General features: G+C 37.2%; 3 protein-coding genes across 3 annotated transcripts; all 3 read right to left on the bottom strand.

Moving 5' to 3' along the window:
- Window positions 1-36,994: 36,994 nt before the first annotated feature.
- Window positions 36,995-39,399, bottom strand: LOC131073528 (wall-associated receptor kinase-like 8). Its single transcript, XM_059210620.1, has 2 exons — window positions 38,503-39,399; window positions 36,995-38,220 (listed from the first exon to the last, which is right to left on the bottom strand). Exons 1-2 carry the CDS (start codon window positions 39,397-39,399, stop codon window positions 37,096-37,098), a joined length of 2,022 nt encoding a protein of 673 aa, XP_059066603.1. The 3' UTR covers window positions 36,995-37,095.
- A 2,990-nt stretch (window positions 39,400-42,389) lies between these two features.
- LOC131857848 (putative wall-associated receptor kinase-like 16) lies at window positions 42,390-44,415 on the bottom strand. Its single transcript, XM_059210613.1, has 5 exons — window positions 44,327-44,415; window positions 44,036-44,111; window positions 43,847-43,949; window positions 43,703-43,756; window positions 42,390-43,615 (listed from the first exon to the last, which is right to left on the bottom strand). Exons 1-5 carry the CDS (start codon window positions 44,413-44,415, stop codon window positions 42,396-42,398), a joined length of 1,542 nt encoding a protein of 513 aa, XP_059066596.1. The 3' UTR covers window positions 42,390-42,395.
- A 9,437-nt stretch (window positions 44,416-53,852) lies between these two features.
- Window positions 53,853-56,618, bottom strand: LOC131073539 (putative wall-associated receptor kinase-like 16). The gene is made up of 3 exons (XM_059210605.1): window positions 56,458-56,618; window positions 55,316-55,878; window positions 53,853-55,081 (listed from the first exon to the last, which is right to left on the bottom strand). Exons 1-3 carry the CDS (start codon window positions 56,616-56,618, stop codon window positions 53,859-53,861), a joined length of 1,947 nt encoding a protein of 648 aa, XP_059066588.1. The 3' UTR covers window positions 53,853-53,858.
- Window positions 56,619-72,089: the final 15,471 nt, after the last annotated feature.

Genomic DNA, 72,089 nt, shown 5'->3' with positions numbered 1-72,089 from the left:
GCCGATTTTGTAGACTTCATTGTACTCTGATATATGAGATGATATATATGAGGAGATCCCATATTGTGATGATTATGCATGTGATTATGGATGGATGTTTATGCATGATGAGGATTTATTGCTTAGATGTATACGAGATGTTTCTTTTATGCATGTTTTTATGATGATTTATGATGTGATATACTAACAAGTGAATGCAGGTTTACATATATATGATGTATTTGATTTGTGATGTAATGCTTTATGTATGGAATGCCATGATGAGGATATATTCTTATGCTTGATGCATGAACAGGATTTATAGTGTTTCCTATTGCTATGCAATGATAAGATGATTTATGTGACGATGTTTGAATGAATGATGTTATGTATGAATATGCATCTAGATGTGTTTAGATGAATGTAATATGGATAAACAAAATGTAAAGTGCACATGTTTATATGATAATGTGGTAAATGAATGTAAATGGATAAACAAATGTAAAGTACAAATGTTTATATGATGATGCCTAAAATGTATGCAAATGGATAAACAAATGTAAAGTACAAATGTTTATATGATGATGCCGAAAATGAATGCAAATGGATAAACAAATGTAAAGTACAAATGTTTATATGATAATGTGTAGAATGAATGCATATGTAAAATGAATATATGAAATGGTATGAACCAATGTTTTGTAAACAAATGGTCTTATGAATCTAAATGCTTTAAAATATGTTTTGTAAGTACAAATGATAAATGGGATGATACAATAACTAATGGATATAATAACTGTACCTGAAATGTAATGATAATGAATGTAATGTGAAATGAATCCTAAAATGAGCATTATAAGATACTGTAGTAAGGAATGAATGCATCTTTTTACTATAAAGAAATGAATGCAAATAATAAATGATGAAAAGTTTAATAAAATGATAATGGATAATTGATATGAAATGAATGCTTATTAAAGGATGCAATACAACCAAAGACAATTTGATCCCATGAATGAATCTAATTATTTATGATTGATGAAAATGATTTTTAAATGAAAAGTAATGTCAATAATGAACTATATGCAATTTTGTTTGAAAAATGACATGAATGGACGTAATGCAAGATGCACCTAAATGCAAGGATTATATGATCATGAGGAATGCAAGGTTTTTAAGACTTTGCATGATGCATTGATGATGTATCAGAGTACTCGGTCGTGATTGTATCCAAGACCAGTTTTTATTAGTCATTTTTGCATGTAAAAGCCTACATATGAATGAATGAGTGGATGGGTGATATGCAACGGAATGCAATATATAAACAGATGAGGTGAAATGACGATCCATAGTGCTCTTTTTTTTCATCATTGAGCTTTAAAATGTTGGAAGAGAATACAAGCATCTTGACACAATAATTCAAGATGCCCTGAGTATTTCTTTCATGGATTTTATTATAGCAAGTTAATACAAACGACTTGATATAAGGGTCAAGTCGACCAGAGTATTGCTTGCGGAACAGACAAGGATTATCTCCTTTCGTGCATGACTTGGATCGTCCTCCTTGATCTTAGGCTGATTAGATCCTGAGACAAGTGCATACCGTACTAAGAAATAAAAACCTTTATCCTATTTGGAGGAAGAGGAACCAAAGAATGAGCATTGTACCTGCAACCAAACAGTATATATATACATAAAGAATAAAGAATATGAATCCTTGGTAATGGTTCATGTCCATATGGTCGAGGTATACGCTGTAGTCAGCAAGCCGTAATGATCTATGACTGCATTTGGCATTAGATCACGTAGCTTGGTGAACTTCTCACGTAGACACCATTAGTACATGCCCCAGAACTTCATCGGAAATAATGCGCAAACAAAACGAAACAATGCTGAAAGATGCCGATACAGATAAACAAACGATTGTACTCACGAATCGACCAAGTATTTGATAGCTTAACATAATTTTCTTGTCAAAGAAAACGTCACTTTTGTCTTTGTTTTGGTAAGGAAGGATGCATCCTTATTTAAAGACAGGTTTGGATTGTTAATGTCGATTGTGTGGTTTGATTGGTAAATGGTCAGTGTGTGAGTAGTTTTGTCAATGTTTGTTTTGTATCTGATCGGATAAATATGTACAAGGTGTTGCCATGTTTTTGTGTGATTTTCGATGATTTTTCTGATGTTTTTTTGGATTTTGTATTGTTTTTGAATGTTTTTGTTATTTTGAAAGTTATTTTTGAATGTTTTTGGTATTTTGTTGAGACATTTTTGAATGTTTTTGGATTTTGTATTGTTTGTGAATGTTTTTGATATTTTCTGGGACATTTTTGAATGTTTTTGTATTTTCTGATGATCGCCTGAATGAAGAGTGTAATGACACATAAGACAATGTAGAATCCACTTCCATTACTAGGATAACGGTATTGCCCCCAGTTTGTAGACCTGACTATGAAAAGGTGGGATGCTAGATGCATGGAGTACATTCGTAACTGCAGATTAAATAACAAGCCATGGTTGGGATGGATGGATGTGTGTGTGAATGTGATCGCAACGAGCCTGAAAGATACTGGAGCCATTACCTTTACGAGTGGCGCCCGTTTGCCAGGTTTTCACCATCGCACTTACCCAAGGTGCCACCGGAGTGGTTGTTCACCGTTTGGATGCATGATTTTTCTTTACTTTTCTTTTTTTTTTTTTTGTTTTTGTATTTTCTTCAGGACATTTTCTGAATGTTTTTGGTATTTTCTGGTATGTAGGGGAGCCTGATGCTCTGTACACCTTAGGTATAAAACCGTTTGAGGTGCATGCTATTGATTGGATCTGCGAGCGGTTCTCCATCTGATGTAGCCAACTGATATGCCCCGGACCCGAACACAGTAGTGACAACATATGGGCCCAGCCAGTTTGATTCAAACTTGCCCTGATGTTCTCGGTTTGGTTGGTTGCGAGGATTCTCTCGAAGAACAAGATCACCTACCTCAAATGTACGAGATCTAACTCAGTGATTGTAGCTTCTACTCTTGCGCTGCTGATAGGCTTTGAGGTGATTGTATGCAGCTTGTCACTTCTCATCAAGTAACTCTAAGTCCTGAAGACGTGAGACTCTGTATGCTTCATCATCGATGAGATTATGCAAGGAAACTCGTAATGATGGTATCTCGACCTCAATAGGTAAGATAGCTTCAGCACCATAGACCAATGAATAAGGAGTTGCACCTGTAGGGGTCCGAATGCTAGTTTGATATGCCCATAACGCTGGATTTAGTTGAACATGCCAATCACGACCGGTATCATTGACTGTTTTCTTGAGGATCCTTAATATGTTTTTATTGGATGCTTCGGCCTGACCATTGCCTTGTGGGTAATAGGGAGTGGAAAAGCGGTGTTGGATATGAAATTTCTCACAAAGTTCACGGACATCCTGATTTTTGAAAGGAAGACCGTTATCTGTGACGATGGACATGGGTACACCATACCGGCAGATGATGTAGTTGAGGATGAATGAGGCGATCTGCTTGCCGGTGACTTGGGTAAGTGGAACAGCTTCGATCCACTTTGTGAAATATTCGGTGGCGGTAATAATGAATTTATGGCCATTGGATGAAGATGGATGAATCTTACCCACAAGGTCAAGGCCCCATTGACAAAAAGGCCATGGTGTTGTGATTGGTTGCAGTTCCTGTGCTGGTGCATGTATCAGGTCACCGTGAACTTGACATTTTTTGCATTTCCTGACAAAGTAGTAGGAATCCTTTTCCATAGATGGCCAATAGTATCCAGCTCGCATGATCTTCTTGGCTAGTGATGGACCACTTGAGTGAGTCCCGCAAATTCCTTCATGTACCTCTTCCAAAGCCTTTGTTATCTCATCCTGTTCCAGACATCGAAGGAGAGTACCATCAAGACTACGTCGGTATAGGGTTTCGGCAATAATGGTATATCGAGCAGTTTGGCGAATGAAGGTTTTACGTTGGTTATTTGATTGGTTGGGAGGAAGGGTATGATCGCGGAGATAGGTGTAGAACTCATCGTACCATGGGGATTCAGAACCGACAAGGCGACATATCATTTCCGATTCAGGGATATCATAAGCGGGGATCCAAAGTTGTTCTACCAAAAACTCATAGCGTGTTGAATTCTGTGGAAGATCTAGGAGAGATGTGATAGTAGCCATAGCGTCAGCAGCTCGATTCTGATCTCTTGGTATCTGCTCAAAAGTGATAGTAGTAAATGATGTCTTTAGAGTGTCCACCATTTGCTTGTATGGCATGAGTTTATCATCTTTGGTCTGATATTCATCAGTTGCTTGTCGAATGACTAGTTGGGAATCGCCATATACTTGCAGTTCTTGTAATTTCCATTGTATGGCTAATCTGAGTCCCATGATCAAGGCCTCATACTCTGCTATGTTGTTTGTGCATGGAAATGTGAGCTTGTAAGACTACGGGATGCTGTCACCTTGAGGTGTGATAAACAGAATGCCTACCCCCGAGCCGTGCCTAGTGTATGACCCATCAAAATATAGTTTCCATGGTTGTGATGTTGTGATCATGAATATCTCTTCATCTGGAAAATTGGAAATAAGAGGATGATCGCCTATGAGTGGTGCATCGGCCAACTGATCTGCAATGACCTGACCTTTGATAGCCTTACGGTCCACGTACTCAATGTCAAATTCACTTAGAATCATCACCCATTTGGCCAAGCGGCCTGTCAATGCTGCTTTGTTAAGTAAATACTTGAGTGGATCAATCTTTGCAATGAGTTGTACCTTGTGTGTTAACAGATAGTGCCTCAGTTTAGTGGCTGCTAAGATTACTGCTAGGCAAGCTCGCTCAATAGGTGTGTAATTGAGTTCATAGCCAACCAGTGTGCAAGAGATGTAGTATATAGCACATTCTTTGCCTTCTGCATTATGTTGTGCCAGTAGTACACCCAACGCTGTACTTGTTGCTGATATATAGAGTAACAATGGTCTACTTGGATCTAGTGGCATCAACAATGGTGGATTCATGAGATAGTCTTTAAGCGTCTGAAATGCTTGTTGGCATTTGGCATCCCACTGAAAGCGGATGTTCTTATGTAGCAGATGTGTAAATGGGTGACACTTATCAGCCAATTGTGCAATGAATCTTCGGATGGATTGAAGCCGTCCTTGTAGTGTTCTTAGCTGACTGATATTCTTTGGAGGTGGCATGTCCATGATAGCTTTTACCTTTGCTGGATCGACCTCAATGCCTTTGCTTGAGACAATGTATCCTAGAAGCTTCCCGGAGGCTACTCCAAAGACACATTTCTTTGGGTTGAGTCGAACATGGTATTGTTCCAGTCTATCAAAGATTTTATCTAAGATGTGAAGATGTCCTTCTCTAGTAAGTGATTTTGCTAGTAAGTCATCCACATAATCTTCCATCATGGTATGCATCATGTCATGGAAGATGGTGGTCATTGCTCTTTGATAGGTCGCTCCTGCATTCTTTAGACCAAAAGGCATTACATTCCAGCAGTATGTGCCCCATGGACATGTGAAGGCTGTCTTATGTTGATCTTCGGGTGCGATCTTTATCTGATTGTATCCTGAAAAGCCATCCATGAGTGAAAGCATGGCATGTCCTGCTGTCAGATCCACTATGATGTCGATATTTGGTAGGGGGAAGTCATCCTTAGGACAGGCCTTATTCAGGTCTCTGAAATCTGTACAAATGCGGATGCCCCCTTTTGGTTTGCCGACAGGCACAATATTGGAGATCCATTCTGCATAATCAATTGGTCTAATGAAACCAACATCTAGGAGTTTCTTGAGTTCTATTTTGACTAGCACGGCAATCTGAGGATGCATTTTACGAAGCTTCTGCTTGACAAGTTTGGCTCCTTCTGCTACGGTGAGGTGATGCATGACTAAATCAGGATCAAGCCCAGGCATGTCTGCATATGACCATGCAAAGTTGATCTGACGCTTCTAGAAGAACTCTATAAATTTAGGTTGTTCCTCTGGAGTGAGAAGAGATGCTAGATGTATGAGATGAGGATTTTCAGGAGTCCCCACATTGTATTCTTTGGTTTCCTCGATAAGAATCGTTGATCGTTCCTGTTGTGTACTAGCAGGGAGAATGTCAAACCCTTCATCCTCAGGCGCCTCAGAGAGGTTTTCACCATTGGATACGCTCTTTCTTTTTACTGTTGTCGGATCAAACAGTGCCACAGTGTGGTTTTCACTGGAAGATCCATGTTTTAATGTTATATTTTTGCAGCTGAAAGGTTTGGCATCCGCCCCGAAGTATGCTGCGCTATTAAGTTGAATGGTGAATCCAGCTTTGTGATCCCCACTTGGTAGATTATCCCTTAATTCCAAAAAGTCAATGATAGCCTCATCATTTTGGAAGAGGTCAAGACATGGGGGATTTGGTTGGTTCCATTCGATGAGTTCAGGGTGGATAATGGGCATTACTTCATCGATTAGGTTAAGTTCGTTAGAGGTATCAGTGAGGGTTAAGACAGTGTGGTGAATGTCGTTGATGGTACTCTCCCTGTCAGAATCAGGCGTAGGATAAGACGTAGGGTCTGTGGAAGATGTTTCCAGCTCAGGAACCCAAGTGGTCTTTATCTGTGCTTCTCCGTAAACAGGGATGTCTTTGCGGGGCGGAGGTGGTGATGTGTCTTCCTCATCTGAAGTGTTAAGTTGTACAGAATCAAATTCCCACTCATGTGAGTCGGTCTCTGAATCACTCTCCAGCATCCGATTGCTATACCATACTGGGATGTCTTTAGAATTAAACACGGCAGGTGTGATTGGTTTATGTATCTTTGTAGTGATCGGTGTTGCAGGAACCGTGATGGGTTTTAAAGGATTTGTCACTGGAAGTATCGGTAATGGTGACTCAGTGGCTTCTGTTGGAACTACGGGCGTCATAGATGTTGCTGCAGGTTCTGATATAGTTGCTGCTGCGAATGGTGTTGCTGATGGGATTACTGGTTCGTTTGGTGGAATGAATGGTATTGGTGATGGTTGCGGTGGAGTTGTGAGCCTTGATGGGGCAGTGGGGATAGTGTTTGATGGTGCTTTGATTATGAAAGGTGTCCTCTTTGCAGTAGGCGGGCAAAATGGTTTGCTAGGTTTTCCTTTGAATTTGAGTTTAGGAAGGATCTCTTTTTCAAAGCCTAGGCCTGTATTACCTTTGGGCTTGAACTCTGGCAGCAGCGGTTCATGTCGTCCTTGTTTGCAGGATCCCAAAGCACTCTGACCATCATACCCCATTCTTTGCATAATGAGGAGGCCTTTACCATACTGTTCCGTAGGAAGTGTAACTTGCGGTTTGTCAGTGGTGATGGGATCTTTATAGATCCATTCCGCTAGGTCCTCATCTTGTGTCTCTTCCTCTTGACTCTTTCCAAGAATGAAAGGCGTTAAGGCACATGCAGGCGTGATTAGTGGTTGCTGGAGTAACTACTGTGGTTTACCATGTGTTCTAGGAGAAGTGGGCATTTGTCCCACACAAAAGAGCTGACTCAAGTTGTATTCTCCAGGACCTTCCTCTGCTACTTTCATCTTAAGCTTTTCTTGCTTGGGTATAGGGGTGTTTGAACTGGCAAGAGAGGCGGGATTTACATATGATGTGGAGGAAATGGCTTCCCTATTATTAGGAACAGTAATTTCTGGTTGATGGCTGATATTATGGCAAAATGCAAAGGGATTTGCATCGCCCAGGATTGTGATCTCTGTACCGTTATGTGGGAACTTGATACATTGATGGTAGGTAGATGGCACAGCTTGCATGGCATGTATCCAAGGTCTCCCTAATAATAGATTATATGGCAGAGGAAGGTCCAGAACCTGACAAATTATGTGCTTTACCACAGGACCGACTCGGATTGGTAGTACCACAGCTCCTTTGGATGAACGCTCTGCATCATCATAGGCCTTGATGGTGATCTTCTTGCGAGGATCCACTGATTCTATTGCATATCCCAATGTTGTGACCAACTGTAGTGTACAAATGTTTAGGCCTGCTCCATTATCGATCAAGACTCACTTGATCCTGTGTTGGTTGACAAAGCCTTCGATGTGAAGTGAGGCGTTATGAGGTTGCTGGAACGAAGAGTTGTCACTTTCGGAAAAAGTGAGACAAGGTGATGACTTTAGATTTCCAACCATGGCTTGAAACTGGTCCGTGTTCAGGTTTGTAGGGACTGACGCCTCTTGGAGTGCGTGATCCAAGATTGTTTTATGAGAGGGTGACAGACGCAAAAGCTCCAAAATGGATATAAGTGCAGGGGTTTTGTCTAATTGTTCCACAAGATTGTACTGCTTTGGGACGGAGGTGGTGCCTTGTGGAGCTGCCTTGATGGTGACCTTGCCACGACGCGTAACAACATTGCAATTGGAGTTAGGATTTTTGAAGGTTATAGTTGCAACTTGTTCGCTGGCATCATACAGGTGATTGACAGTGTAATTATACGCAGCTTGCGTATAATCAGTGGTATCAGGACCTCGTCTGGACGTCGAAGGACCCCTTTGATCTTGCGATGGAAGTGGATTCTTGAACATCTGATGATCATTATTGGTTGTTTTTGGGTCATGCCCTTCGATTTCAATTTCTCCTCGATCAATAAGATCCTGAATGAGATCTTTCAATCGGTGACAATTACTTGTCTTGTGTCCTCTTCCTTGATGGAACTCACAATGCTCAGTATCTCTCCACCACGCCGGTTTGACTTGAGGCTCATAATTTGATAACTTAGGTAAAGTGATCAAATTCTGAGAAATGAGTTGTCGCATCACTGTTTCAATGGGTTCCCCTAAGGGAGTGTATGTGCGTTTTTGTTTTTGTGGACGAGGTCTTGGTTCATCATGAGATGTGATGCGACCTTGATTAAGAGGAACATTTGTGTTATTTTGAGGTGGAGGATTTTTTCCTGCAAATCGAACCACAGGTTGTGCATTTTGGATAGTTCGAGCATCCACAACTCCATCGTTGACGATATTCTTATTCTTGTTCCAAAAGTTCGGTTTATCGCTATTGAAGCGCGGGCGAGGACCATCTTTGGGTTCATTAAAGATTTTGATTAGTCCTTTTTTGATGAGTGCCCTTTCACATTTTATACCTTTGGTGATCATATCGTTAAAAGAATCGGTGTCTTTGACATCCAGGTGAAATTCCATTTCTTCGTTTAAGTTGGAAATGAAAATTTCCACTAGTTCTCGTTCAGGTAACTGAAGAGAACGTCTGCTAGACATTTGGCGCCATCGTTGCAGGATTACTGAGAATAATTCACCTGGTTTTTGTTTGGTGTTGCACAGATCAGCCATGGTGATGTCGCGTTCAATATTATAAGAGTAATGAGATAGGAACTTCTGGATGAGTTCCTCAAATGTTCTAATGCCACCTGGAAGTCGGGAAAACCATGATGTGGTTGTTCCTCCCAAGCTTTGGGGAAAAAGGCACATTAGGTATGTGTCCTCATAAGCCACTTCAAGACAAGCGGAATGAAATTCTCGGACATGATCGCGGGGATCTCCCTTTCCTCTATATTTTTCAAATTTTGGTGTTTCGAACCCACGTGGAAAAGGTGACATATAAAGATTCCTATCAAACGGATAGGGACAGATGTCGTTAAGTGAGAATTGATTGGTCTTAACACCACTATGAAGTTGTTGGGCGAGATTCTCGACTTGTTGCCGCAACATCTCCATTTCATTTAGAGGAGGAGGTGGTGGGTTACCTCGAGGGATGTTATATCTGATGTGATTTCTACCTCTCTCCTCCTCATGGCGACTTTGTCTTTCTGATGCTTGTCTTAATTGGGCAAGATCAAAGTCAGAGGGGAGTTTGGCTCCTTCTTGAGCGAGTCTTAAAAAGTGAGCATCCGCATTGCTCCTTAGTATTTCATCAAATAATCTGTTAAAATGAGGGTTATGCTGAACCCTTTCAATTGTTGAAGGAGTGGGTGTACCTGGGTTTTCATCATTCCCATTTCCTCCAAGTGCTTCTTGAAATTCATTCAGGTTGTCCTCTTCTTCCTCAATTTCTATTTCTCGTTGCCTTGATCATGATCGGGTTTGAGCCATTTTGTTTGCAAGTTTGTTTTTTGAAGTTGATTGAAGATGATGATGAGTTGTTTGATGAAGGATGGATGTTTTAGTGGATTGGTGGTATGTAGGTCTCTAGCACTCTAAGGTAGATGTAACCGAAATTCCTTCTTTGAATTGCTTACTTGTTTTGATAAGTTTTGATGTGATAAGGTGTAGAGAAATCTGAGATGTGTTACAGATTTAACTACCTAGTAATGAGAGGATTCACTCATGAACTAGTTTTAACCTGCGTAGATGTGTCTCTTAGGATGAGCTTATCCTAGATGTAGAAACAATCTAAAAAGTGATGTGATGTGTTTGATTTCAAGCAATATCTAAAAAGGAATCTTGGGACAAGAACCTCTTAATGTTTTGAGAGTTTTGGGATGGATTGATGATGAAGTGATGATGTATGAGTGGGATGATGGATGAAAATGTTTTCAACTTTCAATAAAAAACTTTATGTCACAAATGGGACAAACTCTTCTTCTTCCCTTTCAGGGGTTGGTGGCACTTCTCGAGCTGTGTTGTAGGTGATACAGATGTTTGGGAAGAAATTGGGATTAATCTTTCCTCCTTGATTTTTGTGATAACTCAGAGCTCTATATTGCATAAAAGCTCTGCGGTTCAATGATTCTAAATCAAACTCATTTGTCTTACTTTGAAGGTCTAGACGCATGCGATGTAGAAAGACTCTATGTGAGACAAAGATTTGTCTATTGATATAGAAGAATTTCCTTCTTTTGATTAAAGCCTTTGAGCTTAGTGGTCTCCTTTTCAAGGTGATACTCTGATGACACTTCTTCTTTCGCAAGATGTGAAGAATGGTCATAAATTTTTGACTCTTTGTTTGTTTGCACTTTGTTTTTGGTATTTTTGTTTGTGTTGACAGATGTTGGATGAATACTTTGTTTTTGGGATTGATTTTCTGATTTTTTTCTTTGACAAGAAAACAAAGCAAGCACACAAACACAAAATTGTAGCCTCAAAGGCACAAATGAGTATGGGTCTAGATCAACCCAATCCTTGGACTTGTTTTTGACCCTTCCTTTAGATTTATTTTAAGGTGTATTTCCAAAGCCTGAAGTCAGCTCAATTTGCACTAGGTCTGTAAAATGAACACACTTCAAACACTTTTTATCCCTATGGTCAAATGGCCAGTTGTGATAAATTTAGCCCACATCTTGATATTTCTTCGACTTTGGTACTACATACCTTATGAATCCCGCCGTGGCAGGTAAGGATGTGATATACTAAGTCTTGCACGAGCATAACAAATAGATGATCCCTATGATGGGGGAGTCACCACTTTTATCAAGCCATAAGTGACCTTTCAAAAAGCTATGTTTCTACTCAAGGAAATATGTATGGTGAGTATCTTGGGAGCAAAACCTTCTATGCTCTTGCACTAAATTATACCTCAAATATCCTCAATCAATAGAACAGGTAGGCTACTACTTAAAGGTGTTTAGTCATGTTCGATGGCTTTGGACATAAGTTCATTCTGCAGTGACTCACTTAAGAGCCTTGTAACTGGTGGTGGGGCCCATTTGTCCTTTCGGCCAGTTACACTGTAGGAACAGCTATACCCAAGGCTACAGCTTTCGCTCTCACCTGATTTCTATAGCGGCTCGAAGGATTTACTGCTCGAGGTCGTTCCCAGGAGTATCGATCCCTTGGCAGGCCTCTCTTAAAAAGATAAAATGTGAGCGTTACTAACACTTTTCTCTTGCACCTAGGACCACGAGAGCCAAGGGAGAGGATAGTGTGTGTTAGAAGTGGGTCCACTCGACTGACTTTTGTGCACAAGCGTGCCAAACACGAAATTCACTTGTTCTTTTTAATCCAACATTTGCAAAGATGATCTAACTATTTGGAGATGTTGCTCCAACAGCCATGGTGTTCTTTTTAACTTCAAAAAGCAATGTGTTTTTGTATTCTAGAATTTGAAATCCTGGTCAACTTAATGAAAAACACGTTTTGCTTGAAGTAAAAATCGCTTGCAAAAATCAAAACAAGTGGATTGTGTATTTTATTTGCACCAAAATTTGAAGTGTGGTTTGTAAATTTTAGGTCCGAATTGATGCAAGGAAATCAAATTTGTGTTGTTGATTTTAAGCACCAAAAATAAAGATGAGTCCTAACTAGAAAACAATGAAACTTCTCTTTTTTTTGTTTTGTAGTTTTAAGTTCTTTTTAAGCACTAAATGACAAATTTGTGATTTTTATGGTGAGTTGTTAACCTGTATCAACAAAAACAAATTAGTAAAAATCGGTGTTCAAGGGGGGCTTCCACAAGCCTAAGATACTCAATTTTTCGGTTACAAATTTTACAAATCCTGATTCTGAAATGCCCTGAAATTTGACTAAGTCTAAAATTTGGAGGATCTTCCAAAAACTAGATTTTGCATTACAACTCCTAGAGGTCTGAAACCCCTCTCAAACATCCTGAAAGTATATATGGAATATAACTTAAAGTATAACCCTCTCACAAACCTAAAAAAAATAATTTTATCAATTACAAGGCCTTTTTTACAACGTTCTGTTACAATAGCGCTAGTCTGTGTGAAAACAGAAGCGCTACTTTAACACAAACGCGCTAGAATATTACAAAAGCGCTAAAATAAAAGATTTTTACAACAATACAAAAGCGCTAATATAAATACAAAAGCGCTAATTAATGAACAAAAGCACCAAAATACTGACAAAAGCGCTAATTCTTTGACAATAGCGCTATTAAGAACAAAAGCGCTAAAAGACAAAAAAACAATAGCGCTAAAACGAGACAAAAGCGCTAAAAGACAAAAAACAATAGCGCTAAAACGCGACAAAAGCGCCAAAGCGCGACTTGTGTGTCAAGTTCAACATTCAAACATGTTAGGTAACAAAAAAATATCAGAAGGTTGCGTGTTTGATTCACGTCGGGTTCACCAAATGACACCCTTCTAAGATCAAAGAACACAAAAACAACAAAACATTAGTGTTAGTCAATTTAAAACTAAAGATATGAAGGCATTCCAAAAGAGACACAAAGAGACATGCTAATATATCTAATAAGTAAAACAAAGATCATGAGACATCTCCAACTGCCTCTTAGCATGGCCTTAGCTTCTTCTCCCTTGTTCCTCTCCTCTCCAAGTTCCAAAATAGTGTAGCTCTCAGCAGCTTTTTGCACTATGGATGCTTATGGAGGATTGAGATTGTAGTATAGCTCCAAACATGAAATGAAAAGCTATTTTTAATGCTAAAATGATTGATTTTACCAAAAAGACAAGATTTAGTTATGCTATGCTAAATGCTCTCTAAAATGGCTATAATCTAAATGCTTACAAGTTTTCAGGATCTGGATTATGAAGGAATGGGCTCTATTTATAGGAAAAATGGAGCAATGGATGGCCAGGATTGAAAGGTTTAATCAAGGGTCAAGCTTGAAAGTTGGGGATCCATGTGCACAATTTGCACCAATGAAATGGTGACAAGTGTCAACATAAGATTGGGTTGAGAGAAGAGGTTGGAGGCATTAAATGCCTGAGGAGACCTCATGGTTATCTAGAAGGTAAGGGTCAAGCCTAAATTAGGATTACCCACTGGATTAGGAGTTAATGCAAGGATAAACCTTTGTGCAAATGATTAAGAGATAATCATGGTCAAAGCATTAAAGGCTTGATGAGACCCTTGGGTTGGGTAGAGGTTGAGTCAAAACAAATGTTTTAACCATGTAGGAGGGTTTGGGTTAACCATTAATGGTTTTTGAAGACTTTGTGGATTAAGTGGTTGAAGGTTGGAAGCTTTCAAAGGTTATCCAAGACTTTGAGACATTTAGTGGTTGAAGGTTGGAAGCCTTTAATGGTTATCAAAGACTTTTAGGCTTTGAGAAGTGACTCCATTTTGCTTAGGAATGTGACAATAATTAGGGGATGGATTAAGCTAATTAGGAAGGGGTTAGAAGAATCTAGAAGGGGATTAGATTTTGCAAGTGGATTTGGTGGGTGAGGGAAAATAGGATTTTATTTAAAATAAAAATTCATTTATTTCAATAAATGTGTGCAAGTTGCATTTGTAGGAAAATGCAAGTGGGGTGGGGATAATGATTTAAATAAATGTTTTATTTAATTTATTTAAAAGAGGAATAGGGGGATTTAATTAAATAAATAGATTTTATTTATTTAATTGATTGAAATTTGATTTAATGAATTAATTAAAATAAATTGAATAATTTATTTAATTAATAGAAGAATGTTTGGGGATGAATTAATTGAATATTAATTTAATTAATTGGTGGCTAGTGGATTTTTAATCAAATAAATACGAAATATTCATTTAATTAAAATGGACAGATTTATGTGACTACAGTGAGTATTGCAATACAGATTTTGACAAGTACTGTGTAGACCATGGAATCAAAAGACATAGAACTATGCCTTATACTCCACAACAAAATGGAGTTGTTGAAAGGTTGAATCGGTCTCTGATGGAGAAAACAAGAAGCATGTTGAGTAGTGCTAGGCTGGAACAAAAGTTTTGGGCAAAAACAGTTGCTACAGGATGTTACCTGTTGAACCGGTCACCTACAGCAGTGTTAGTAGACAAGACACTTATGGAAGCATGGTCTGGTAAGAAACCTTCTCTAAGACACATTTGTGTGTTTGGTTTAGAGGCATATGCACATGTGCCTAATGTTAAAAGATCTAAATTGGATCACAAAGCAGTCAAATGTATTTTCATTGGATATGGAGTTGGCGTTAAAGGATACAAGCTTTGGAATCCTGAGACTAGAAGGTTGTGTACAACAGAAGTGTCATCTTCTGAGAGCTGAAACCTATGTCTATAGATAAACCAACAGAGAAGGATGTGATTGAATTTCCACTAGGAGAAGAAGTGAAAACTCCAGATGTACCTGAAAATGAGAAAGAAGAGAGTTCAAGTAGCTCTGAAAGTTCAAAAGAAGAACAAAATGAACCCTCACCACAAGTGTTAAGAAGATCCACATAAGAGAGGCGACAACCTGATAGGTTTACCCCAGATAGGTATAATTTTTCAATGTTGAATGTAAATTGTGCCTATGCTTTACTTGTTGATACTGATGAGCCTAGGACTATAAAAGAAGCCATGGATATGTCAAATTCATATTCTTGGTTGGAAGTCATGAATGATGAAATGAAATCATTGGACAAGAATGGAACATGGAATCTGGTATCCTCTAAAGGCAAAAAGCTGGTGGGTTGTAAATGGGCTTTCAAAAGGAAATATGGTCTAGATGGCAGCATTGACAAGTACAAGGCCAGATTGGTTGCAAAGCGGTATTCTTAAAAGGAAGGTATTGACTATCGAGAAATCTTCTCTCCTGTATCTAAGCTAACATCTATTAGATTTCTTTTGTCACTTGCAGCTGCATATGATTGGGAAGTCGACCAAATGGATGTGAAAACAACATTTCTTCATGGGGACCTTGAAGAAGAAATCTTTATGTCCCAACCTGAGCATTTTGTGAAAAAGGGTAAAGAATATTTGGTATGTAAACTTAAGAAGTCTCTTTATGGTTTGAAACAGTCTCCCAGAATGTGGTATCAAAAATATGATACGTTTGTGTTTTCTTTGCAATTTGTGAGATCGAAATTCGATCATTGTGTCCACTACAAGGTTGAAGATGATAAGATACTTATTATTGCTTTGTATGTTGACGACATGTTGTTCTTTGGAAATAATAAAGGTATGATCTTAGACTTGAAGTCCCAATTATCCTTGAAGTTCGAAATGAAAGATTTGGAGTCAGCAAACTACATTCTAGGAATGGAAATCAAGAGGCTCGGGTCTAAGAGAAAACTTTGGCTCAGCCAGAGAAAGTACATCACTAGTGTTCTGTAAACAACAGGTTGTTCCTATTTTATAGGGAACCAAATTGTTTGTGCATGACAATCTGAAATCTCCAGAAGAGATAGATGACATGAAGAGTATAACTTATGAAAGTGCTATTGGCAGCTTGATGTATGCAATGGTTTGTACAAGGCCAAACATTGCCCAACCAGTGGGAGAATTAAGTAGATTTATGTCAAACCCAGGAAGATCGCATTGGGATGTTGTAAAGAGATTTTTCAGATATCTGAAGGGTACTTTAGACTTTGCATTATTCTATCATGGTAATGTGAATGATTCAAAGAGAACTCTCAGCATTTGTGGTTATGCAGATTCTGATTGGGTAGGGGACATTAACAGCAAAAGATCCACCACTGGATACATTTTTGTTCTGAATGGTGGAGCAATAAGTTGGATGAGCAAGCGACAGTCTATAGTCGCTTTGTCCACTACAGAGGCAGAATACATGGTAGCCACACATGCTTGTAAAGAAGTTGTTTGGCTCAGGCGTTTGAGTACAGATGTTGGTTTTGATGCAGGGCAAGTTGAAGTGTGAATTGACAGACAGAGTTCTATATGTTTAGCGAATAATCCTACATACCATGCCAGGTCTAAACACATAGATGTGCAATTCCATTTTGTGTGTGATGTGGTAGAAGATGGAAAGGTTAATCTGAACAAGGTAGACATTCAGGAAAATGTTCCAGACTCATTAACAAAACCTGTGAGCACTCACAAGTTCAGGTGGTGTTCTAACTCGATGGGTCTCAGTACCCATCCCTCTCTATAATATTTGGAAAAGTGCTCAAGCAGTCCAGTGAATTCCTCATCAAGTGGGAGTTTGTTGGAAATGTGCCTCTACTTCACTTGACCCTTGTTCATACTGATCTGGTTAACTCTGGCCAATGAAACAGTGTGAAGGAAATCTGTGAACTCTATCGGTATAACTTTTGTCGATGAACTCGACATATCGGAGCTCGGAGTAGCAGGTTTGAAGTCATCCCAATGATCCGATGAAGTTGTCTTCGGTCATCAGGAGTGTTATCGGCTATCAGATAGACTTGTTTGGTGCTATGTCGATACTCGATGAATCCTCCTTGGGTCATCGGAGTGCTATCAACTATCGGGTAGACTTGTTCCGTGTTATGTCGGTACTCGATGAAGTCATTTTTGGTCATCGGGATAGCATCGGTTATCAGATGGAAAAAAGGATAAAAGGCGTACAGTTTAGATCCAAATCTAACAGTCATCGCTTTACCGCTATGGAAATATGCACGCATTTTATTTCCTGTGACTTGGCGACCATGGTGGGGCCTGGCATAAAGAGCAACTCAGACAGTTTAATGGGTGAGAAAGTCCAAGATGATTGGATGATTGTTGTTATACTGCTATGGCAAGATGCACAAGGTTTATCCTATGTGACTTGGCAACCAAGGTGGGGCCCGACAAGGAGAGCTTCATTCTGGGTGGTTAGTAAGGTCATGCTGAGGTGGTAGGGCAGGGACCCCAGAGCAAATCAGAGGGTGCCACATGGCGGAGTGCAGAGAGAGAGATCGAGCAGTTCGGACAATCGGGATAGATGATAGTTTGTCTTGTCGATGACCCGATGGAGTCACCTTCGGTGATCGGGTCTGTCATCAGCCATTGGAGATGTACATTTGAAGTTACGTCGATACCCAATGGATTTGACTTGTCTAGGCTGGTGTATTTGATTACGAACCGGTTCGATTCCTGGATGCATGTGGGATAGTTGTTTTCTCACGAATGCAGTCCGACGCAGATAGTTAGATGTCTAACCGTTTGGTGCAAACTGACAGTTGAACGGTCGACATGAAAATGTATATGAAGCCAAGAGGAAACTCGAACAAGGTTAGTTGTTCTGATGATAAGCTTCATATTGTGGTTTGTAGCCGAAGTGATCAGAGTGAACATCTATGATCTAATAACAGACTTTATTGTAAAGATTCTTTGCTGAGAATAAAGTGCTCTTGTTGTCGGTGGTGGGTTTTTTCCCGAAAGGGTTTTTCCACGTAAATTCATGGTGTTTATCTCAACGTGTATGTTTGAATTTTGATATTGTCTTTGTTTCGTATATGCTAATCTTAATATTCTATAAACTTTTAAAACACACTAGTCTTGTTTCCCCTGCAAATTGGCATTAGGGAAGCGTTTTTTCGTACTATGCTTTCCTTACAGTGTCCTACGACCCCTTAGGACACCATATGACCCCTTAAGACACCATATTATGTCGTTATGGGTCATATTGTGTCCTAAGGGGTCATGGGAAACCATATGACCCCTAAGGACAAAATATGACCCCTTATGACACCATATTGGGTCCTTATGGGTCCTATGGTGTCCTAAGGGGTCATATTGTGTCTTAAGGGGTCATATTGTTTCATATGACCCCTATAAGACACCATATGATGCCTTAGGACATAATATGACCCTTTACAACTCTATACGGTCCCATTATGGGTCATATGACCAATTATGAAAACATATGGTGTTGTTAGGGGTCATATGGTGTCCTAAGGGGTCATGGCACACCATATAACCCTTAAGGACAACATATGACCCCTTATGACACCATATTGTCATTATGGGTCCTATGGTGTAGTAAAGGGTCATAATGTGTCCTATGACCCCTTAGGACACCATACGACCCCTTAAGACACCAAATTGTGTCTTTATGGGTCATATTGTGTCCTAAGGGGTCATGGGACTCATATGACCCCTAAGGACAACATATGACCCCTTATGACACCATATTGGGTCGTTATGGGTCCTATGGTGTCCTAAGGGTTCATATTGTGTCCTACTACCGCTTGGGACACCATATGACCCCTTAAGACACCAAAATGTGTCGTTATGGGTCATATTGTGTCCTAAGGGGTCATATTATTTCATATGACCCCTTTAAGACACCATATGACCCCTTAGGACACAATATAACCCTTTACGACTCTATACGATGTTGTTATGGGTCATATGATCCCTTATGACACCATATGGTGTCGTTAGGGGTCATATGGTGTCCTAAGGGGCCATGGGACACCATATGACCCCTAAGGACAACATATGACCCCTTATGACACCATATTGGGTCGTTATGGGTCCTATGATGTCCTAAGGGGTCATATTGTATCCTACGACCCCTTAGGACACCAAAATATGTTGTTATGGGTCATATTATTTCATATGACCCGTTTAAGAGACCATATTACCCCTTAGGACACAATATGACCCTTTACAACTCTATACGATGTCGTTATGGGTCATATGACCCCTTATGACACCATCTGGTGTCGTTAGGGGTCATATGGTGTCCTAAGGGGTCATGGGACACCATATGACCCCTAAGGACAACATACGACCCTTTATGACACCATATTGGGTTGTTATGGCTCCTATGGTGTCCTAAGGGATCATATTGTGTTCTACGACCCCTTAGGACACCATATGACCCCTTAAGTCACCAAATTGTGTCATTACGGGTCATTTGGTTTCCTAAGGGGTCATGGTACACCATATGACCCCTAAGGACTACATATGACCCCTTATGATACCATATTGGGTTGTTATGGGTTCTATGGTGTCTTAAGGGGTCATATTGTGTCCTATGACCCCTTAGGACACTATATTACCCCTCAAGACACCAAATTGTGTTGTTATGGGTCATATGGTGTCCTAAGGGGTCATGGGACACCATATGACCCATAAGGACAACATACGACCCCTTATGACACCATATTGGGTCGTTATGGGTCCTATGGTGTCCTAAGGGGTCATATTGTGTCCTACGACCCCTTAGGACACCGTATGACCCCTTAAGACACCAAATTATGTCGTTGTGGGTCATATTGTGTCCTAAGGGGTCATATTGTGTCATATGACCCCTTTAAGACACTATATCTCCCATAATCTCCCCTAATCTCTCTCTCTCTCCCCTCTCCCCTAATATTTTTATCTCTCCCCCTACCCCTCCCCCCTCTCCCCTGATCTCTCTCTCTCCCTCCCCTGATCTCTCTCTCTCTCTCACTCTCTCTCTCTCCCTCCCCTGATCTCTCTCTCTCTCTCTCTCTCTCTCTCTCTCTCTCTCTCTCTCTCTCTCTCTCTCTCTCTCTCTCTCTCTCTCTCTCTCTCTCTCTCTCTCTCTCTCTAAAATATGAGTAATGAAATCGGATATCCGATTTCTGCCACTGCCATAAATGTGGCAATAGTAAAAAAAGGCGGCAATGGAAAAAAAATTTGGGACCACAAATGTATACATTAAAATCGGATATGCGATATAATCTGATATCCAATTTTTGTAAATAAAAAGGAGCCTTGTGGGACATTTTGTGGATTCCAACGGCCCACATTCTTCACATTTTGTTTTCTGTTGACAATCATGGGTTTTCAGATAGGTTGAGACAAATTTGTGCTTTTGAGAGATTCTTAAAGTCAAATCTTACATTTCAGTTCTAAGAGATTTCCACATTCCTTCATATATAATCAAGAGAGCATTTCTGGATTCGATTGTGTGAAAGATTTTTGCATCAATGTTTCGGATCACACTCCATGATCCATCATCAGGATGAAGAGAGTCAAATAAGATGAAACGTTGCAGACTTGGAATAAAAAGGAAGGATTGGAGAAGGGTGCATGAAGAACGAGAGACAAAGATGGTCAAACCTCAACATAAGGACAAAGGATGAAATAAAATAAAAACAAAAGAGAGAGACAATAAAGAAATAGAAAATAAAAACCCAATAATAATAGAATATATATATATATATATATATATGCATGCATAAAAGAGAGCCTATGTATATGTATCTATATGCATATACATATACAAATACATATAAAAACCTATATAAATCTTACATTGTCAATCATTTAGGAGCATCTTTGTGGAGGTAAGTGGGGAGTAGTAGTCGTCGGAAGTCTAAGCGCAAAAGAAAACTTTCAAATGACCAAATTGAAGTGTATAGAGAATGAGATAGAGAAGGTCATGGGAGGAGAAGACAAGGTATGTTAAATATTGGTAATGTTACTTCAAGTGAAGAGGAAGTTGAATTTGAAAATGTAGATTTTGAAAGTGAAAATTTTGAATATGTTGACAATGTTGAAAGTGATAATGAAAATGCTCAACATGATGTGAGAATGGAAAGTGAAAATTTGAGATTTGGCATTGAAGGTGTCCATAACTTTAGTGTAAATATTAAATTTTTTGACATTGGAGGTGAAAATGTAGAAATTTTTGACATAAGAGGTGAACATGTGGAAAATTTTGACATTGGAGGTGAAAATGTGGAAAACTTTGACATTGAAGGTGGAATTGCTCAACCAAGTGAACAATATGTAACACCTAATTACTTTAGAAATGAAGACCCTCTCATGTATGAAAGACAAATTCCAAATCCAAGACCTTCAAGAACCCCAAAATGGTTACTTGAAATTGATGAGAACATTATTGCGAATCTTGAAGGCAAGAGGTCAACAAGAACCGTTCGGTTGTGGGCTACACAACTTTTCGACCAAAATTTTAGTAATAAGACATTGACCGAGCAATGCCAAATTTTTGTTCAATTTCTAAAGATGATAAAGATGAGACCATTGCTAAACAAATTGAAGATTTGTATGAATAAGAAGATGGAGAGAAATTCTATTATTGCCAAACATCTATTTAATGCTCTCAATTCTATTGGAAAGAATAAAAGAAAGAGATAAGAGACTCACTTGAAGAGTGATTACAACCTCCTTAGTAAGCCATCATTTTAGGAAGGCTTGTCAAATGAGACAAACTTGTGTTCATTTGAACATAAACTGTAAAACTTTGGATAGAGCACTTGCACGAAGACAAAGACTTGATGATCCACTTCAACATGATACATGGGCTTTTGGTGGGAGGCTTCCACGTGTTGATACAAATTTGGCTAACAATGTGAAGGAGAAGATTCAACAATTTTGGCACTCTAATTCTAGAGTATCACCCAATGTAAAGGATGTTTTGAAATTAAGAATCGGCAACCTAGACCGCACACTGCATCCCAAACATTTCTTGGAATCAAGCCAAACAATGTTGTACAATTTTTTTTGTGAAGTACATCCAAATTTGCAAATATCACAAAGGGCCTTTGAATCTTTGAAACCATTTTATTGTTTTCCTCTTAAGATTCGTAATACTATTTTTTGAAAGTACCATGTGGAGTTTTCAATGTACCATGAACTTTTATGCCATATTCGTTCTAGGATGCATACTAATGAGATGTTGCAGGAGTGTGGTGCAATGATATTTCCAAGATCATCAAGAGACTTGCAAGATCTATTTTTATGCCCTACAGATGATGGCTTCTATTTCTATAGAAATGATTGTTTGAATGAGAATTGCTCACAATTTGGTGGGTTGTCAAAGTTTGTTTCATGTTTTCACGAGGGCAGTGAACACGAGTTTGGAAAGAATTATGTTGAGAAAATAAGATATGAGACAGTGAAATATACTTTGAAGAGTGGAGGTGAAGGTTCTAGATGCAAATTAGTCTCAAGAGAAGTGAGTGTTGCTGATTTTATTTTGGATTTTAAGGAAAATATTTTCTACACGTATGCAAGGCACACCCATAGGTCTCAGTGGTTGGATCAACAGTTCAGGATGTGTAAGAACTCTTTCTTGATTGGCACTATTGTATCAGTGGTTGATTTTGCAGAGAACTATACATTGCAACCATAGAATAAGGTACAGTCTCAGTACTACAATTCAATCCAGATTGCTATTTTTGTTCACATTACATATAGACATGCTCCTGATAGTACATAAGAGGACAGGAAGATAATCAGGGAGTATCATTTTTATATGAGTGATGATGGATCACACTCCTCCGAGTATGTGCAACATTCTTTCAAGAATTTTTTTGAGTTCTTGCATGAGAGATATTGCAATTGATCGCCATATCATATGGTCAGATAATTGTACGGGTCAATTCAAGAATGCTTGTATGTTGTATTGGTTGAGTAGAATGCATGTAGAGAGGTGTATACCTCATATTTGGTGTTTTTTTTAGGCAGGGAATGGGAAGGGGGAGCATGATGGAGCGGGTGTATATTTGAAGAGAGCTCTAGTTAAGGAACAATTGAGGATTTCAGGTGCAAATTTCTCTAATGCACATTCTATTATTGATTGGTGTACTTCAACATTGTCACATGGAGGTACTCTTGATTCAGCAGTGACCAGATTATTTTGGTTGGTTGAGGAGAGCACAGTGGGATACAAATTGGATTGTCAAAAAATTAAAGATTCTTCAAAGATGCATTCATTTCTCAGCTTAGATGCAAGTACATGGACCATTTGGACATGAGCGTTGGCTTGTTTTTTTTAGAGTTGTGTTTGGTGTTATTGGGATCAGTGCGAGTCAAGTGAGTGAGTTGATACATGGGATCCCCAATATCTAACTCCTTTATCTCAAACAATATCCTTGTCAAATGATGACATGGAAAGATCACTTGAGTATGACCGTCTATTAGATCTTGTACATTCAGGACATGTTTTTACAGTTGTTGCATCGCAAGGGAATGAAGAGAGATCAAAATATTGGTTGGCACGATGTGTACAGGGAAAACAGAAGCTAACACAACCAGTGACAGATGATGATGGGTTTACATATCCTACAGGTTCAGTTGTTGTTGTGGGAACTTGGTTGCGAACATACATGATTAGAAAGAATGGCATACCCGCATTTGAATACTATGAGAGACACAAAACCATTCTAATGTATTCACACCTTCTTATAGCTACAAATGTCAAGTTGTTGAAGCATCAAGAAAAACCGAAGATCAAAGACCTATGGACAGTGACTACTGTTGATCAAGAAGCAATACTGGATACTCTTAAGCAAAGAGATGACCCTTCAGGCATACTTGAATAGTAGGTCTTTAATGGTGCCTTATTTTTTTTATCATGCATTTCATTTCAAACAATAATCATTAAGCCTTAATCTTCAAGTTTGTTACGTGTATATTAAGGATGTGTTCAAAATGCAGGTCGATTGATGAACACCTTTTTTTGGCAACATGTTTTTTACATGCACATAGCGGGTACAGTCGATATAATTGGAAGGGACATATTTTTGCAACACGACTTATTATCATGCATTTGATGAGCTTTACAATTTTTGTTATTAGACAACACTATTTGACAATTTTTGATGATATAATTATCGCAAAACCTTTATGCTCATGCAGGTCTTCTTTGATGATATACAACAATATCACATTATGATTTTTGCGTCAATATAGTGGGTTCTCTTGATATAATTCAAAGGGACGTATTTTTATGGTATATAATCCCACCTTTTCATTTATTATCATGCATTTCAGTTGAAGTGATTATCATAAAGCCTTTATGTTCATCCATGCATTTTATGTGTAGACTAACAATTCTTAAAAATACAGGTTCATGTTAGATCTTTCATCGTTGACTAGTTTACTCTTGGTGATGGTACATATTCCTTTGTGCATTAATGAGATTAAATTTTGTGCATAAACACTAAGTCAAGTGAATGTATTGCTATTTAGAAATGACAATGTCTACCATCGTCTTCAACCATGTAGAGAAATGTAGTGAGAAGGGATTTAATCAACATGTGTCTTTCTTCAAAGTTATGCTTGTAGACTTTGCAGGGAAACTGGTAAGTTTCGTAATTATACGATCTTGCACGTCTTAAAAATGTTTTAAATGATCTATTTATAATTTGACAAAATAATTTATATTAAGTTTTATAATTTGTTTCTTGTAGCACATTCATTTCGCATAAAAAGGTTGCTTGTTTTGGTCTTCATTTATATGCAGGCATTGTTGTACGTAAGCTTTTCTCTTAGGACATGAGGATGTCTGATGCAGATGAAGTGGGATGTTGTATTTGTATATGGATGTGAATTGATGTAACTTTTTTATGATGTACAATGTCCATGAGCAAATTGGTTTTAGTTATATTGATGATATACAATGTATCTGTATATGAGTACATTGGTGTAGTTGTATTGATAATGATGAAAAATCATGTTTGCATATTCCTTCATGGATGTCACATGAAAGTGTAATGGTAATTATGTGTATACAATACATGGAAATATTGATGATCATTATGTGTCTACAGTGTAATGCTTGTTTATCTATATTTTTTCATTGAATGAGATTAACGATTTTTTTGCCAACCGAAAAAAATGCTGCCCTAATAAAACCATAGGGAAACTTGAACAACCAAGATAGGATTTTGTAGGGACCCTTCTCGTGGCCCCATAGGTTCAAATGGATCATTTGTAGGTGCCACGGATTTTGAGTTGGGGCCCATAAAAGTTTGACAATTTTTAGCACTTATGGTGCTCGAGGGACGACGTTGGTAGGGTATGACCCCGAGTGTTCGACCGAGTTAGGGGGGGGGCAATAGGAGCATGCATAGGGTAATAATGCCTAACTGGACATGTCAAAGCTGACGGTTCTTTATCATGACGAGTAGAATGAGAAATTGACCACGTGACAACTTTCGATTGAATGAGATTGACGATTTTTTCACAAACAGAAAAAATGTTGCCCTAATAAAACCATAGGGAAACTTGAAAAACTGAGATAGGATTTTGTAGGGACCCCTCTCTTTGCCTCGTAGGTTCAAACGGATTATTCGTAGGTGTCATGGATTAAAGTTTGACAATTTTTAGCACTTAGGGTGCTCAAGGGACGACACTGATAGGGTATGACCCCAAGCGTTCGACCGAGTGGAGGTGAAAAAATAGGATCATGCATAGGGTAATAATGCCTAACTGGACATGTCAGAGCCAACGGTTCATTATCACGACTAGAAAAACGAGAAATTGGCCACGCGACAACATTCGATTGAATGAGACTGACAATTTTTTCACCAACCGAAAAATGTTGCCCTAATAAAACCATAGGAAAACTTGAAAAAATGAGATAGGCTTTTTTAGGGACCCCTCTCATGGCCCCGTACGTTTAAATGGATCGTTTGCAGGTGCCACAGATTCTGAGTTAGGGCCCGTCAAATTTTGATAATTTTTAGCAATTAGGGTGCTCAAGGGACGATGCCGGTAGGGTATGACCCTGAGCATTCGACCGAGTGGGGGGGGGGGGGTAAATAGGATCATGCATAGGGTAATAATTCCTAACTAGACATGTCAGAGGCAATGGTTTGTTATCACGACGAGAAAAACGATAAATTGGCCATGCGACAACGTTCGATTGAATGAGACTGCCAATTTTTTTGCCAATCGAAAAAATTCTGCCCTAATAAAACCATAGGGAAAATTTAAAAACCTACATGTATGTCTTCGGTAGAGGAGGTATGTTTTCAATATTTTCATACACAACCTACATATGTTCACAAACATGACATTGATACAAGCTAGCATATAATTGTCACTGATAATAACGAATTATATCTACTAAACACAAAAAAAAATAAACACACATGTACTCGAGGCATCTCTTCTTCTTCTTCATCTTCAGGTATAGTGGGTGTAGTCAACAAGGATGTGAAGCGAAGAATTCTCTGTACATATACACAACAAGTATATGAAACTATCAATCTATGTCTAGATGTGTATAATCATTATAAGTAATTTAAATTATTCATTCAATCATATTTGCATTCAGTGACCTTTCCCTTGTCTCCAACTACACTACCAGATCCTAAATCACACAACCCTGCACTCGTGTTGCTTGTGCCCTACAAGAGTAAAATAAGATATATATGCAAGTTACTACATAATCTAATTAATACCAATATAAATGATGAGCATGTATGTACAATAAAATACAAATGACTAGGTGCAATAATATATGTATTGTAAAGCTATCAAGGCCAAATGAAATGGTCGTCAAGGTGCCCTCCTCAATCTGTATCAAATCCTCGGTCATCAACTGTTAAATAGACCATGTAAATAAAAATTAGTACTTAATATTATCTAGATTATAAATATTCATTTAAAATATAGAATGAACTATGAAAATACAAATCTTACCACTACATCATCAATGTATGATGAAGGTGTCTCCTCACCTCTAGCATGCGAGGACTCTCCAGGGTATCCTCCTGTCTATGTCATAACATCTGGTGCATCGTGCATCTCATGCACCTCATAATCTGCACTGTGCACAGGAGGATCAATAGGTTGTCCAACTGAACCCAAGTATACATGCCCACACATGACACAACTATGGGGCACACAAATGTGTGGAGCCGAGGAGGACGTGTCAGTGCCACCGGATGCACCACTACCATCAAAAGTAGGCAAAGCTACTAACCGAGCCTAAGAAACCAAATGGCTACTCAAAGAGTGAATAGCCGATATGGTCCGTGATGTCGTCTCACAGATGATATTTGGATGTTGCATTGGAGGTGGGGGATCAACAAGAGGAGAAGAGACATATGGGCCTTTGACTACTTTGACTGCCCCAGGTCTATTTTGGGGCATACCTTAACCCACACCCTGGAAAGGTTGGATGTCAAAGTAGTTCACATGTTTTCTTAAAACAAACTCAGCATATAATTTTTTGATGAAGTAGAAGGGGACATCAAGATTGTTGTTGGGTTGTTTGTCAAAAACCATCCACCAACAATCCCAAAAAAATTTCATAATACCATCATTTATGCACCATTTAACAGAAAGTTTTGTTTTTTGGGGGTCTACGGGTTGACCAGTGTGAGGATTCACAAACAATGTGGTGATAGCGACTTTGGATATCTTGAGATCCTTGATCTCCTTATAGGACAAGCCATCCACATATTGTTCCCTCATAGAATCTCGCCACAAAAGAGCGACATTGTGCTCCTCAATGACAGTTTCTATACTCTTAATGATCGACGTGAGGGGATCAAACATTGGGCTCAGGAGAGGGATCCTACGATAGACATCTGCAATCCCCCTCAATTGGTTCAAATTTTGTGCAATTAAATCCTGAATTGAGGGGGGGTTTGGCAAAGGAGGGTTTTGTGCAGGAGGGTTTGGTTGCTGCAGTTGTGGTTGATCAATGTTTTCACTGTTATCCCCCATTTTTCACCTAATTGAATGTAAACAATTGAATTTAGTTAACAAATTTGAACTATTTTGTATTTGATTTTAAAATACCTAGTTTTCATGAAAAAAAGTATATTTTCAATGAAAAAACAAATAAACATTAAAAAAATACAAAAAATTGAATGAAAATGATGAAAAACAATAAAAATCCTAACTTTTAATGTATTTTTTAGCAAATTTGAGTCAAACAACCGGATATCGGATTTTAAAAAATCACATAGCCTGTGGGTTAAAAATAACTCACGGGTTGTCACAGTTTATTTATATTGTCTCAGAAAATCGAATATCTGATTTTCATACTTAAATTATTTTAAAATAATATTATATTATATAATATAATAATATATTATTATATTATATAATACGTATTATATAATAATATATTAATATAATATATAATATATAATATATAATATAATATAATATAATATTATATATTATATAATATATAATATAATATAATATAATATTATATATTATATAATATATAATATAATATAATATTATATTATATATTATATAATATATAATATAATATTATATTATATAATATATAATATTATATTATATTATATAATATATAATATATAATATATAATGTAATATAATAATATATTATATATTATATATTATATAATATATAATATAATATAATAACATATTATATATTATATAATATATAATTATTATATTATATAATATAATAATATATTATAATCTAATGTATTATATAATATATAATATAATATTAGATTATAATATATGATATATTATATAATATATAATATATTATTATATTACATTATATATTATATAATTTATTTTTTAATTTAAAATTACCTATAAAAATCGGATATCCAATATTATCAGATATCGGATTTAATTGGATATCTGATTTTATCTGATATCTGATTTGCTTAGGTGTTTACCATGCCAAGGTGTACTAACACCCAAGCCAAGCAAAAAGTCAACATGGATTTTCACATTTTTAGGCGAGTGGAAAAGGCTATTTTTTTCACATCGCCACGTTTTGGCCCCCCATGATCCTGCACTAACCCACTTTTTCAAGGGACGATGTCGGTAGGGTATGACCCCGAGCATTCGATCGAGGTGGAGAGGCAAAATAGGACCATGCATAGGGTAATAATGAATTGTATCAAGTATTGTTCATTAAATGAATTGTATTGTTCATTAAATAACCATTGTTAATTATTGGAATGAAGATTAAAGATTTCCATGATAACACCATGCACAGATGAGAAACAATTTATATGATCGAATATCAACTTTTGTATATATAAAAATGTCAAATGATTACAAATGTATGTCCATACACAAATATGGTATAAACGCCAACTCAAACAAAATGCATGTCTAAATATGTGAATGTATGTTCATATACAAAATATACATGCCAACTAGACATGTAAGCATCCCAAAACTATCTATAACATCCTAAGTTGTTGATGGATCATCAAAATCAATCCTCTTTGTCGCACTGCTCGGCTCTGAAGGATCCTGCACAAGAAAAGCAAACCATGATTAATATTAGTTATATTATATAATTCACATTCGAAAAGTTAACATAAAAATAAACTATAATTGAACTATTCATGTTTACCTCATCTCCACGTTTTCTCTTTGGCTTTGCAGGACTCTTGATGTATGTCTTCGGTAGAGGAGGTATGTTTTCAATATTTTCATACACAACCTACATATGTTCAGAAACATGACATTGATACAAGTTAGCATATAATTATAACTGATAATAACAAATTATATTTACTTCTAGACACCTAAAATTAATATTTAATTAATTTGATCCTATCAACATAATTAATTGACTTTAATTGTGTTATCCTTATTCCTCTCAGAATCAATTAAATCTAATTTAATTAATCTTGTCACTATTGTCCAATAATTAATTTATCAAATAAATAAATTATTCCCCTATTCTTCTAAAGTCCCCTCCAATAATTATTTCCTCTAAAACCCACTCAGATAATTAATTCTAATTAATTAACCTAGTCACGTGATTCCTAAAAATCACTTTTCTTAATCCCACTTAGCCTAATTAATCCTCCTTGAATCTCTCATAATCATGTTTATCATTATTCTCCAATTTTTATTTCCCACTCATGTCACATCAAACTTTGAATCTCTCAAAGAAATTCAAATTTCTTTGAATCCCTCAATGCATCCTTATTTTGGAATTTTTTAATTCCTCAAGTTTGAAATTCAAATTTCTCCCCCCTTTTTCCAAAGGAATTTTATATTCCTGTTTATTTTCCCAAGGCACCCTTGATCCATGCCTTCTATCCAAAATCAATCTCAACCCTTCATAATCAAATCAATCTTGGCCCTTCATTGGCCTTCTCCAATCTATAAATTGGAGCTTATTATCCTCACAAATGGGATCCACTTCTCATGCATCCTCATGCTACTCTATTCTCCTCTCATCCTCTTCTAAATCCTCTCTCAAATCTATCAAATTCATAATCCATCACTCAAATCCAACAATCCAATAATCCATCAATCTATTTTGTTGAGCACAAAGGAGAGCATTCCACATCAAGCAATAAAAGGAGCATATCAAGTGGAGCATCATCAAGGGGCGCCTTCACTTCATCAAGCTCAATCTGAGGGAGAGGTAAAGATAGCAAGGTATAAGCATTATTTTCATATTTTTATGTGGTTTTATGCATGTTTCATGTTCTTATGCTTTTAGTGTTTGATTTGTATGCTAACCACCACTAATCCACCTTGTTGGCTTTTCCCCTCTTCACTACTAAACACAAAATAAAATAAACACACATCTACTCGAGGCATCTCTTCTTCTTCTTCATCTTCAAGTATACTGGGTGTAGTCATCAAGGATGTGAAGTCAAGAATTCTCTGTACATATACACAACAAGTATATGAAACTATCAATCTATGTCTAGACGTGTATAATCACTATAAGCTATTTAAACTATTCATTCAATCATATTTCCATTAAATTACCTTTCCCCTGTCTCCAACTGCACTACCAGATCCTAAATCACACTACCCCGCACTCATGCTGCTTGTGCCCTATAAGAGTAAAATAAGATATACATGCAAGTTACTACATAATCTAATTAATACCAATATAAATGATGAGCATGTATGTACAATAAAATACAAACGACTAGGTGCAATAATATATGTACCGTCAAGCTTTCAAGGCCAAATGAAATGGCCGACAAGGTGCCCTCCTGAATTTGTCTCAACTTCTCTACGGTCACCAACTGTTAAATAGACCATGTAAATAAAAATTAGTACTTAATATTATCTAGATTATAAATATTCATTTAAAATATAGCATGAATTGTGAAAATACAAATCTTACCACTACATCATCAATGTATGATGACGGTGCCTCCTTGCCTCTAGCATGCGAGGACTCCCTAGGGTATCCTCCAGTCTGTGTCATAACATCTGGTGTATCATGCATCTCAAGCACCTCATAATCTGCACTATCTGCAGGAGGATCAATAGGTTGTCCAATTGGACCCAAGCATACGTACCCACACATGACACAACTATGGGGCATGCATATGTGTGGAGCTGAGGATGACGTGTCAGCGCCACCAGATGCACTGCTACCATCAAAAGTATGTTGAGCTACTGACCTAGCCTGAGAAACCAAAAGGTTACTCAAAGAGTGAATAGCCAATATGGTTCATGAAGCCACCTCACAAATGATATCTAGATGCTACACTGGAGGTGGGGGATCAATAGGAGGAGGAGGGACATATGGGCCCTAGACTACTATGACTGCCCTAGGTCTATTTGGGGGCATACCTAAACCCACACCTTGGAAAGGTTGAATGTCAAAGTAGTTCACATGTTTGCCTAAAACAAACTCAGCATACAATTTTTTTATAAAGTAGAAGGGGACATCAAGATTGTTGTTGGGTGGTTTGTCGAAAACCATCCACGATCATTCCCAAAAGTTTTTCACAATACCATCATTTGTGCACCATTTAATAGAATTTTTTGTTTTTTGGGGGGTCTACGTGTTGACCAATGCGGGGATTCACAAACAATGAGGCGATATCAGCTTTCGATATCTCAAGATCCTTGATCTCCTTATACGACAAGCCATCTGCATATTGTTCCCTCATAGAATCTTGCCATAAAAGGATGGCATTGCGCTCCTCAGTCATGGTTTCCATACTCTTTATGATCGACGTGAGAGGATCAAACATTGGGTTTAGACAAGGGGTCCTACGATATACATCTACAATCCCCCTCAATTCATTCAAATTTTGTGCAATCAAATCCTAAATTGAAGGGGGGTTTGGCAAATGAGGGTTTGGTTGTTGCGGTTGTGGTTGATCAATGTTTTCATTGTTATTCCCCATTTTTAACCTAATTGAATGTAAACAATTGAGTTTAGTTAACAAATTTAAACAATTGTGTATTTGATTTTAAAAAACCTAATTTTCATGAAAAAAAACATATTTTCAATGAAAAATCAAATAAACACTAAAAAAAATACAAAAATTGAATGAAAATGATTGAAAACAATAAAAAATCTTACCTTTCAATCTATTTTTTAGCAATTTTTGGGCAAAACATCGGATATCGGATACAATCGGATATCGGATTTTTATAAAATCATGCAACTCGTGGGTTAAAAATGGCTCACGGGCTGTTAGAGTCGAAATATATTGTCTAAAAAAATTGGATATCCGATTTTTATACTTAAATTATTTTAAAATAACATTATATTATATAATATAATAATATATTATATTATTATATTATATAATACGTATTATATTATATTATATAATACGTATTATATTATATTATATAATATATAATATAATATAATAATATATTATATAATACGTATTATAATATATAATATTATATAATATTATATAAATTATATAAATTATATAATACGTATTATATAATATATTATTATATTATAATATAATATTATATAATATGTATTAATATAATATATATTATATAATTATATAATATATTTTTACATTATATATATTATATTATATTATATTATATTATATTATATTATATAATATAATATATAATCTAATATTTTATAATCTAATATTATATTATATATTATGTATTATATAATATATAATATAATATAATAATATATTATATGTTATATAATATGTAATATATAATATTATATTATATATTATATAATATATTTTTAATTTTAAAATTACAAATAAAAATCGGATATCCGATATTATTGGATATCCGATTTGCTTAGGTAATTACCATGTCAAGGTGTACTGACACCCAGGCCAAGCAACAAGTCAACACAGATTTTCATGTTTTTAGGCGAGTGGAGAAGGCTATTTTTTTTCACATCGCCACTTTTTGGCCCCCCATGATCCTGCACTAACCCACTATATGTGCATTTGTCAAAGAAATTTGAGAATGCCTTGTTTTTCTATCTTAATTGGGCAATTTATTTTCCACTACAAATTCAGAGGTTGAATCATTTCAAACCTATCATGCTTAGTTTAAAGAAAGAAAAAAAAAATTATATCAAGGTCAACAAATGGATTAAAGTAGGTCAAAGAGACATGAAGAGTGCATTCAGTTGTAAGAGAGAAGCTCATTCAAGATTATACTATTCATCTACTTCTTTTAATAAAGATCGAGACCATATGTTTGATAAAGAAATCCATACAACATGATGAAATATTCCTTATAAAATAAAGAAAACTAACATAATCATATATGTAAGCTCTACAAGACTCAAATTTCACATGTTAATAAACTAAATATAATGATTACATTTATAAACTGCAGGTTTTTTATTTTGTGCTTAAATAAATCTATAGTTTCTTCTTGAATCTCATTTTTTCATGAACAACTAAGGTGCACTGAATGGAAGAGCTTCCTAATATGCATTAGCATTGAATCATTTTCTAATTATGTACACAAGCAATTTTTAAACAACTCCATAATGCAATCTTTGAGCCGACACACAGTAGACAAATTTAGTTTCTGGAAATCAAATGCGAAAGATGAAGAAGCCAACTTGGAAATTGCAATCCAAACAAAGGTAGATTCAAAGAAGAGAAAATCCAACAATTTAAGAGAGCCAATCTTCAATCCAAGCTTTAAATCGAATTTAGAATCCAAAATGCAAATCGAAATCAACCGGATGGTAACCCGGCATCTTTCACAGAAAACTCCATAAATAAAAATTAAACTCCAAACTATAGAGGAATCTCGACCAATCAGAAAATTCAATACAACATGATATTATACCTACCATACATGATTTCAAGGTAAATGTTATTTACTTGCCCATTTGAAAATAACCAATCAAATAGAAGGGTAGGTAAACTTTATATTGTATCTATTTATAGAAACAATATTAATGTAGCAATATAATTATAAATAGATTATTAAACAATGATAAATAATTAAATAATCAAATTAAATAATAAATCAATAATAAAAACAATAAATAAATAATACGACTATATTAAACCAAATAAATGAATTTCAACAATAAATTAATAATTAAATAAATCAAAACAATAAATAAATAAATAATAAATAGATCATTAAACAATAACTTAAATTAATCAAATAGATTAATTAAATTAATCTCAATTAAATAAATACAACCTCATCAATAAATAATTATCCATAAAGAAACATCTAAATCATAAGTAAACCCATAAACATCTAATCAAAGCATCACAAAATAAATTAAGCTATGTCAATATAGTCTAACGATCCACAAAAAGGAAACGTGAAACAGAAAGGGGTACTACAGTTGGCTTTACAACTATCAATTTTGTTGTTGCTTGAAAGTTTCTAAATCTTTGTCAATAAATCCATTTTGTTGATATTATGCAATCATGGCATTCCATGAGACCAAATTTCTTTTTGAGGCATATTGGCATTGTGTCTTGTCTATGCATACAAGTCTACCAGTGCAGTTGCAACTACAACATCTGACAATATTCCTCTATCTTTTATGCTTTGATGGATGTCCATACCCTATTCCAAAGCTTACGTTCGGCATAGACTGCGAGGATGCGAACGAAGGTTGTAGAGTCTGGATTTACACCAACCAATTACATTTGCTTCAAAGTCTAAAGCCTTTCAACAAATCCATTTTATCCTACAAACAGGGCATTTCACGAGAACACGTTTCTTGGAGGCATTTTGTCAAACAGTTTGCGTGCCTCGTCTATGCTTCCACATTTTGGATACATGTTTACCAGGTCATTTGCAGTTACAACATTGACAAGATTACTTGTGAGCAGTGAAACCATAAGAGGGCATAATCACTAAATTGAATTAATTATTGTCGAAATGACTTTCAATGTAAACACAAGGATTTTTTTTTTCTATCCCCCTTCTCTTAAAGGCCAAATTGTTTATGAAATTTCCTTTTCTGGTGCTTGGTGCACATATTTGTTAGTTGGCCCTGCGCTGGGCAGAGAAAACTCAATTTATTTGCTCTATACAAGGTGCCTAATGAAATGCTGATGCACTTAGTTTTGGCATAATGTAAGATTATGAAATAATGTTTTCTTTTAAAGTCTTTCTCAAACAAATTGAATTGCCTACTACCCTCCAACTGCGTAAAAGTGCACCTGTGAAAATATTCACAGGAAGCTGCTTGTGAAATGAAAGCAAAATCTTGGAGTTGATATTCTATTAACTATCGAACCTTTGCAATGTCTGTAAATATGGCCAGAAGTAATCTCTCACTCTTTACATAGTGAAGCCATAATCGAAAGCGTCATTGAAAGTTTTCCAATCCACTTTTTTGGAACTGAGATTAAGTCTAGCGATTGTGAGCTAAGATCAGCCTGCCTACCAAATATTTATAAAACCTCATTTGGTAGCTTTTATTTCTTAGCAAATGTCTCAATCTGTCTATAAATTTTGATGAAGATTTATTGGAAAACTTGCCTGGGTTGCCTAGATCTAGAAGGTTCTCAGTCATTCAGTCAGGCATGGCTGTAGTAAGTTGCTACAAGTATTTAGGGGGCTACTACAGCCATGCTATAGGCATGTCACGGGTTGTCATAGGCAACTACAAAGGTGCTACAGGTGTTGGAAATGGTTAACAAGAGAGTATGTGCTTTGTGGTGGTCTGAAACATCTAATATGATGCAAATAGAGTTGTCTGTCTTTATCTATGCTTTCTACAGGACAGTCCTGAACATCTGTATCAGCCTTTGGAATCCAGTAGTTGACCTTATTTGAGCAGCATTTTGGTCCTCATCTGGACGTTGGATGAGGCAATGCCTGATTCCTTTATTGTGTCAAATGATTAATTTTGAGACATTGCTTGTTCTCAACTAGTGTATTTTAGTCAAAAGCTTTATCTTTAATAATTTGTATTGCCATCCAAAATAGGAGAGTTGATTGTATGAGCATGCAAAATTTTGTTGAAACTTAGAAATGTGTTTTTAGTATTCAAATTTTGTAATTGCGAATAATGTTATATTTTAAAAGTTTATTGTTCAAGTTTTCTTTTCATGTGTGATGAGATTCTTAAGTTATATGCAGTTTTATCATATTCATTCAATTGTTTTGTGTGAATTTTAGTGTTTTGTGTGAAGATATTCATCTATTTGATACAAGTTATCAATAGTTCTAGTTTAAATTGTGATTATGGTTAATTCAGGTGCGTGTAGTCTTTTTAATGTCTATTTTGTAGTCAAAAAGTTTATTTGTGTCTCACCTATAATACCTTAAACCACCACTTGTTTAATGTGTAGATTTATAAAAAGTAACAAACAAAAAACTCTTCCAATGATAATATATTTAAGTTCTATCAATAGTAAAAGTAAAAAAGAAAAACACATGAATAATCATTTAACATATAAATTGATTTGTTAAATAGATTGACACACAATTATAACTAGTATTCCATAGATAATAGAAATAGAAATGAATTCTCTTATAATCTTTAAAAAAAAAAACACTTTACTCTACTACATAGAAGATGTATGTACCTTGCAACATTTAAACCTCTCTCTTAAAAATACAAACTCTTCACCTCCGAACCGACTCAGCCGTACTACAATGCTAATGCCGGGCAACATACCTTATCTTCCTTATCTAATGCCAACTCCGAGCCCTTTAATGCTAAACGTGGAACTACAGCGCTCTGGTATTGAACAAACAACCCTAATTTCCTCTCTTCTTTCTTCCTGACCACCTATCAGCTCCACCAGTTCTTCCCGAGCATCATTATTCAGCCAGACATGCGGTCTTTCGCCTTCTTTAATCCAAAGCAGTTCCTGAACCACCTCTTTCATCGAAGGTCTCTTCTCCCCTTCAACGCTAAGGCATTCCTTCGCTAGCGCCGCTACTCTTCTCATCGACTCCCTGTTTTTACCTTCGTCCACATGAAGACCGGGATCTATGATTTCCCCAAAACCCGTCGTATTTACAGTGGAGATGAAAAATATGGCCAGGTTGCTGTGGTTATCCATTCTTTCATACGAAACAGGTCTCAGCCCCGTCAAAAGCTCTGCCAAAACAACCCCAAAGCTGTAGACATCACTTTTCTCTGTAAGCTGAACTGTCTGAACGTATTCAGGATCCAAATAACCCAGAGTTCCCTGCACAACTGTAGTAATGTGCGTTTGTCCCATCGGCACTAGACGAGACATTCCAAAGTCTGCAACTTTTGGATTATAATCATTATCCAGTAAAATGTTTAAAGATTTGACATCTCTGTGGACAATGGGTATTGAAGCTGCAGAGTGCAAGTATGACAAAGCTTCTGCAGTCTCAATGGCTATGCACAGTCGCTTCTCCCATGGAATTTGCTGCCGCTTTTGCTTGTTGCCGTGCAGATGATCGAACAATGTTCCATTAGAAATGTATTCATAAACCAACAGAGGAACCGAGGTTTCCAAGCAGCAGCCGAGTAACTTTACCACATTTCTGTGATTAATTTGGCTCAAAATACAAACTTCATTGATAAACTGGTCGATTTGTTTGGAATCAACTTGCTTTGACCTCCTGACAGCCACAAGAAGTCCATTGGTGAGAGTGCCTTTGTAAACGGTGCCGTAGCCACCAGATCCCAGGATCAAATTCTGAGAGAATTTATTTGTGGCTTTCTCGATCTCGTTCAAAGAGAAGTGTTTCACGCTTTCTACTCCTCGTAATGAAATTAATTTTTCCAAACGATCCCCCCCGTTCCTTTTGAAGTTATTTTTCTTGTCGCGCTTGGATTTTCATAGCTTCAAAATCCAGAAGAGACCTCCACCGACGAGTAGCACAGCTATTGCTGTCCCAAATACCCCTGCATTAATACTGTTACTACAGGAAATGTAAACCAGATAGCGCAATAAAATAGCATACATCTGTTGGAGGCCGAGAAATTAGATACCTGTGATTATTGGTAAAGTTTTGAAGCAACTGAAACCTGCGCATTTATTAGTTTCTGGAACAGGGGATAAAAAACATTAGAGTGGAATCTCAAATTGAAAGAAAATAAAAGAATGTACTGAAAACATAAAAGAACAATTTGTACTTGTGCATCCCGTGCCGTTGGTGTATCCATCTCCGTCATAGCCATTCTTACAGCTGCAAACATAACCCCAAATTCTGTTTCCACACTCCGTGTTTGGAGAACACTGGTATGAACTCTTTCTTTGAGCCGAGAGGCACGTGTCATTTAGAATAGCCCAGGCCACCCTCAAAGAAAAATCTGTAGCTTTGAAGGACGTTGAATTGGAAATAGAATCCCAGCTATCTTTATCGACTATAGTGGAAGCCGAACTGGTAAAATTGTGGGATCCAGAGGAAGAGTAGAATTGTGAAGCGAGTCTAATTCTTGTGTAACCACCAGGAACCGCCACTTGACAACACCCATTCTTTTTGCAAAGCAGTTGTCTGGCATAGAATGCTGGAGTATAACCACACTTAGATGTGCAGGAGCCCGAATAAGGCGTTTCTTGGGATGTATTGCCCATATGCATCTGAAATTGGGCAGAGGTGTTACACCCAACAGCAAGTAACTTATTAAACTCAGAAATCCTGAAAGGCCCTTCGTCATGAAGGTTGAACGATATAGCGTTAACCTCTTTCCTGCATGGAGAAGCATACAAGCTTGTGGCCTCAACCAGCATGTGGTCGTAAGAGAGATTTTTTATTTTTACTTCTCCCGAAAGGGTTGGCAGGTAGGGAATTCCAGGGTCAGAACTCGATTTTCTTTTGCAAACAACTTCAAAACCAGGCAAACCACAAGTGTCTTTGTCCATTCGGAAGGGGTTAGGAAATGTCTGACCTCCGCATGTCTGAGGCCATACGCATTTATCTGCTTTGAGTGATAAAAGCTCAGAAGAAGAGTAGAGCAATATCCATTGAAGCATACATATGATTGTAAAAGTCGACATCAACATTTATCGCAGTGAATTAGCCACAGCTAGAATGTAGTAATATGCGATGATCTCTGCGGCTCTGCATATATATTTCTATTGTGGATTGAAGCATTGTTGGCATTGTGAACACGGAGTATTAAAATTGAAAAGCCGCCCTACTAATGTTCAATGTCATAGTATGATTGCTCGTTCTGCCGTCAAAGAAGGCAATTTCCACAATTACAAGAGGCCTGCCCAATAATTGAAGTTCTCGTTTTGGACTCTCGATATCTCCGAACTTGCGTGTCAACTTAGGACAGTCACTTATTAATCGGAATACGGAAATGAATGAGGAAGTCGGCGGTCGGTGTTGTTGTTTTTTTTGGGTGGAAATTGTATTGGTTCTTGACAAGGTAATTACAGTCATCAATACAATTGAATTCAATAAAATTCAGTAATAAAATAAACGAAATGGGCACAAATTTTGTTGAATGCTAAAAGTAAACGCAATGGCTCCGTATAATCTGCACCAGCCATGTTTTGTTCTTCCACATTACCTGCAAGTGGCATCCATGGAAATTGCACCTTTTATTTCCTCGTGGACTTCTCATTATTTTTATTAGATATCTTGCATTCAAACACGTGTTTAATATACAGTGTTCCATTGAATCAAATAAGATTTATGCGCATGACCAAAATTTTAATATGATGGTATATATATATATATATATATATCAAGTTATTTGAATAGATTTAGTCCTTATTTATTTTAGTTTAATGTCAAATTGCTTAGAAGTTAGTGTTTTTATCTTTCTTTATTCAATATCATTATTCAAACATCATGTTTAATATATTATGTGTAAAATCACATCAAATAAAAAATTTATTTGACTCATGCACATGACCAAAATTTCAATGAATACATATAAGATATCTATTTGTACTAATAAGAAATTTTAATTTGAAATGTTTAAATTGGTTAAAATAAAATTACATGATCGAAAATATTTTGTTTTAAATTATTTGACTATTTGAGGTTTAGTCAATGTTAAAATTTGATTTGTTTACTTGTCTATTTTAATTCAATTTATTTCTTTCATATAATTTAATGTTAATGTCAAATTGATTAGGTAGGCTTATTTTTTTATCAATATTAAAATTTGTATTAAATATTTATCTATTTTAATTCAATTTATTTTATTTGATATCAAATTGATTAGATAACCAATCAAGTTGTAAATGTGAAACTTTTTATTCTTTCAATTTATTTGTCATAGTAAGCTATGTAGATCAGTATTAGTTACCATTTTTTGAGTTTCTATTACAAATTTAAAAAGAAGTATGTAGCAAAAGTAATTAATATAAATGCTAATTCAATTAACTTCTTATTATCATCTACAGATTTGTAGATGTTGTAAAGACTAATTGTTATGCAACACTCATTTTTACTCATAACTACATGCACTTAGCATTTATCACGTTCTCTAGACATTCACCCTTTACCTTGATCTTACTATTCCCTTGTCTCAATTAAATCTTTTTGACATTAGATTGATCTCAAGACAACTCGATAAATATTCTACATGATTATCTCAAGCTATTTAGTAGTATTTAAAGACATTCATTTGGATATAGGTGACTTCTTAGAATAATCATAAATACAAAAATGAATGAGGAAGTCATTGGCATTGGCATTCATTCCAATTATTGATAAAATGAAAAATCCATGCGACATGAAAAGGTTCCATTATTTGTTAAAATTTTAAAGATGAAAAGTAAAAAAAAAATGTGGATCTTGGACAAGAAAATGTTGAGCATTTTTTCAATTTTTAAAGAAGAAAGATCTTAGGCTCCATGTATGCATTGACAACAAAATCAATTCATTTTATCTGGCAAGTGGTCTATATTTTTTGTTCTTAAAAAAATAACTATTTCTCTATCTCTTTAACTTTTTATATGATTTGATCTTTCTTCATAGTGGGTAGAAATCTAATGGGAGGAATCAATGTTAGACATAATTCATAAACTTAATTCCTGAAGGACAAAATGCATTTGAGATAGGACGATATAGCCATAAATTTGTGATATATATAAGATATTTGATTACTTTTCTCAGTATTAGAATTAAATCGATCATGTATATGTTGTTAAGAAAAGAGCTAAAAATTCAAGAGAATTTATCCATCTTCCATAATAAAATTATTGGTCTTTAGGTTTATTGCACTAGTTTTGTGTCTTGATCATATGGTTAAAAATGTCTTCAACATTTCACTACTATATTGACTATACATTCTCAGTGGTTTTTGAATTTATTTCTCTAATTGGAGTAATTAGTTCTCAACATAAACCATTCATCAATTTAATTGTTGCAACTCTAGTTTCTATCATCTTACAAAGTTATATTAAAATTCATGGTATGTTACAATTTCAATTGATTCATTTAAAATGGATTGAAAAAGTTGAGAAATCTATTGTTTTCATATGTTTAAAAGTCGTATGTTTGAAGTTTATTGAATTTCAATGTTCTTCTCAAATCAAGTGTGGAGTTTGATAAGTTGATGAGTTTCCAACTACACACTTGAGTCAAGAATAACATTACAAATCATCATTTTGATCAAGGATGTGTTGGAAAATGAGTTGTTTTGAAGCACAATGCTTCCAGTCTGCCAACCTACCTATATTTTAAAAAATCTATGTAAAATACGCCCAAAAATATCAATTTAAAGATAGTTGTTACATAACATTAAACTTACTTATATTGAACATTAATATTTTAGTATTTTTATATTTGTACCTCTCATCACTTTTTATATAATGATAATTAAATTAATATAATTTAACAATTATCTTTAAATTAATATCTGCTGACATATTTTACATAGTTGATTAAGTTCTATGAACCACAAAGGTAAATAAGAAAATCGTGTTTGATCATTTGACATAAATATTGATTGGTTAAATAAGAGGGCACAGGGCACCTGGTATTGAAAGAGACACGTGTCTAAATCAGACATGAAGATAATGCCCAACAACATAACTTATCTTCCCCATCTCATGCCAATTCCGAGCCCTTCAATGCTAAATGAGGAACTACACTGCTCTGTTATTGAATAAGCGGCCCTAATTCCCTCTCTTCTTTCTTCCTCACCAACTATTAGCTCCATCACTTCTTCCGGATTGCCGGCTGCATCATTATTCACCCACACATGCAGTCTTTCGCCTTCTTTAATCCAAAGCAGTTCCTGAACCACCTCTTTCATCGAAGGTCTCTTCTCCCCTTCAACGCTAAGGCATTCTTTCGCTAGCGCCGCCACTCTTCTCATCGACTCCCTGTTTTTACCTTCTTTCACATCAAGACGAGGATCTATGATTTCCCCAAAACCCATCGTATTTACAGTGGAAAGGAAATATATGGCCAAGTTGCTGTGGTTATCCATCCTTTCATACGAAACAGGTCTCAGCCCCGTCAAAAGCTCTGCCAGAACAACCCCAAAGCTGTACACATCACTTTTCTCTGTAAGCTGAACTGTCTGAACGTACTCAGGATCCAAATAACCCAGAGTTCCCTGCACAACTGTAGTGATATGCGTTTGTCCCATCGGCACTAGACGAGACATTCCGAAGTCTGCAACTTTTGGATTACAATCATTATCCAGTAAAATGTTTGAAGATTTGACATCTCTGTGGACAATGGGTATTGACGCTGCAGAGTGCAAGTATGACAAAGCTTCTGCAGTCTCAATGGCTATGCACAGTCGCTTCTCCCATGGAATTTGCTGCCGCTTTTGCTTGTTGCCGTGCAGATGATCGAACAATGTTCCATTAGAAATGTATTCATAAACCAACAGAGGAACCGAGGTTTCCAAGCAGCAGCCGAGTAACTCTACCACATTTCTGTGATTAATTTGGCTCAAAATACAAACTTCATTGATAAACTGGTCGATTTGTTTGGAATCAACTTGCTTTGACCTCTTGACAGCCACAAGAAGTCCATTGGTGAGAGTGCCTTTGTAAACGGTGCCGTAGCCACCAGATCCCAGGATCAAATTCTGAGAGAATTTATTTGTGGCTTTCTCGATCTCGTTCAAAGAGAAGTGTTTCACGCTTTCTACTCCTCGTAATGAAATTAATTTTTCCAAACGATCCCCCCCGTTCCTTTTGAAGTTATTTTTCTTGTCGCGCTTGGATTTTCTTAGCTTCAAAATCCAGAAGAGACCTCCACCGACGAGTAGCACAGCTATTGCTGTCCCAAATACCCCTGCATTAATACTGTTACTACAGGAAATGTAAACCAGATAGCGCAATAAAATAGCATACATCTGTTGGAGGCCGAGAAATTAGATACCTGTGATTATTGGTAAAGTTTTGAAGCAACTGAAACCTGCGCATTTATTAGTTTCTGGAACAGGGGATAAAAAACATTAGAGTGGAATCTCAAATTGAAAGAAAATAAAAGAATGTACTGAAAACATAAAAGAACAATTTGTACTTGTGCATCCCGTGCCGTTGGTGTATCCATCTCCGTCATAGCCAGTCTTACAGCTGCAAACATAACCCCAAATTCTGTTTCCACACTCCGTGTTTGGAGAACACTGGCGTCACGGGGCTAGACCGGCCTGCTGCCCAAACAAGCTTTTTCCTTCCAAAGGAGGTCAAACCTCATGCGGCACTGGCAAACCTTACTCACGACTTCCATTGCGGACAAGTCCTTTCTTGTTTCCAGACTACGCCATACCTTTTCAAGTGTCCACCACCTGACCACATCAACACACACCCATGCGGAATAGAAGTGCATGCCAACCCTCTCACGGGTTTCTTTCATCCTGATGCTCCTAGCACTCCCTTCAAGTCCCTGACTCTACTCTAGCACTGTCTTGTCGCACCATCCTTGCACCTCTGGTACAAGCTTACAGGTCTCCTCGATGTCTTCATCTTCTTGAGTCCCCCATAAGACCCTGACTACTAACACTGACCCATTCGGAACTCCTTAAGTCCTCCGGCTCCAACTTTGCACACTCCCTGAGCATGCCCAGTACTTCCACAGCACTGGCGCCCCATGTTGGCCTCCCTCAGCTCCTCTGAACCCTCGAGCACCAAACATATCTCATGGGACGACTAGACTCCCTGAGCTAGCTTCTTGTTTGTCCATCTCCACATAATGAACACAACACTGGGGCAATAGGTAGCTTTATTGTTATGAAGAGACGGCCCCTAGCTCGATTTACAAACAATTCCAACTCTGTCGCTGGTCACTACCCCGAATACTTCCCAAGCATCCGATTACAAGTTCCTGCCCCTAGATCAACGTCCACTCTTGAAACACTAGTACAGATACCACTGCACCTCGCCCCTGGCGATAGCTTCTCATATAGACTCCTGATCCACGAAGACCCTATCTCCTTCGGAACTCAACCTGGCGCACCACTGACTCTCTCATGAGCCCACGACGGCTTACCCAGTACACAACTCAGAACCCCTTCCTAAACAAGGACTCCAAGTCACACTGCTTTGGGCCCCTGGCCTATGCCTACATGGCTTCACTAGTGAACCCGGTTCCCTGTACATCCTATGCACAATAACCAGCTCCATGCAAACACTCAGTCTAAGCCTCTCAGACTGACAAAACACCTTGCACTCCTACTTGGGCACCAAGCTCTTCGCTCCATGATCCAATCCAATATCCTTGGTCGCTGAACTCTCCTTCAACTCGGCTGTGGTCCCAGAACAACTCGCCTATGGACCATGTCCTCTTTTCGGTCATGCAACTCATCCATCTTTGTCACCCTCTTGGACTCGCCTCGTGGCTCGGCTCCACATGAGCACACTTTTGGAACCCAGTCCCTACTACCACATTTAACCCCCACTCTAGGGCCTTGAGATCCCGAATCTCAATGCAAATCCCACTTTAGGTAACCTAGGTGCGTGCCCAGCACATCACCCCACTTGTTCCACAAGACACATGGACTTCTGGCTCTGCAACTCAACCCACATAGCTTGCCCAACTCTCAAGCTCCAACATTCCGATATAGATAGCCCATTGCACGGCCATCCCCCTTACAAGATCTTGGGTACTCCATTTCCCCAACCGGGACAATCCATTGCACGATCATCCTTCTCGCAAGAGCCTAGGTACTCCACTTCCCTAGTCCTCGGGTCATAGATAACTCCCCGGGAGTCATCCCCAACATTGGCTCAGTTACTCCGCTTCACTGAGATAGGGACCATGAGAATGCATCCACCAGTAAACCTCACCATCCAATGATAAGGCGGGGTTACTCTAATTCACCCCTAATGTCCATGTAGGACCTCTATCTCCCTGAGACTAGAGAGCAGGGTTACTCTTCTTCACCCCTAGGAGGAGGTGTCTACCGCAGACCACCTTGGTGCACTCCTGGCACTCGGCTATTCTTTCAACCGACCCCCATATATAAGTTTTTCGTCCAATTCTCACACAACTGTAGCTTGGCATTAACCCTTTGTCAATCACCACAACTTCCACCTGCTGAGAATAAAAAGGGACTTACAACCCCAGAAGCCTACTGATCTCCCTGAGACAGTAGCCCCTTACATCCTCCCCCACTTAAAATAGGCGACGTCCTCGGTGCCGGACCATTCGACCCGAGTCTTGTCCTTCGCAACATTAGGACCTGTTAAAAGTGAACTTCAGATTCACTGTGCCCTGCACTTGTATCGTTTCTGTCCCTGACATACTTGATACTTTCCTTCATACCCCATACTGGACTTTCACTTGCATGAATCCCATCCATGGCTAACTCACTTCGGCAACACCCTGAGTCCAACTCACTACCTCCACACTGATCTTTGTGAAGACACTCCCTTGCCTCGAACTGATCTTTGCTGCTAGTCCCCGACTCAACAACATATTGCAAGAACCCAGTCCTTGACTTCCACTGAGCTGACTGTCCTTGTTTGAACATCCGTGAAACAACTTTGTGATATTCGACTGCACCATGCCCCATACCGGCTTCTACATCTCCAATACTCCACCGTTTGCACCGCAACACGACAGAACACCACAAACCATTCTCACCTCTCAACTCAGCCACTAGTGCCATCCTTCATGACACCCTTGTCTTCCAACTTCCACTGCTCCCGGATCCAATCCTAGCATCCACTGAAAGACACGCCTGCTACCAACCCTGTTGTGCAAGCCCCTGGTATCTGGCCACCCTAAAGACACATACTCCACTGACCAAAACACCCAACTGACTTCCCAAGTCGCACATTCAACCTTCAGCTCTCAACTTCCTTTCTGTAGCGTCATCCTGATTGCCTGTTGACTGACCCCGGTGCACCCCGCGTCTTATCCTGTCCCCAACAACTCAACTCAGTAACAACAACCAACATACTCCCATTGATCCACCTCTAGCTGCACATGATCCTCCTGGTACTTGTCAACCACTTCCACCTCCTTGGTGTACTCTCGCAAACCCACACCTCATGAGTCCGCCTAGGTGCACTTCCTTGAAGACACCCATCTTGCATTGCATCCCACACATTTGATCTTGTCTACTTCAATCTGTTGTACTACTTTGTCTGACTGATGCACTGTCCACGGAACACCCTGCGCCCTCGATGCTGCAACCCAAAGAAACTACCAACGTCATGCAGCCGACCAACCTCTTGTGCATAATGCCTCTACAATCCACATCCAATGTGGGCAAGGTACTCACTCCTTCCCTTGACTTTCTCTGTGACAGTCCCATCTTTGGTTCCCAACCTTCAGACCTAACTCGCCACAAATTCATACCTCAAATCATGTCCCAGACACAATCCTACATCTTAGGTGCACTTCCCTAAAGACACCCAACTCTTGCATTACATCCTACACATTCAGTGAACTCACTTCCATCCATTGTGCCACTTTGCCTGACTGACGCACTGTCCACGGAACGCCCTACGCCCTCGGTGCTGCAACCCAAAGAAGCCACCAACATTTGTAAGCTAGCCAACCTCTTGTGCCCGATGCCTTTGCAAACCACATCCAATGTGGGCAAGGTACTGCCTCTTTCCCTTGACTTCCTTTGTGACTTGGCCCCTCACCGGCTTTCCACCATTGGACCTGCTTCGCCACCCAATTTACACCTCGGATCATGTCCTGGACATAACCCTACACCACACTAGGAACGACCTTACGCCATCCCACAGCCCAAATTGTTACACCTCGGACCCGTCCTTGACAAGATCCTACACCACACTGTACCTTACAGCTCCATCGATTTCACCTCGGATCCATCCTTGACAAGATCCTACACCACACTGCTCCTCGCAGCTCCTACTTTGACTGGTCTTATATGCCACTACCCTTGGACACTGCCATATCAAATCTTGCGGCCCTGCCGACTACTTCCAGCACTGAACCCAGTTCAATACCGACTCGCACCTTGCCTACTTCGCTCCACCCGAACTACTAAGGCACTTCCCATGCAAGATTTTCCCCACCAAAAGATCCACTTCTGATCCCTTGTCGCTCCACTAGCATAGTCCCTTCTCGATGGAACTCGGCCCCAGGCACAAACTCCAACCAGCTGACTACCACTCATGGAAATCGGCCACGGACTTCACCATCCTTATCCCTACCTGGATTGGCCTCACATTTTTAGTGACCATGCCCTGCTAGCCACCCTGGTCTACCTGTCCTCGACACTGCAAACCACAATCCGCCTTCGCAGTCTTCCTCTGACCACTTGATAGCCCAACTACCTCAGCTCATCTAACTGGCCCTGCCAATTTTATGCTCTGATACCAACTATCACGGGGCTAGACCGGCCTGCTGCCCAAACAAGCTTTTTCCTTCCAAAGGAGGTCAAACCTCATGCGGCACTGGCAAACCTTACTCACGACTTCCATTGCGGACAAGTCCTTTCTTGTTTCCAGACTACGCCATACCTTTTCAAGTGTCCACCACCTGACCACATCAACACACACCCATGCGGAATAGAAGTGCATGCCAACCCTCTCACGGGTTTCTTTCATCCTGATGCTCCTAGCACTCCCTTCAAGTCCCTGACTCTACTCTAGCATTGTCTTGTCACACCATCCTTGCACCCCTGGTACAAGCTTACAGGTCTCCTCGATGTCTTCATCTTCTTGAGTCCCCCATAAGACCCTGACTACTAACACTGACCCATTCGGAACTCCTTAAGTCCTCCGGCTCCAACTTTGCACATTCCCTGAGCATGCCCAGTACTTCCACAGCACTGGCGCCCCATGTTGGCCTCCCTCAGCTCCTCTGAACCCTCGAGCACCAAACATATCTCATGGGACGACTAGACTCCCTGAGCTAGCTTCTTGTTTGTCCATCTCCACATAATGAACACAACACTGGGGCAATAGGTAGCTTTATTGTTATGAAGAGACGACCCCTGGCTCAATTTACAAACAATTCCAACTCTGTCGCTAGTCACTACCCCGAATACTTCCCAAGCATCCGATTACAAGTTCCTGCCCCTAGATCAATGTCCACTCTTGAAACACTAGTACAGATACCACTGCACCTCGCCCCTGGCGATAGCTTCTCATATAGACTCCTGATCCACGAAGACCCTGTCTCCTTCGGAACTCAACCTGGCGCACCACTGACTCTCTCATGAGCCCACGACGGCTTACCCAGTACACAACTCAGAACCCCTTCCTGAACAAGGACTCCAAGTCACACTGCTTTGGGCCCCTGGCCTATGCCTACATGGCTTCATTGGTGAACCCGGTTCCCTGTACATCCTATGCACAATAACCAGCTCCATGCAAACACTCAGTCTAAGCCTCTCAGACTGACAAAACACCTTGCACTCCTACTTGGGCACCAAGCTCTTCGCTCCATGATCCAATCCAATATCCTTGGTCGCTGAACTCTCCTTCAACTCGGCTGTGGTCCTAGAACAACTCGCCTATGGACCATGTCCTCTTTTCGGTCATGCAACTCATCCATCTTTGTCACCCTCTTGGACTCGCCTCATGGCTCGGCTCCACATGAGCACACTTTTGGAACCCAGTCCCTACTGCCACATTTAACCCCCACTCTAGGGCCTTGAGATCCCGAATCTCAATGCAAATCCCACTTTAGGTAACCTAGGTGCGTGCCCAGCACATCACCCCACTTGTTCCACAAGACACATGGACTTCTGGCTCTGCAACTCAACCCACATAGCTTGCCCAACTCTCAAGCTCCAACATTCCGATATAGATAGCCCATTGCACGACCATCCCCTTACAAGATCTTGGGTACTCCATTTCCCCAACCGGGACAATCCATTGCACGATCATCCTTCTCGCAAGAGCCTAGGTACTCCACTTCCCTAGTCCTCGGGTCATAGATAACTCCCCGGGAGTCATCCCCAACATTGGCTCAGTTACTCCGCTTCACTGAGATAGGGACCATGAGAATGCATCCACCAGTAAACCTCACCATCCAATGATAAGGCGGGGTTACTCTAATTCACCCCTAATGTCCATGTAGGACCTCTATCTCCCTGAGACTAGAGGGCAGGGTTACTCTTCTTCACTCCTAGGAGGAGGTGTCTACCGCAAACCACCTTGGTGCACTCCTGGCACTCGGCTATTCTTTCAACCGACCCCCATATATAAGTTTTTCGTCCAATTCTCACACAACTGTAGCTTGGCATTAACCCTTTGTCAATCACCACAACTTCCACCTGCTGAGAATAAAAAGGGACTTACAACCCCAGAAGCCTACTGATCTCCCTGAGACAGCAGCCCCTTACAACTGGTATGAACTCTTTCTTTGAGCCGAGAGGCACGTGTCATTTAGAATAGCCCAGGCCACCCTCAAAGAAAAATCTGTAGCTTTGAAGGACGTTGAATTGGAAATAGAATCCCAGCTATCTTTATCGACTATAGTGGAAGCCGAACTGGTACAATTGTGGGATCCAGAGGAAGAGTAGAATCGTGAAGCGAGTCTAATTCTTGTGTAACCACCAGGAACCGCCACTTGACAACACCCATTCTTTTTGCAAAGCAGTTGTCTGGCATAGAATGCTGGAGTATAACCACACTTAGATGTGCAGGAGCCCGAATAAGGCGTTTCTTGGGATGTATTGCCCATATGCATCTGCAATTGGGCAGAGGTGTTACACCCAACAGCAAGTAACTTATTAAACTCAGAAATCCTGAAAGGCCCTTCGTCATGAAGGTTGAACGATATAGCGTTAACCTCTTTCCTGCATGGAGAAGCATACAAGCTTGTGGCCTCAACCAGCATGTGGTCGTAAGAGAGATTTTTTATTTTTACTTCTCCCGAAAGGGTTGGCAGGTAGGGAATTCCAGGGTCAGAACTCGATTTTCTTTTGCAAACAACTTCAAAACCAGGCAAACCACAAGTGTCTTTGTCCATTCGGAAGGGGTAAGGAAATGTCTGACCTCCGCATGTCTGAGGCCATACGCATTTATCTGCTTTGAGTGATAAAAGCTCAGAAGAAGAGTAGAGCAATATCCATTGAAGCATACATATGATTGTAAAAGTCGACATCAACATTTATCGCAGTGAATTAGCCACAGCTAGAATGTAGTAATATGCGATGATCTCTGCGGCTCTGCATATATATTTCTATTGTGGATTGAAGCATTGTTGGCATTGTGAACACGGAGTATTAAAATTGAAAAGCCGCCCTACTAATGTTCAATGTCATAGCATGATTGCTCGTTCTGCCGTCAAAGAAGGCAATTTCCACAATTACAAGTGGCCTGCCCAATAATTGAAGTTCTCGTTTTGGACTCTCGATATCTCCGAACTTGCGTGTCAACTTAGGACAGTCACTTATTAATCGGAATACGGAAATGAATGAGGAAGTCGGCGGTCGGTGTTGTTGTTTTTTTTGGGTGGAAATTGTATTGGTTCTTGACAAGGTAATTACAGTCATCAATACAATTGAATTCAATAAAATTCAGTAATAAAATAAACGAAATGGGCACAAATTTTGTTGAATGCTAAAAGTAAACGCAATGGCTCCGTATAATCTGCACCAGCCATGTTTTGTTCTTCCACATTACCTGCAAGTGGCATCCATGGAAATTGCACCTTTTATTTCCTCGTGGACTTCTCATTATTTTTATTAGATATCTTGCATTCAAACACGTGTTTAATATACAGTGTTCCATTGAATCAAATAAGATTTATGCGCATGACCAAAATTTTAATATGATGGTATATATATATATATATCAAGTTATTTGAATAGATTTAGTCCTTATTTATTTTAGTTTAATGTCAAATTGCTTAGAAGTTAGTGTTTTTATCTTTCTTTATTCAATATCATTATTCAAACATCATGTTTAATATATTATGTGTAAAATCACATCAAATAAAAAATTTATTTGACTCATGCACATGACCAAAATTTCAATGAATACATATAAGATATCTATTTGTACTAATAAGAAATTTTAATTTGAAATGTTTAAATTGGTTAAAATAAAATTACATGATCGAAAATATTTTGTTTTAAATTATTTGACTATTTGAGGTTTAGTCAATGTTAAAATTTGATTTGTTTACTTGTCTATTTTAATTCAATTTATTTCTTTCATATAATTTAATGTTAATGTCAAATTGATTAGGTAGGCTTATTTTTTTATCAATATTAAAATTTGTATTAAATATTTATCTATTTTAATTCAATTTATTTTATTTGATATCAAATTGATTAGATAACCAATCAAGTTGTAAATGTGAAACTTTTTATTCTTTCAATTTATTTGTCATAGTAAGCTATGTAGATCAGTATTAGTTACCATTTTTTGAGTTTCTATTACAAATTTAAAAAGAAGTATGTAGCAAAAGTAATTAATATAAATGCTAATTCAATTAACTTCTTATTATCATCTACAGATTTGTAGATGTTGTAAAGACTAATTGTTATGCAACACTCATTTTTACTCATAACTACATGCACTTAGCATTTATCACATTCTCTAGACATTCACCCTTTACCTTGATCTTACTATTCCCTTGTCTCAATTAAATCTTTTTGACATTAGATTGATCTCAAGACAACTCGATAAATATTCTACATGATTATCTCAAGCTATTTAGTAGTATTTAAAGACATTCATTTGGATATAGGTGACTTCTTAGAATAATCATAAATACAAAAATGAATGAGGAAGTCATTGGCATTGGCATTCATTCCAATTATTGATAAAATGAAAAATCCATGCGACATGAAAAGGTTCCATTATTTGTTAAAATTTTAAAGATGAAAAGTAAAAAAAAAATGTGGATCTTGGACAAGAAAATGTTGAGCATTTTTTCAATTTTTAAAGAAGAAAGATCTTAGGCTCCATGTATGCATTGACAACAAAATCAATTCATTTTATCTGGCAAGTGGTCTATATTTTTTGTTCTTAAAAAAATAACTATTTCTCTATCTCTTTAACTTTTTATATGATTTGATCTTTCTTCATAGTGGGTAGAAATCTAATGGGAGTAATCAATGTTAGACATAATTCATAAACTTAATTCCTGAAGGACAAAATGCATTTGAGATAGGACGATATAGCCATAAATTTGTGATATATATAAGATATTTGATTACTTTTCTCAGTATTAGAATTAAATCGATCATGTATATGTTGTTAAGAAAAGAGCTAAAAATTCAAGAGAATTTATCCATCTTCCATAATAAAATTATTGGTCTTTAGGTTTATTGCACTAGTTTTGTGTCTTGATCATATGGTTAAAAATGTCTTCAACATTTCACTACTATATTGACTATACATTCTCAGTGGTTTTTGAATTTATTTCTCTAATTGGAGTAATTAGTTCTCAACATAAACCATTCATCAATTTAATTGTTGCAACTCTAGTTTCTATCATCTTACAAAGTTATATTAAAATTCATGGTATGTTACAATTTCAATTGATTCATTTAAAATGGATTGAAAAAGTTGAGAAATCTATTGTTTTCATATGTTAAAAGTCGTATGTTTGAAGTTTATTGAATTTCAATGTTCTTCTCAAATCAAGTGTGGAGTTTGATAAGTTGATGAGTTTCCAACTACACACTTGAGTCAAGAATAACATTACAAATCATCATTTTGATCAAGGATGTGTTGGAAAATGAGTTGTTTTGAAGCACAATGCTTCCAGTCTGCCAACCTACCTATATTTTAAAAAATCTATGTAAAATACGCCCAAAAATATCAATTTAAAGATAGTTGTTACATAACATTAAACTTACTTATATTGAACATTAATATTTTAGTATTTTTATATTTGTACCTCTCATCACTTTTTATATAATGATAATTAAATTAATATAATTTAACAATTATCTTTAAATTAATATCTGCTGACATATTTTACATAGTTGATTAAGTTCTATGAACCACAAAGGTAAATAAGAAAATCGTGTTTGATCATTTGACATAAATATTGATTGGTTAAATAAGAGGGCACAGGGCACCTGGTATTGAAAGAGACACGTGTCTAAATCAGACATGAAGATAATGCCCAACAACATAACTTATCTTCCCCATCTCATGCCAATTCCGAGCCCTTCAATGCTAAATGAGGAACTACACTGCTCTGTTATTGAATAAGCGGCCCTAATTCCCTCTCTTCTTTCTTCCTCACCAACTATTAGCTCCATCACTTCTTCCGGATTGCCGGCTGCATCATTATTCACCCACACATGCAGTCTTTCGCCTTCTTTAATCCAAAGCAGTTCCTGAACCACCTCTTTCATCGAAGGTCTCTTCTCCCCTTCAACGCTAAGGCATTCTTTCGCTAGCGCCGCCACTCTTCTCATCGACTCCCTGTTTTTACCTTCTTTCACATCAAGACGAGGATCTATGATTTCCCCAAAACCCATCGTATTTACAGTGGAAAGGAAATATATGGCCAAGTTGCTGTGGTTATCCATCCTTTCATACGAAACAGGTCTCAGCCCCGTCAAAAGCTCTGCCAGAACAACCCCAAAGCTGTACACATCACTTTTCTCTGTAAGCTGAACTGTCTGAACGTACTCAGGATCCAAATAACCCAGAGTTCCCTGCACAACTGTAGTGATATGCGTTTGTCCCATCGGCACTAGACGAGACATTCCGAAGTCTGCAACTTTTGGATTACAATCATTATCCAGTAAAATGTTTGAAGATTTGACATCTCTGTGGACAATGGGTATTGACGCTGCAGAGTGCAAGTATGACAAAGCTTCTGCGGTCTCAATGGCTATGCACAGGCGCTTCTCCCATGGAATTTGCTGCTGCTTTTGCTTGTTGCCATGCAGATGATCGAACAATGTTCCATTGGAAATGTATTCATAAACCAGCAGAGGAACCGAAGTTTCCAGGCAGCAGCCCAGTAACTTCCCCACGTTTCTGTGATTAATCTGGCTCAAAATACAAACTTCATTGATAAACTGGTCGATCTGTTTGGAATCAACTTGCTTTGACCTCTTGACAGCCACAACAAGTCCATTGCTGAGAGTGCCTTTGTAAACGGCACCGTAGCCACCAGATCCCAAAATCAAATTCTGAGAGAACTTATTTGTCGCTTTCTCAATCTCATTCAAAGAGAAGAGTTTCACGCCTTCTACTCCTCCTCGCGATGAAATTAGTTTTTCCAAGTGATCCCCTCCGTTCTTTTTGAAGTTCTTTTCCTTGTCGCGCTTGGATTTTCTTAGCTTCAAAATCCAGAAGAGACTGCCACCGTCGAGTAACACAGCTATAAGTGTCCCAAATACCCCTGCATTCCTCAAAACAAAATACTGTTACTATAGGAAATGTAAATCAGATAGGGCAATAAAATAACATACACCTGTTGAAGGCCAAGAAAGAGATACCTGTGACTATTGATAAAGTTACATAGCAATTGAAACCTGTGCATTTTTTAGTTTCTGGAGCAGGGGAGAAAAACATTAGACTGGAATCTCAAATTAAATGAAAATGTATGCTGAAAACTTAGATGAATCATTTATACCTTTACATCCCGTGCCGCTGCTGTATCCATCTCCTTCATAGCCAGTCTTACACTTGCAAACATAACCCCACATTCTGTTTTCACACTCCGTGTTTGGAGAACACTGGTATGAACTTTTTCTTCGAGCCGAGAAGCATGTGTCATTTAGAATAGCCCAGGCCACCCTCAAAGAAAAATCCTTCGTAGCTTTGAAGGACGTTGAATTGGAAATCGAATCCCAGCTACCTGTATCGACTATAGCGGATGTCGAATTGCTACAATTGTACGATCCATAGGAAGAGTGGAATCGTGCAGCGAGGCTAATTCTTGTGTAACCACCAGGAACCGCCATTTGACAACACCTGTTCTCTGTGCAGGGCAGTTGTCTGAGTGTTGGAGTATAGCCACACTTAGATGTGCAGGAGCCCGAAAAAAGCGTTTCTTGGGATGTATTGCCCATATGCATCTGAAATTGGGAAGAGGTGTTACAGCCAACAGCAAATAACTTATTATACGCAGAAATCCTGAAAGGCCCTTCATCATAAAGGTTGAACGTTGTAGCATTTGTAATGTTAACCTCTTTCCTGCATGGAGAAGCATACAAGCTAGTTGCTTCAACCAGCATGTAGTAGTAAGAGAGATATTTTATTTTTACTTGTCCCGAAAGGGTTGGCAGGTAGGGAATTCCAGGGTCAGAACTCGATTTTCTTTCGCAGACAACTTCAAAACCAGGCAAACCGCAAGCGTCTTTCTCCAATCTGAAGGGGTAAGGAAATTTCAGACCTCCGCATGATTGAGGCCATGCGCATTTATCTGCTTTGAGTGATAAAAGATGAGAAGAAAAGTATAGCAAAATCCATTGAACTATACATATGATTGTATAAGTCGACATGAACATCTAATTCGGTGAATCAGCCACGCCTAAAATGTAGTCATGTGCAATGATCTGCATAAATTTCTATTGTGAATTTAAGCATTGTTGGCATTGTGAAGAAGGAATACTTGAAAAGTCGCCCTATTAATGTCATGGCATGATTCCTCTTTCTCCCGTCAAAGAGTGCAATTTCCTAGAGCTGATTTTGCACAAATTAGTGACCTGCGCAATAATTTAGAACAGCCCACTTTCTCTTCGACAGAGTTGAACGGATTATTCTACACAAGACCCGATATTCCTGGAAGACTGGTAAACTGCTAAGACTTTCACTGGGTAATGACAGACATCAATGTTGAATTCAATAAAATTCAGCACCAAAAGCCAACGCATTGGGTACAATTTTTCTGCACTGTCCGTCTTCTGTTCTTCGACGTTACGTGCAAGTCGCATCATCGGGTAATGAATATATTTTTCCAAATAAGTAAATATAGCAGTATTAATTTCTCCACTTTTGTTGAATGATTACATTTTTCAAAGAAGTAAATTTACCAGGTTTTAGTTTTTTCACTTTTGTTGAATGAAGGGAAGTGTTAAAACATAATTTGTTGACTGTTTAAATAAAGGTCAGACAGAGTTGAACGGATTATTCTACACAAGACCCGATATTCCTGGAAGACTGGTAAACTGCTAAGACTTTCACTGGGTAATGACAGACATCAATGTTGAATTCAATAAAATTCAGCACCAAAAGCCAACGCATTGGGTACAATTTTTCTGCACTGTCCGTCTTCTGTTTTTCGACGTTACGTGCAAGTCGCATCATCGGGTAATGAATATATTTTTCAAAATAAGTAAATAAAGCAGTATTAATTTCTCCACTTTTGTTGAATGATTACATTTTTCAAAGAAGTAAATTTACCAGGTTTTAGTTTTTTCACTTTTGTTGAATGAAGGGAAGTGTTGAAACATAATTTCTTGACTGTTTAAATAAAGGTCAGACAGAGTTGAACGGATTATTCTACACAAGACCCGATATTCCTGGAAGACTGTTAAACTGCTAAGACTTTCACTGGGTAATGACAGACATCAATGTTGAATTCAATAAAATTCAGCACCAAAAGCCAACGCATTGGGTACAATTTTTCTGCACTGTCCGTCTTCTGTTCTTCGACGTTACGTGCAAGTCGCATCATCGGGTAATGAATATATTTTTCCAAATAAGTAAATATAGCAGTATTAATTTCTCCACTTTTGTTGAATGATTACATTTTTCAAAGAAGTAAATTTACCAGGTTTTAGTTTTTTCACTTTTGTTGAATGAAGGGAAGTGTTAAAACATAATTTCTTGACTGTTTAAATAAAGGTCAGACAGAGTTGAACGGATTATTCTACACAAGACCCGATGTTCCTGGAAGACTGGTAAACTGCTAAGACTTTCACTGGGTAATGACAGACATCAATGTTGAATTCAATAAAATTCAGCACCAAAAGCCAACGCATTGGGTACAATTTTTCTGCACTGTCCGTCTTCTGTTCTTCGACGTTACGTGCAAGTCGCATCATCGGGTAATGAATATATTTTTCCAAATAAGTAAATATAGCATTATTAATTTCTCCACTTTTGTTGAATGATTACATTTTTCAAAGAAGTAAATTTACCAGGTTTTAGTTTTTTCACTTTTGTTGAATGAAGGGAAGTGTTGAAACATAATTTCTTGACTGTTTAAATAAAGGTCAGACAGAGTTGAACGGATTATTCTACACAAGACCCGATATTCCTGGAAGACTGGTAAACTGCTAAGACTTTCACTGGGTAATGACAGACATCAATGTTGAATTCAATAAAATTCAGCACCAAAAGCCAACGCATTGGGTACAATTTTTCTGCACTGTCCGTCTTCTGTTCTTCGACGTTACGTGCAAGTCGCATCATCGGGTAATGAATATATTTTTCCAAATAAGTAAATATAGCAGTATTAATTTCTCCACTTTTGTTGAATGATTACATTTTTCAAAGAAGTAAATTTACCAGGTTTTAGTTTTTTCACTTTTGTTGAATGAAGGGAAGTGTTAAAACATAATTTCTTGACTGTTTAAATAAAGGTCAGACAGAGTTGAACGGATTATTCTACACAAGACCCGATATTCCTGGAAGACTGGTAAACTGCTAAGACTTTCACTGGGTAATGACAGACATCAATGTTGAATTCAATAAAATTCAGCACCAAAAGCCAACGCATTGGGTACAATTTTTCTGCACTGTCCGTCTTCTGTTCTTCGACGTTACGTGCAAGTCGCATCATCGGGTAATGAATATATTTTTCCAAATAAGTAAATATAGCAGTATTAATTTCTCCACTTTTGTTGAATGATTACATTTTTCAAAGAAGTAAATTTACCAGGTTTTAGTTTTTTCACTTTTGTTGAATGAAGGGAAGTGTTGAAACATAATTTCTTGACTGTTTAAATAAAGGTCAGACAGAGTTGAACGGATTATTCTACACAAGACCCGATATTCCTGGAAGACTGGTAAACTGCTAAGACTTTCACTGGGTAATGACAGACATCAATGTTGAATTCAATAAAATTCAGCACCAAAAGCCAACGCATTGGGTACAATTTTTCTGCACTGTCCGTCTTCTGTTCTTCGACGTTACGTGCAAGTCGCATCATCGGGTAATGAATATATTTTTCCAAATAAGTAAATATAGCAGTATTAATTTCTCCACTTTTGTTGAATGATTACATTTTTCAAAGAAGTAAATTTACCAGGTTTTAGTTTTTTCACTTTTGTTGAATGAAGGGAAGTGTTGAAACATAATTTCTTGACTGTTTAAATAAAGGTCAGACAGAGTTGAACGGATTATTCTACACAAGACCCGATATTCCTGGAAGACTGGTAAACTGCTAAGACTTTCACTGGGTAATGACAGACATCAATGTTGAATTCAATAAAATTCAGCACCAAAAGCCAACGCATTGGGTACAATTTTTCTGCACTGTCCGTCTTCTGTTCTTCGACGTTACGTGCAAGTCGCATCATCGGGTAATGAATATATTTTTCCAAATAAGTAAATATAGCAGTATTAATTTCTCCACTTTTGTTGAATGATTACATTTTTCAAAGAAGTAAATTTACCAGGTTTTAGTTTTTTCACTTTTGTTGAATGAAGGGAAGTGTTAAAACATAATTTCTTGACTGTTTAAATAAAGGTCAGACAGAGTTGAACGGATTATTCTACACAAGACCCGATATTCCTGGAAGACTGGTAAACTGCTAAGACTTTCACTGGGTAATGACAGACATCAATGTTGAATTCAATAAAATTCAGCACCAAAAGCCAACGCATTGGGTACAATTTTTCTGCACTGTCCGTCTTCTGTTCTTCGACGTTACGTGCAAGTCGCATCATCGGGTAATGAATATATTTTTCAAAATAAGTAAATATAGCAGTATTAATTTCTCCACTTTTGTTGAATGATTACATTTTTCAAAGAAGTAAATTTACCAGGTTTTAGTTTTTTCACTTTTGTTGAATGAAGGGAAGTGTTAAAACATAATTTCTTGACTGTTTAAATAAATGTCAGACAGAGTTGAACGGATTATTCTACACAAGACCCGATATTCCTGGAAGACTGGTAAACTGCTAAGACTTTCACTGGGTAATGACAGACATCAATGTTGAATTCAATAAAATTCAGCACCAAAAGCCAACGCATTGGGTACAATTTTTCTGCACTGTCCGTCTTCTGTTCTTCGACGTTACGTGCAAGTCGCATCATCGGGTAATGAATATATTTTTCCAAATAAGTAAATATAGCAGTATTAATTTCTCCACTTTTGTTGAATGATTACATTTTTCAAAGAAGTAAATTTACCAGGTTTTAGTTTTTTCACTTTTGTTGAATGAAGGGAAGTGTTAAAACATAATTTGTTGACTGTTTAAATAAAGGTCAGACAGAGTTGAACGGATTATTCTACACAAGACCCGATATTCCTGGAAGACTGGTAAACTGCTAAGACTTTCACTGGGTAATGACAGACATCAATGTTGAATTCAATAAAATTCAGCACCAAAAGCCAACGCATTGGGTACAATTTTTCTGCACTGTCCGTCTTCTGTTCTTCGACGTTACGTGCAAGTCGCATCATCGGGTAATGAATATATTTTTCCAAATAAGTAAATATAGCAGTATTAATTTCTCCACTTTTGTTGAATGATTACATTTTTCAAAGAAGTAAATTTACCAGGTTTTAGTTTTTTCACTTTTGTTGAATGAAGGGAAGTGTGAAAACATAATTTCTTGACTGTTTAAATAAAGGTCAGACAGAGTTGAACGGATTATTCTACACAAGACCCGATATTCCTGGAAGACTGGTAAACTGCTAAGACTTTCACTGGGTAATGACAGACATCAATGTTGAATTCAATAAAATTCAGCACCAAAAGCCAACGCATTGGGTACAATTTTTCTGCACTGTCCGTCTTCTGTTCTTCGACGTTACGTGCAAGTCGCATCATCGGGTAATGAATATATTTTTCAAAATAAGTAAATATAGCAGTATTAATTTCTCCACTTTTGTTGAATGATTACATTTTTCAAAGAAGTAAATTTACCAGGTTTTAGTTTTTTCACTTTTGTTGAATGAAGGGAAGTGTTAAAACATAATTTGTTGACTGTTTAAATAAAGGTCAGACAGAGTTGAACGGATTATTCTACACAAGACCCGATATTCCTGGAAGACTGGTAAACTGCTAAGACTTTCACTGGGTAATGACAGACATCAATGTTGAATTCAATAAAATTCAGCACCAAAAGCCAACGCATTGGGTACAATTTTTCTGCACTGTCTGTCTTCTGTTCTTCGACGTTACGTGCAAGTCGCATCATCGGGTAATGAATATATTTTTCAAAATAAGTAAATATAGCAGTATTAATTTCTCCACTTTTGTTGAATGATTACATTTTTCAAAGAAGTAAATTTACCAAGTTTTAGTTTTTTCACTTTTGTTGAATGAAGGGAAGTGTGAAAACATAATTTGTTGACTGTTTAAATAAAGGTCAAAGGATTTGACTCTCTAAGCTTTTGTTTTGAGGTAGAATTAGATGTTTTTGATTATACAAGTATATTCGGAAGGTTTTAATTGAAATGAATATATTTTTTCAAATAAGTAAATGTAGTAGATATTAATTTCTTCAATTTTATCGAATGAATGCATTTTTTAAATAAGTAAATGTAGCAAGTACTATTTCTCCACTTTTTCTTGAATGAAGAGAAGTGTTGACATAGAAAAATTTAAAAGGAAGGAAGGAAAAAATTATGTTTAATTAATGTATATTTTTTATAGTACGTATAAATTTTATCCATAATTAAAAAATTTACTTTTCATTTATTACATATTTTTCATGTGAATTTAATTAAGAATAGCACCTTTTAATATTATGTGGATTGTTTGTTTGTTTTTTTAGATAAGTATTATCTTATGGGGATAGCTCCCTCTATTCATAAATGGAAAAATTACATAGAGCAACTACATAGACTTCATATAAGCCCAACCACAACCTAGACAATGATGAAACTACCACTAATCTCAGCCTATTCATTTAGCCATCTTTTTAGCATTATGTGGATTGTTATTACCTATGCAGTTTTTTTATTATAAGTTTTAGAAGAAATAGATGATAATTAATATTTGTTAATTCATTGAATTAATTATTATCATTTACTTTGTTACATATGCGTAAGGTCTATTTACTACGTAATGTTTATTTTTACTTACATTTCTATGTATTTAGTGTTTACTACATCTTCTAGACATTCATCCTCTATCGTGATCTTGTTACTCCCCTCTCTTAGTTCAATCTTCATAGTACGAGATGAATCTCGTATTTGTAAATTTTAAAAAATCAAATTCAAATTTGGTCAACTCTTACCCATTTTATTTTTACTACAAGCCAAAATTGGTTCATATCTTACATGATTATTTCAAGCTCTGTAGTAGTATTTAAAGAATCTATTTGGACTTCAACTCATAGACTAGAATCATTCAACTTCCTAAAGCATTCAAGGAGCATTTATCAAAATAAAACTTCAATTTCTAAATTAAAAGGAATAATGTTACTTCATAATCATTGTTTGGTGCATTGAAAAACTTTATAATTATTGACTACTTTTTAGCATGACTTATGGTTGGTCTCTCTTAAGGGTTCAACTACGAGAACATATGCCCTAGCAATTAAAAAATCTTCTTAAGTTATACCACCAATTCTTGGCAAACAATACGAGGCAAGAATTCTAGTGAATTCATGAACAAAAGTGCACAAGTGACATAATCAAATTCTTAGACCACATAGTACTTTTGTTCTAATATAAGCGGTCCAAATTCATAGATTTTCCCCGAAAAGGGACATAGTTCTATGCAAAACCTAAGATTAAGGGAAGATCGAAATTCCATACTTTTTTTTCAAAACATTCACATTAGAAGCATATTCAACATTATTTGTAGAGCCAAGTATTGTTAAACTTATATCTAATTTCCAAGATTTACTTTAATTTTGAATTATACACTACCACTATCATCCTTTATTAATCCAAGTTGATTTATGAGCTAACTTGCATACATTTCAATGGAAATTAACCTAGAGTAATCTTAGGAAAATGTTATTTGATTTTACATTTTTTATTAATGTAATATGGTGAAAAATTAGGGTTTCCACCACTAGATGTAGTAAAACCGCTAATTTTGCTTAGGGACCAATTACACAGGGGAAGATAGGAATTTGATAGATCTAAACCTAATAGATCTAGATTTTGATCTAATTCTAGGCCCTTTTGATGAGGCTCTTCTTTCCCTTGAGTTGAATTTGATTTGAATTTGTTGAAGATGCTGAATAGGGTAAATGTGTGTAAATTGAAGCAATTATGCATAAAGAGTGAACCACAATCATCAAACGAAGCCACGAACTTGGATTTGAGCAATATGTGAAGGTTCAGAATTGTTCCAAGAAGGTCAACTTGAATTGTTAGGACTGGAATGTCGGTTGCTCTGGTCCTCCGAACTTTTCGTCGTCCAAAGGGGAACCTGTTCATCTCTGCGAATAATGTTGTCCCTCCAAAACACAGCTTTGTACCTGTTTCCTGCACACAAAAAGAAAGAGGAAATTGTTGGGAATATGAGTTTGGCTAAGTCAAACCCCAGTTTAGGAATTAACCTTGAATGAATAACTGAAATACTAAAATAAATAATGGAAAGGTATACCTCAGATCCACAATTGTTGATGATGATGCTTTGCTTCTTGAATCTAACCACATATGTTGTATGAAATGGCATGAACATGACAAAACCCTAATCACACACACATGCTTGCAAATGAATGATGTATTTTTTCTCTACAATGGTTAAATGAAGAATATGTAGCCTTGAAGACCTCTGAAAATGCTTCATAGATGTAAGGATTGATTGCTTGATTGAATTCCATAGATGAAATTAGATTGATCAAATGTCCTTATATAGTGGTATCTAGGTCATTCACCAATTAGGCCAACCTCCAACAATCATGTCGAGCCATGGAATTGAATTCTTGTCAGAGAGATAGGGACCTATCCCATTTCAAAATTGGGCCCAATTAAGAGGGATCAAGGATCTAGGCGCTTTGGTTCAAGACCATGGCATGGGCGCCCTGGTCCTCCTAAAAAAGGGCCCACAATTAGGCCCTAGGGAGGACACCCCTCTAGGAAGTTCATTAGTGGTTGTACATGGCATCAGAACTGGAGATTGGGCACAAAACGGACCTAGATAGGAGATGAGGGACACACTAAAGTAGAGGCACAAACATGAGGTGTAAATTCGACCGATGACAATTTGTGATGCTACAATGAACTCATCCTTTTTGACACTAGCGTAGAGTTTTGATTTGGGATCTTATATATTTACTGTTTTAGGATCTAAAATATGTGTTTTCTATTTATAATGGTCCCTTTTAAGATCTTACTAGGTTTTATGCACCTTTTGTTGCTATTTTATTAATACATATTTTCTTTTTTAGGGTTTGATCTTCATTATATGCTATCGTTTCCCTACCCTTCTCATTAATGGCTAATAGAGTTTTTTAAGATCTTATATGCCATTTATTTAATATATTTTTAAATTTAAAATTAATCTTATTAGCTTTGGCTTCTTATATTTTTCTTATGCTATAAGTTGCTCATAATCCTAATATTTTATTGAGAAGTACTCGCCTAAATGCTAACATAGTCACTAAAGCTAATTTACTAATGAGATTTTGGGGGTTCATCTCATAGTGTGATGTTAAGTGTTGTTATTGTTGTGGCCACCAACGTTCAAACCACCACTAATCCATTGTGATAGGAGGCTTGTGTCTTCAATGATCCAATATTCTCATGAGTTTATTCCTCAGCATTGATGTTGTTGGCATTCATGTCAAGTGACTTCGTAGGCATTCATGTATATGCTCCATACCCTTTTTGGGATAGTGTGCTCATGGTCTCTGTGACCCATGTTGGGGTATCATGCTCATAGGTTTGGATTGTTGCATGTTCATGCCAAGGATGAGGTCCCCTAATTGTGACCTCACCTGATCTTGGCTAGGCTAAAAATACTGCATTTACATGAATAAAAAACTATTCAAATCTATTTTGATGCCCATGTTGAAGAAACTTAGAGGATACTCAATATTATGATATTGATCTTCATGTGACCAAAAGTGATTTTATAAATGATCAAGATTGCTACTTTGGTTAATGTTGAAAGTCCTATATAATTAGCTAATATGATTCACAAGAATTTTTTAATTTGATCTTCATGGATTAGAGATCTTGCAAGCTATTATTTTGAAATTGCATTCAATTTGGTTAACTCATCTATTTTCTCTCCTTTTTTAAAAATTGATACATTTTGCACCATTACTCATTCCACTATAATTGTTCATCCACATAGTACCACATGTCTTCTTTCCTTGCTCCATCTTCCACCCTCTATATAGCCTTCCATGTAGCTATATCTCTATTAAGATGCTTGCATATAATATTGTGTATAACACTTATATATCTATTTTAGCTACCACTACCCAACCTTTCACTAACCCTATTTATACTATCATTCGTACATCAAATAATCCCTCCCATGTTAATATGTATATTCCTTTTTTTTCCTCCATCCATGCTCATGGATACCCTTCATTATATTTCCTCCTTGATACTTATTATATATTTTGTCACCCTTATATCTATCAAACTTCTCATGCACATTCCTATATGCACCATATTGGCCCTCATTATTCACTTGTTATCCTTCCACACTATACTCAAGATGTAATAATTCACAATTTACACATCAAGTAGAGACAAGAGTGGGTTCAAGAACTAATGGGTGAGATTGTGAAGAATTCAGATGTACTTTGCATACGCCATTATCTTATAATATTGTTGCACATCTACTACATATGGGATTAGTGATGTACATAATTTATAATGCATTATGATAAAGGTCACCCAAATATACTTTCTAGATCTTTTTCTCATGCATATGGAAAATTTCTATATGAAGATAAGGTGTTAACTATGTTTTTATTAAAAGATAAAGAAGGTTTTGAAGGGACCCAAAACCCTACTTACAAAACACTTCCAACAAAGAAACCACAAACAACCACAACCAACCAACAACAAACAAAAATGAATTAAATAGTTAAAAAAGAGACAATAGAAAACCTTATGCATTTCTTAAGTGTCTCAACAACATCTGATTCTTGTTGGTATAATTTCTTCTAGAGAGTGGTGAAATCCAGTAGCTCTTTTTCTCATCTTAGAATGACTTCTTCTACACCCTCTCATGTGAGAACTAGGACCTTTCTCAACTTGTTGAATGACCTATTTTCCCTTGTCCTTTAGAGGTTGGTCATCATTCTAATTCCTAGCCATGGTAGAATCAACAAATTGCACCTCTCTAAGATCTTTTAGTTTCTTAGTTAGGATCCTAATCTCTTTTGCACTATTTTGTATTGAATAGTCGTTGATCATGACCATTCGTTCTAGGTTTGGGTTAACCTCCTGCACTTTATCCTCTAAATTTTCAATCCTTATGTCATGATCATCTCTCAATTAAGAAATTAATTTACCATAACTTTTAACTTCGAATAATATCCTTTAAATTAGAATTGCTCTTGGTTCTCTCCTCAATCCCACCAACATTGCCATAAATCTTCATTTAAATAACTCACAATTTAACATAAATCTTGTTTGTCTCTAGAAAAATCTGTTTTGATAACTTGAAATGACCTGCCACCCCTTCACACGCCTAACCCAAAACATCATAATTTTTTTCTCTATTAACATGGAAGTAAAAAAAAGTCCCCAAGAGGCCAATATGAGTGATGTCTTACTCCTTCCTCATTTTACCAGAATTTGGGGTTTTATCGACCTAGTATTCTCCCATCTTCTCTTTACCTTTGGCTTTATCCTTGTGTTACCCTTTCCCATTTTTTTAACTTTTTAGTCTGCTTAATAGTTGATTTGACATTATCATTGTCTTTCTCCTCTGATATGTGTGACCCTCCATTTCATATTTGAGCTCTCATCTACCTTTTAGTTGATTTTTTCCTCTTTTTCTTTTCATATTCTAAGGGAGGGGTAGATAACATCTATACAGAAGCATCATCATCTTCATCTTCCTCCTAATCCTCCTCATGGTCATTATTTTCTATGTCCTTATTGTTCATATCAGTACTCGTGTCTAAGTAATGAGTGACTATATGAATCTATTTCTTTCTAGCACTTAAAATCTTCTTGGTTTCTATTTTTGAAGAAAATTCGTTCAAATATTCCATCAAACTTACCAAATTAACCCTTCATGGAGAATAGGAAGTTTTGGATTTTTCCTATGATCTTTAATATCAATTTCCAAAGAATCAAGAAGAAAAAATTGAAAGGAAACCAACATCTCATGACAAAAATGGTTCAAGAGAGTGGAATGAACTCCATAAATTGAATTAAACAACATAATAACTTCATCAACTTTGGCCCAAATGGGCTTGATGGAAAGTCTAGCATAGCCTCCCAAACCTAGCTTCATGAGCCTTTCTCTCTCTTTCCCTTTAATAAATTTGTCAATTACATCATTCGTTGATTTTCTATCCTTGAAGAACTTCCTCCATTGCGTTGACAAACCCGTGATATGAGAGATGATATCTTCCCACCCCTTACAAACATTTTGGTAATCTTTGGATCTTAACCATGAAGCCAATGCAAGAAAGGAGCCACACCCACTTCTTCAATTATCTTCCAAACCAAGTCATTTCTTCAAACTCCTTCACAAGAAGTAGACTCCACTCTACTTTTGTCCCCACCCATTGTCAAAACCAATAGCTTCAGATAGGAACAAAGGAAATGGGAACTACTCAAACCCCACAAAAAATAATTACTATATACACCTAAAACTCGCACAACTAATTAAATGAATTTATTTATTTAATCATCATTAATTCTCCTATTAATTAGACTAAGGTTTAATTAATATCCCTATTCGTCCAATCAGCCTATTAATCAAATTAAAGATTTGATTAAAATCCTTTTCTTCTAGCCTAACATATTAATTAAACTAAGGTTTGATTAAGTACCCTTTAGCCATTTAATTGAATAAATCTTATTTATTTAATTAAAACCCCCCTTTTTCCCTTTTTAATTGAATTTACAATTGATTAAATCCCTTTGCATTTAAATAAATCACTATTTATTTGTGAATAATCCCCCTACTTGCAAAATCCTACAAATGCAAGTCGCACCCCTTTTGGCTAAAATATTTTTTTTATTTTATCTAAAAATGCTTATTTCCCTCCACTTGCATTCTCCTACATTTTCCATTCGCATGCTAATATTCTGCTAGTTAGTATTTATTCAAATTAAAAATACTACACATCTACCCAAACCCACATGTGACTCACATGTTCACATCACCTTTGACCAAGGGGTTCTCACACATGTGTGAGAATGCTCTTCCCCGTAGAGCCACCCTACTCTTTCCCCTTCTGGCCCGTGTGTCATAAACTCTCTTCCACTAGCCCTTACACCTTTCCACAAGTGTTTCTACTTGTCACCTCTTGTACTTCCCAAGATTTGCTCACACGTGTGAGCACATTTATCCTTGCACCCACTTCTCCTTCTGACACTTGTCACAAGGAGAAGCCTTCAAACCTGGGACCACATTCCCTTTCAATCTTAGCCCTTGATCAATCTTCAATCTTGACCGTCGATTTTCAAGCCTCCAACTCTATAAATTGAGCCTTTATCCATCAATCAAGGAGAGACTTTTTATGATAGCCTTATAATGCCTTTTTGATTCTAGATCAATCATCTCATGCATCAAACTTATAGTCATTTTGCAGGTTATCAAGGAGCTCAATTTGTCTTAGTCTCATATCTTGCATTCAATCTTGCATTTCATCTTTTCATATCATTTGATCATCTAGCTAGGATCTTAGTTGCATTCATTTTGATCTTGGCATATCCTTCAATCTCGTTCTTTAGGTTGACATCTAAAAGATCAAGTGCTTTTCCAAGTGAGAGCCACCTTGAATCTTGAAGATCCTTGGAGATAGAGGAACATGAGACATGCTTAGGGTTCTTGATTTTGAAGCTAACTTAGTTTAGTTTCTATTTTGATTTCTAACTCTAGCATAATGTTTCATGTGTGTGTTTAATGTTCTTTGACTCTCTTTTGTAGATTCCACACTTTAGAGCACACATTTTTGGTGCCCACCATCGGGCGAGGAAGACAAAGAAGAGCAAGAAGCTTAGGGAGCATCATGAGGAAGTATCGTTCATTAAGTACTTCATGTATTTCGTATTTGCTTTAAACTAACGTTCTTCTTTGTTATCATCTTAAAATGGTTTTGGTTTACACTGAGGACCAATCTTCTAACCGTTTTAATGCATGAAATTTTGGCATGCCCCATCCTCTTTATAAATCTGATTGTCATTGGATAAAGACACATTTGATGTTGGATTTATGCATTTTGACTAATTTTATAATGCTGTTATGGGGCATGATGATATGCTTAGTGCATAACGATATGTAATGTATTATTACTAAACAGCGAAAATATTGATTGACGCATTTATTTGTAAGACATTTGTTTTCATTTCTTACTGTGGGATTTCGCTGTGTGAATTTTTCAAGTCCTTGGGATTTCATATGCATAGAGTTACGGGCTTTGAAAAGAAGTTTAGAACATGATTCTTTATATTTACACATTAGATGTCTTTTTGTGTTAATATCAATGTCTCCTGTTGCCCTGATCATTTGGTAATGCCATATTGGAATAGTGCAACTATCCTTTGCATTTTGATGATGGTCCATACATGTTTCCAAAGCTCCCATTTCGAGGCAGGTACGAGATAATTGACACGTTTTGCATACATATCGACTGGGGTACTTGCAGCTACCACATTGCTCCAAATTCGACTATTCTTTATGATTTGATAGATACGCATTCTCTTGTCGCCAAAGTTCCCATTTCAACAAATGCAAGGGAGGTCAATGGCAGGAAAGACATTGACAAAGATTTTTGGGCGTTAAATCTACAAGTTGCATTTTCTTGACAGTTTCTAAAGCCTTTCAATTATTTTGTGGATATCCTGCAATCGGTCATGAGACAGCATCTCTTTGCAAATCACGTTTACTTAAAGTATCTAAAGCATTATTAACTCATATGTTATCTGCATATCTTGCAATCAAGGCATTCCATGAGAGCGACATTTCTTTGGGGCCTTTGGTCATTGCAATCTAATCTGCATATGAGGAAGTAATAATACATTAGTAATGTCGATGTGCATACCCGATTCCAAGGTCGCATTTCAACGCACAGGCAGAAGCTCCAAATTGCACAACAAGGAGGTCACTGGCAAAGACCGTCGATTTTGGGCTTTTACACTTGTAAATTGCATTTACTTCAACGATTTTAAAATGCCTTTTCACTAATTTCTGTGAGCTGACATTTTTCTTAAGGCATTCTATCTATGATTTGACATTTTTTTTAAGGCATTCTATCTATGATTTGACATTTTGCAGGTATATCAACTAAGGTATTTACCAATGGCTTGAGGAGAAACAGAGTATCTTATTCTGAAATGCACTGATAGTGAACAACAGATCCTCAATAGGAGACAGTGAACTCCATCAGACATCTGCAGATCCCTAATTAAAGGCAGCGAACTTCATAAGAAGCAACAGACCATACAGCGAACTTCATAAGAGGCTGCAGACCATATGTAATGTTCAGTTGAATTAAAATCATAATCAGATCTGAGGATCCTTTGGCTGGGTTTTTCCTCCTAGGAGGATTTCCCAAGGTAATGTGTTTTGTCTTTTGCATTTCATTTCCTTTATTATGCTTAAGTCTGGAAAACAATAAGTTAATTAACCTTATTCTAATTTTCTGAGTTTTATTCAATCTGAAAATACTAAAATAACATGGTATTAGAGCTAATTGGTTAGATCAATCTTCAAATTTAAAATTCAGTACACCTTTATTTCCAGATTGCTGTAGCTTTTGCAGATCAGGGCAATGGGGCTGAAAGTTGAAGATAGGCTTGATGGGAATCTAAATTTTATTGCATGGAAAGTTCGAATCAAGTTGGCTCTTGAAGAAGAAGATCTTCTCCAATTCATTGAAGCAAAAGAGCTATTTGAGCCTTCGGATGCAGCTGAGTTGAAACAATTCAAAAGGGATGCTATCAAGGCCAGGAAGATTCTCATTGATTCAGTCAAAGACCACCTCATCACCTCTATTGCCATTCACCACTGCAAGGGAAATGTTCAGCCACCTACAAGGTACATATGAAGTTAACAATCTTAGTAGGGCAATTACGTTAAGACAGCAACTACTTAATATCAAAATGGCTAAAGAAGATTTTGTTATTTCCTACTTCATAAAAATTTCAAAACTAAATAATCAGCTAGGTTTAATTGGCCATAACATGGAAGATAAAGACCTTGTCATGATTGCCCTTAATGGTCTACCTCACTCTTGGGAGTCATTTATCCAAACCGTAAGTGGTCGGTCAGAGTTACCTACTCTTGATCGCCTTAAGAATGATTGCATCCAAGAAGAGTCTCGCCTCTTCACAAGGAGTCAATCCAAGAGCCCCCATGTAGATGAACATCACATGCTTGTAGCTCAATGCAAGAAAAGGGGAAATTGGAAGCAACCTTATCCTAAAAGAAATAGGGATTCCAGATCCTTTAGTTCCCAACACCCTTGGAAGAAACCAAGAGATACCTCGCGTGTGCGATGTTTTAGATGTGACAAATTCGGTCGTTATGCTAAGGAATGTCAGTTTAACCCTAACCAAAGTGAAGCAAACCTAAATGAAGTCTCAGAACAAAATGATGACTTCTTATTCATCTCCGCTCTATCTAGCAGTGTTCCCTCAGATAGCAATACATGGTCGATTGACAGTGGTGCCTCCAGACACATCACAGGTTACTGCAATCATCTTTCAGACCTAGTAGAAAAGGATACCAGCCTTCACGTGGTAATTGGTGATGGCGCTCGTTATTCGGTAAGAGGTTCTGGCTCTACTTCTCTAAAATTAGATTCTGATATTTCCTTGCATCTTAGTGATATATTGTTTGTTCCTGGAATTAAAAGAAACCTAATTTCCATTTCTGCTCTAGAAGATAAAGGTTATCAAATTGCATTTTCTGAAGGAAAAGTTCTTGCTTGGTCTAAGAAAGATAGTTTTAAATCTGCTCGTATAATTGGTCATAGATATGATAGTCTTTATAAGCTCTCTACTAACCCTATTCAAGCCCTCATTAATGAGGCCCCGGAATCATGTGAGTTATGGCATAGAAGACTTGGACATCTACATTACCAAGCCCTTCCATCCCTTGAAAGGTTAGT

The sequence above is a fragment of the Cryptomeria japonica genome, chromosome 1, assembly GCF_030272615.1.
Source record: "Cryptomeria japonica chromosome 1, Sugi_1.0, whole genome shotgun sequence".
Lineage (NCBI taxonomy): Eukaryota > Viridiplantae > Streptophyta > Pinopsida > Cupressales > Cupressaceae > Cryptomeria > Cryptomeria japonica.
Note: the sequence above shows the minus strand (reverse complement) of the source record. Positions and strands in the feature narration are given on the sequence as shown.

Bases quoted from the DNA above. Each gene is read 5' to 3' on its own strand.
- LOC131073528 (XM_059210620.1), bottom strand. From the start codon at position 39,399: ATGTTGATGTCGACTTTTACAATCATATGTATGCTTCAATGGATATTG. The intron at 38,221-38,502 runs GTACATTCTTTT...TGAAAATCCAAG, and splicing joins ATTGTTCTTTTATGTTTTCA to CGCGACAAGAAAAATAACTT.
- LOC131857848 (XM_059210613.1), bottom strand. From the start codon at position 44,415: ATGGGGCGCCAGTGCTGTGGAAGTACTGGGCATGCTCAGGGAGTGTGC. The intron at 44,112-44,326 runs GTGTTAGTAGTC...TGATGTGGTCAG, and splicing joins AAGGAGTTCCGAATGGGTCA to GTGGTGGACACTTGAAAAGG. The intron at 43,757-43,846 runs GTACAAATTGTT...CCCCTGTTCCAG, and splicing joins CAACGGCACGGGATGCACAA to AAACTAATAAATGCGCAGGT.
- LOC131073539 (XM_059210605.1), bottom strand. From the start codon at position 56,618: ATGCGACTTGCACGTAACGTCGAAGAACAGAAGACGGACAGTGCAGAA. The intron at 55,879-56,457 runs GTCTTGTGTAGA...TTCTCCATGCAG, and splicing joins CAGTCTTCCAGGAATATCGG to GAAAGAGGTTAACATTACAA. The intron at 55,082-55,315 runs GTATAAATGATT...TGAGGAATGCAG, and splicing joins CAGCGGCACGGGATGTAAAG to GGGTATTTGGGACACTTATA.